At 37.9% G+C, this 60,948-nt stretch overlaps 1 protein-coding gene across 1 annotated transcript; it reads right to left on the bottom strand.

Annotated features, from left to right (window-relative positions):
* Positions 1 to 10,419: 10,419 nt before the first annotated feature.
* Positions 10,420 to 34,751, bottom strand: LOC111144531 (glutamate rich 2). Its single transcript, XM_022498854.1, has 5 exons — positions 34,724 to 34,751; positions 31,835 to 32,022; positions 17,677 to 17,734; positions 11,269 to 11,340; positions 10,420 to 10,618 (listed from the first exon to the last, which is right to left on the bottom strand). The coding sequence occupies exons 1-5, from the start codon at positions 34,749 to 34,751 to the stop codon at positions 10,497 to 10,499; spliced, it is 468 nt and encodes a 155-aa protein (XP_022354562.1). The 3' UTR covers positions 10,420 to 10,496.
* Positions 34,752 to 60,948: the final 26,197 nt, after the last annotated feature.

Here is a 60,948-nt window from a genome sequence, read left to right as displayed (position 1 = left end):
GTTCCCTAATCCTGGCCAGTTGTTCATGGAAGAAAACTGGAAATTTAGTCCCTTTTATGTCAAGAACTTACAAGTAAGAGCTCACTGGAATGTATGCACAGCCAAAGTTCTCACCCGTATCATCTGCACATCAGTACCATGGGTTTCTCCAAAACAGTTAGTCACCTGGAGCTCATTCTTTCTATCTTACCCTCAGTTCCAAGTCCTGTTTTCTTTGTCTTTGGGTAAGTCAGGGACCCTTTAGATTTGTACAACCTGAAATATCAAGCAATGCCTAAATATGTGGGTTAAATGATAATCAACATCTTCTCACCGGGGCTATAGGCACATTATCTCAACTTCAAATCCAGGGACAAGTCATAAACAAGCAGCTGAATAGACACTATATTCCTAAAATCTTCAGGTGGCCATCTGGAAGGCACCTAGCAACTGAGGAATGAGTGTGCAGTCATTTTGTATCCGTTGTTTTTCTTGTTATATCTGGATTCAGATGAGTTGAACAGAAAATGTAGAGAAGGAAGAAATAAGTCTCAAAAAATCAGAGCTATCTATAGGACCTCAACTAGCCTACAAAGAGCCACCAGTTACATTAGTATTTAAGCCATTGCTTTAATGATTGTAAAAGATCTCAATTTAGCAAGTTTTGCTTTGAGACCACTTTCTCAAAGTGTTCTTTTAATTCTGTTTGGTACATTATTTTTAAATATTTTTCTTCTTATTTTCTTTCACTGGTGGGTTACAAACTAAGAGAAGGTAGCTTTAGGATGATGATGCTGCCTGCTGATTTGTGTATTCCACCTCACCTTTGGGTAAATTCTTCTGACACCAATAGGAAGAAACTGAATTTGGCGACTGTTATGATGAGAAAGAGATTTTCCTTATAATACACTGTCCAGTGGTAGACAGGGTACTATGAAATTTATCAAGAGTTATCATTTTCAAATAATCCTTTTTATGGAAAGACGTTTAAAATAATTTTTATTAGAGGTGAAGATACACTTAGGGACCTGAGAGTATGAAACAAAAAACTTCATTTCAGAGTAGAAGAGGAGGCAAGTTAAAATATTAAAAAAAGAGGAAAGGGGCCCATGAAGTTAACCAACTATTTGTTAGGGAGAAATAATTTTCTCTGCTTTTCAAGGTCTTTCTAGTTGGACAAAGAATCGAACCGATATAAGACAGATGAACAAGAGAAAATTAAATTTCATTTTGTTCTTAAAGGAAATCCACACAGACATGAAATTCCAAAGATAGGCAGGCAAAATGAGGAATATATATCATCATGAACTAAGGAGAAGAGATTAGGAGTCTGGGACCTCAAAGGGAAGGAATGCAATTAACAGGAAGGTGAAAAAGAGTAAACATTGTTTACCAACAAACGCTTATTGAGCCACTTAGGAACAATGTGACATAGAAGATTTGATCAAATAGGCTTTGTTAGGTTCCTCCTTGTCTACCACACCTATTTCATATATATTGTAGTTATGTATGGTGACAGCTCTCTTCTTGGAGTGGGCCCTCTATCTAAATTCTTTTTAGGCAGCTGATGAGGAGGTAAAGAGCTTTATCTGAATCTGCTGGGGTTTTGTGTGTGTGTGTGTTGTTTTTTTTTTAATTGCTTTTTAACTCAAAAGAATCTTTCTGCCTAAGTGGCCTATCTTGGGGTGACCTGCCATTGGCTCCTACAATTGAAAACATATTTGTACAGTTATTCAGCAATAGGAGCTACATAATAAACGCTAAGAAAATAGGGACTTTGAGGGGGGCGCTATTGATGATAGATTGCAATTTTTGCTACTTAAATTATCCAATTAAGTGTAAGGGTAAACAAGTTTGTGAGTGTATTAACTGTTTTATGAAGATCAGCAAGTTTCTATATCAGATGACATTTCTTTTCTGAACAGAATGACCTATTTATTTACTTACCAGTATTTATCCTTATTAGAAGCTTCTAGCATACCAAAAAGAATACTAAGGCCTGCTAAAATGGCTCACATACACAAATACTGATCTGTTGTTTCTTTTTTGCCTTGTGTTAACTTTTCTATACCTCAGGTCAGTTTTACCTTAACTTTTTTAAAGTTTCTTTGTTTTAAACAATATACATTTTTTTCCCTTTAAGATAATATGTAATTGTTAAAGAAATTATATGACTCTATAGTGAAATGAAATAACTTCATCCATCATCCAAACACAACCATAAACTTTTTATTAAAATTTTTCCAGATTTCTGCCCCCCCCACTTCATGTCTAGGCTTAATTAAAAAGTTTGTAGTATTGGACAGATATTTATACACCCATGTTCATAACAACATCGTTCACAATAGCCAAAATGTGGACCCAACCCAAGTGTCAATCAATGGAAAAATGGATAAACAAAATGGGATATATACACAGTGGAATGTTATTTAGCTCTAACAAGGAATGAAGCATTGATACATACTATGGATGCCGATGAATCTTGAAGACATTATGCTAAGTGAAATAAGCCAGGAAAGGAAAATATTGTAAGATTCCATGTACATGTGGTTCCCACAATGGTCAAATTCATACTAATAGAAAGTAGAACAGTAGTTGTCTTGGGCTGGAGGGAGGAGGAATAGAAGTTATTATTTATTGGGCATAGAGTTCCAGTCTGAGAAAATGAAGACGTTCTTGAGATGGATAGTGGTGATATTACAACAATATGAAAATACTAAATGCTACTTAACTATACACTTAAAAGTGGTTAACATGGTAAAATGTATGTTATGAATATTTTATCACAATAAAAAAGTGATGCATGCCCATGAAAAAAAAAAAAGAGGATAAATAAAAAGTATAAATTTAAAAATAAACTCTTTTACCTACCTCCCCTCCTCAACTACCTAACCCGGGGATAACCATTGAAACCAGTTTCACCAGGTATACTTTGGAGATATTGAGGGTTCAGTTTCAGACCACTGCAATATAGCAAATATCACAATAAGCAAGTCAAATGAATTTTTTGGCTTCCCAGTACATATAAAAGTTATGTTTACATTGTACTGTAGTGTATTAAGTGTTAGCATTATGTCTAAAAAATCTAACATACAAACTTTAACTCAAAAATACTTTGTTAAAAAATGCTAACCATCATCTGAGCTTTCAGTGAGTCATAATCTTTTTGCTGGTGAAGTTTCCTTCCTAGATGTTGACAGCTGCTAACCAATCAGTTGTGGTTGGTGAAGGTTAAGGTGACAATGGCAATTTCTTTAAATTTCTTAAAATTTCTTAAAATTAAATTTCTTAAAACAATAATGAAATTTGCTGCATTGATTGACTCTTCCTTTCACGAACAACTTCTCTGTAGCATGCAATGTTGTTCCATGGCATTTTACCCAAAGCAGAACTTCTTTCAAAACTGGAGTCAATCTATCAAGCCCTGCCACTGCTTCATCAACTAAGTTTATGTAATATTCTAAATCCTTGTTTGTCATTTGAACAGTCTTCATACCGTCTTCACCAGGAATAGATACCATCCCAAGAGACCACTTTGGTTGCTTAGCCAAAGGAGCAACTCCTCAGGGGTGCCTGGGTAGCTCAGTTGGTTAAACATGTGCCTTCAGCTCAGGACATGATCCCAGGACCCTGGGATCCTGCATCAGGCTACCTGCTCAGTGGGGAGTCTGCTTTTCCCTCTTTTCTCTGGCCCTCCTTTCTGCTTGTGCTCTCAGTTTCGTTCTCTCAAATACAAAATCTTAAAAAAAAAAAAAAAGGAACTCATCTGTTCAAGTTTTATCATGAAATTGCAGCAATACAGTCACATTTTTAGGCTTCACTTCTAGTCCTCTTGCTATTTCTATCACATCTGCAATGACTTCCTCCACTGAGTCTCGAACCCCTCAAAGTCATCCACGAGGGTTGGAATCAACTTCTTTCAAACTCCCGTTAATGTAGATATTTTTACTTCTTCTCATGAATCACACATGTTCTTAATGACATCTACAATGGTGAATCCTTACCAGAAGGTTTTCAATTTACTTTGCCCAGATCCATCAGAAGAATCACTATCAATGGCAGGCAACTACAGTCCATAAAATGTATTTGTTATACAATAAGACTTGAAAGTTAAAAGTTCCTCTTTTATCCTTGGACTGCAAAATGGATGTGTAGTAGACATGAAAGCAACATTAATCTCACTATATATCTCCATCAGAGCTCTTGGGGAACCGGGTGCATTGTCAATTAGCAGTAATATTTTGAAAGGATTTTTTTTCTGAGCAGTAGGTCTCAACAGTGGGCTTAAAATATTCAGTAAGCCATATTATAAACAGATATGCTGTCATTCAGGCTTTCTTGTTCCATTTAGAGAGCATAGGCAGAGTAGATTTAGCATAATTCTTAAAGGCCCTTATTTTTTTCAAGTTTTAATTTAAATTCATGTTAATTAACATACAGTGTAATATTAGTTTAGGTGTAGAATTTAGTGATTCGATAGTTCCATACGTCACCCAGTGCTCATCACAGCAAGTGCACGCCTTAATCCCCAGCATCTAGTTGACCCATCCCTCCACCTACCTCCCCTTTGGTAACCAGCAGTTTCTTCTCTATCATTAAGAGTCTATTCTTGGTTTTCCTCTCTTTATTTCCCCCTGTTTGTCTGTTTTGTTTCTTAAGTTCCACATATGAGTGAAATCACATGGTGTTTGTCTTTCTCTAATTTTGCTTAGTTTTATATTCTCTAGCTCCACACACATCATTGCACATGGCAAGATTTCATTCTTTTTGATGGCTGAGTAATATTCCAGTATGTGTGTGTAATCTTTATCCACTCATCAGTCAATGGACATTGTATACTTTCCATAATTTGACTATTGTTGCTAACGCTACTATAAACATAGGTGTGCACGTATCCCTTTGAATTATTAGTTTTGTATCCTTCGGGTACTTAGTAGTGTAATTGATGGGTCGTAGGGTAGTCCTACTTTTAACTTTCTGACGCAATTCCATACTAATTTCCAAATGGCTATATCAGTTTGCCTTCCCACCAACAGTGTAAGAGGATTCCCCTTTCTCAGTATCCTCGCCAACTAAGGCCCCTTAGGTTTTCAGAATGGTGAGCGAGTATGGGCTTCAGCTTCAAGCCACCAGCTTCATTAGTCCCTGACAAGAGGGTCAGCCTTTTCTTTGAAGCTTTGAAGCCAGGCATTGACTTCTCTCTAGCTATGGAAGTGCTAGATGGCATCTTCCTATAGAAGGCTGCTTTGTCTACATTGAAAATCTGTTGTTTAGTGTAGCCATCTTCATTCAATATCTTAGCCAGATCTTCTGGATAACTTGCTGCAGCTTCTACACAAGTACTTGCTTCATTTTGCACTTTTATGCTGGGGAGATGGCTTTTTCCTTAACCTTGTGAACCAACCTCTGCTAGCCAACTCGTCTTCTGCAGCCCCTCACCTCTCTCAGCCTTCACAGACTTGAAGAGAGTTATGGCCTCACTCTGGATTAGGCTTTGACTTAGGGGAATGTTGTGGCTGGTTTGATCTTCTATACAGACCACTAAAACCTTCTCCATATCAGCAAGAAGGCTGTTGCACTTTCTTATCGTTTGTATGTTCACTGAATTAGCACTTTCAATTTCCTTTAAGAACTTTTCCTTTGTATTCACAACTTGGCCTAACTGGTGCAAGAGGCTTAGCTTTCAGCCCATCTCAGCCTTCAACATGCCTTCCTCAGTAAGCCCAATCATTTCTAGCTTTTGACTTAAAGTGCGAGCTATGTGACTCTTCTTTTCACTTGGACACTTAGAGGCCATCGTGAGTTATTAATTGGTTTAGTTTCAACATTATTGTGTCTCAAGGAATAGGGGGGCCTGAGGACAGGGAGAGAGAGAGGAGGGTAGGTCAGTAGAGGAGTCAAACATACACATTTATCGATTAAGTTCACTGTCTTATATGGGCATAGTTTATGGCACCCCAAAATGATTACAATAGTGACACCGAATCACACACAGATCACCATTAACAAATATAATAATGAAAACCTTTTAAATATTGTGGGAATTACCAAAATGGCACCAAGACAACTGTTCAATGCAGGGTCCCCACAAACCTACAATTTGTAAAAAACTGCAGTATCTACACAGTGCAATAAAGCAAAGCACGCTAAAATGAGGTATGCCTATATTTCTATTTTACACATACTATGAACTGGCCCAAGGATCCACCAATTCCCCTTTCTCGGCTTTGAGTAGCCATGATTCCTTGGAGACCTGAGGGTAAACTCAAGAGGCCAGTTTGGCTTATAGTCTTAAAAGGATTTTATTGTTTTCATGCTTATGCTGTGGCCTGGGCATTGGGTAGGACTCTCTTGACTGTAATAGAAAATCTGAAACAAATAGGCTTGAATGGTAAGAAAATATGTTGTCTTACATAGGATATCCAGAGATACGGCAGGTATTAAACCAAAGTTAGCCCCATTACAACTCATATCCCAGGGCAGCTGGGAGTTCGTTAGGAAAGCCAATCAGAGAGAATGTTCTCTCCTTAGTCTGGCCTTGGCAGCCTCATCTTACCTGTGAACTCTTAGTACCTCATGATATAGGACACTTGTCCAGAAACCCAAAACATTCCCAGTAGATCTAGGCTTTCCTTTACATCTGGCACTATGAGTTATATTCAAGCGTTCAATCTTATTGAACATCAGTATTTTAGGCAAATACCAAAATGACATATACCTTATGGATCAACCAGGGTAAAATTAAAGGGGAAAAAAACCACACTTCAGTGAAAGGAATGCAAGTTGTCACCTTGTTTAATATATAAAGAATATAGGATAACTGAAGGGTTTATAAGGACCAATACTGGAGAAAGAAGGAGGCGCATCTCTGGTTCCATGCTTGGACTGCTGGGGCAACAGAACCAACCACCACACAATAAGGTTATGTTACATGCATTTTTGGAGATATTAGATAGGCTTTACTTCACAAATTATCTCCCTTCTTCAAACTGTTTCTCCCTCCTGACCTTTTAGGGAGGAAAGCACAGGCGTGAAGGGTAGGGCAGTGTTAGATTAATATAACCTGGTCTTGGAATACCTTGAACTCTCCCTTTCCAACCTGGACACAGCAGAATGACTCACAAAGAAGAGCAGTGAGGCAGTGAGAAGGGCCCCTCTGCCACCAGTGAGCTAGTGACCAGACCAGGGAACACACCATCAACATTCACAAGTGCTTCATCCATGTAATAAGCTTTAAGAGGTATGTTCTTTAGACCTTCATAGAGATCTGGAAATCTGCCATGGAGGAGATGGGAATTCCTGATGTACTCATCGACAAGAGGCTCAACAAAGAAAATAGGGAATGGCCCATAAAGGAATATATTGTATTTATGTGCAGTCTGCCAGAAAATGGAATGAGGATGAAGATTTGCCACATAAACTCTATATACATTAGTTACTTATGTACCTATCACCACTTTCAAAAACCTAGTCAGTCGGTGTGGATAAGAAGTGACCAGATGGTCAAACAGTTATGACCACCACACACACCCCAAAAAGATCCCCTAGATTTGAATCTGTTAATTCCCAGGTATATGATCTTGAGAGAGTTACTCTCAATTTCTCTAGACCCCAGTTACTTCAAATGTAAATGGGAGATAATAATGCCCACCCTGTACAGGTATTATAAAGATGAAAAACATTAACATATGAAATGCTTAGTACAGTGCCTAATGCATAATGGTTAATCAGTACATGTAATAATCTTCCTTCCTACTAAACCTGCTCATCTTAAACATAAAAAAAAAAAAAATTCCTTTTCCCTTGTGTCTTCCAACAATTCTTCATCATTTCCTTTATAATCAGACTCCTTGCTTTCCTTTTCCTCAACTCCAGGGAAAACTCCCTGAAACATGGCTCTCTCCGACCCTGCTCGACTGACACTGCTCTCCCCAGTGTCCCCAACCGCCTCTTTTTTGCTCTCCAACACCCTGTTTAGTTTTTATCTTACTTGTCCTCTTTATGACGTTTGGCCAAGCAGATCTTTCTGGACCTAGACATTCTGCTGCATTTCTGTGGCAGTACTCATAAGCAGTTAGGATGTTTTTGGCAGCAAATTAAAAAGCCTCAATCCAAACCAGTTTAAATAATAAGAAATCTCTCTCACCTAACAGAGAGAGGGCTTCTAGAGCAGTAAATTGCATGGCTGAACATCCCCGGAAGCCTAGGTTCTTCTTGTTCTACCATCCATAGCATCAGCTTCATCCTATAATTCAGTCCCATCATCACCAAGTCGCTGCCAGCAGTAAGTAGGGTGGCATGCTTCCCGGTTCCTAACCAGAGGGATGGAGGAATCTCTCCTCTCAATCATGAAATAAAGTCCTTGGTCTGGTTGGGCCAATGTAGGTCAGGTGTCCCCTTTTGGAACAGTAACAGTTACCAAAGAAATGCCACGTACTGACTGGCTGAGACCATCTACCTGAGTCCCACGGCTATGTGTGTGTGGAGTGAAGACCCTAACAGAGTCAGGGCTCTCTCAGCAAAAATGCAGGGAGGGAGAGACGCTAAGTGGGCAACCGTAGCACCCACTATATTCACTTTCTTGATTTTCCTGCTGGCTCTTTTCTCCTTTGTGCACTTCTCTTTCTTGAACTACCACTTTAATGTTGTTTACCATTTAAGATAATTGTATTTTCAGTCCTCTTCTAGTCAGACTATACTTTCTCTGTGAGCCATCACTTCCTTATCTTTCATCACTATCTCTAATCAAAGAGCTACTTCTGTTTTGTGTTATCTAATAGAGTCTAAACTGATGACTCCTAATTAAGGCATCTATTTCAAACCTAAGTGTTTCTTCCAACTCCATACCATGAATTCCAAAAAATGAATACTTACCTAATGCTTCCTATGGTAGGCAGAATAATGCCCCCAGAACTCTCAAAGATGTGTATGTCTGAATCCCCAGAACTCCTAAGTATACGAGGTTACATGGCAAAGGGCAATTAAGATTACAGATTGAATTAAAGTTGCTAATCATCTGACTATAAAATAGGGAAGATTACAGATTATCCTGGATTATTTAGATGTGACCAATGGAATTATAAGTGTCTTCGAAAATGGAAGAAGATGGAGCACCTGGGTGACTCAGTCAGCTAAGCATCTGTCTCTTGATTTCAGCTCAGGTTATGATCTCAGGGTCGTAAGATCAAGCCCCATGTCAAGCCCCTAGTCTGGCTCCTCCCTTAGCAGTGAGTCTGTTTCTCTTCCTCTGCCGCTCCCCCATAATTTTTTTTTTTTTCAAGATTTTTATTTGAGAGAGAGACAGAGAGAGCTTGAGCAGGGGGTTGGGGCAGAGGGAGAGGGACAAGCAGACTCCCCATTGAGCATGGAGCCAGATGTGGGGCTCAATCCCAGGACCCTGAGACCATGACCTGAGCTGAAGGCAGACGATTAACCAACTGAGTCATCCAGGTGCCCCCAAATAAATCTTTAAAAGTGGAAAGAGGAGGCAGAGTGTTGAGAGTTTAACTAAACTATTCCATATTATTGCTGCCTTCATATCCATTCTGAAGCACACTAGCCCTCTCTCAAGCACATAAGCACCCATGCACTAGATACTAGCCTGCAGAATCACAAGTGTAAACTGATACAACTTCCCCAATGCCCCTGGTGATAGTCTGTCCTACCTCCCAACTGCTTCCCCTGTGCACCCCTCTTAGATAAAACTCCCATGGAGCTTACCAAAACCCTGATCTTTTTTGTTTGGTCAATCCAACCTTAGCCTGGGAACCCCAAAATCATCCCACTCAAGGCCCTACTAAAGGCATGCCCCAGGTCCTGCTGTCCACTTCTGGTCTGCAACTTGACTTCCCTATGTAGCCCCTCTAATGCATGCTGTGTCCTTCCCCCAGGACCTGTCATAAACTTCTCTATTTCACATTCCCTTGTGGTCTTTCTGGAAGCATCATCTGACACTCCAGGGCTCTCCTTAAGAGATGTTAATTTAGCAAAAATGACAACACAAGGGAGCGAGGATTAAACAGAAGGTAAGGAGGTCTCAGCGAGATGTTGCTGGTTTTGAAGGCGGGAAGGGGCCTTGAGCCAAGACTGTGCATAAGCTCTAGAAGTTGGAAAAAGCAAGCAAAGAGATGGTCTCCTAGAGCCTCCAGAGAGTGCAGCCTCGCTGACACCCTGATTTTGGCTGAGTGAGGCTCATTTTGGATTTCTGACCTCCAGAACTGTAAGCTAATAAATTTGTGTTGTTTTAGGCTGAATGGATTAAGTGCACTAATGTGTGCAGAACAGTACCTGGCACACAGGGAGTGCTATGTAAGCATTTTCAATTATTAATTTCCTCTCTGAGTAACTCACCTAGAGGAAGAACCTAAATATTAGGAAGGAGCTCAAACCAATATGGAAAAAATTATAAGAACTATGTGACAAATAAGGATCAGATTGAAATGCAGCTTTGTCCTTTATATTTCCATGGTAGTCGGTAATGAAAATACATGAAGACTGAACCACAGCAGCAACTTTCATCACCCGTCTTCACATTCGTCGGAGCTTTCTTCACTGAGCTCCTCACTGCTTTCTCCTTCACTCTCACCGCTGCTGTCTTCTTCACTATCTTCATCATCTTCCTCAGGATTCTGAGATTTCTCTGCCATGGAAAGGAAGAGAATTGCTTAAAATGTTCCTGACATTACTACTCTTTGAAAAATCTTAACTCTCCTTGCTTCTCCCTCTACTAAGAAATATCTGTCTTTGGAACACGAGGACTGAGATGAACTTTGCTGACTGGATGTAGGGTCAAAGTAGGTAGTGGTACGAAGAAGAATATAGTCTTACTGGTATAAAGATGTTTATGGATTTAGAGTAAGTTTAAAACATAGGTCTATACAAAAAAAAATTTTTTTTTTTTACTATTGTCACCATAATTCTTAATTAAATATAATAGGAGTGAGATGTAGGATAATTTAGAGGGTATTGGTTTTCCTTGGAATTGTGGGATAGCTCCTCTAACTTGTGCAGCAGTTAGCATGTGCTGTTGCTTGTGAGGACTCTGCCAGTGCCTGATGCCTGGTGACCAGGAGCCCACTTGACTTGGGCAGTTCTACCCCACAATGGGGTTAGGGGAGTTACCTGGGCCACTCACAAAGGTTCATTAAACCACCCGAGACAATAGTTAGCCTTTTCTTAACCACTTCCTGAGGGTGTGCTTCACCAATCCCCTGGGATGATGATGGGTTTTTAAATAGTGACTGCTCATAGCTCTCTGAGAAAGAAGGAACTTCAGTTTTTAAAATTTACCCATCAGCAACATTTCTTCGATAAGTGAGAAAAACTCCTTGGCCTCAGGATTTTCTGGTTCATAGATTAGGACTGAAAATAAACAACAGAATATTTGTTAATAATCTTCAAAGTATTTCAGCAAACAGGCTCCTCAGTGAGACTGGAGCTGTCAATCAGAGTAAGTGAACATGCACAAAGCATTAAATACCAACAATTATTCCGCAGGAATACCAAGTGCAAATAGAGGAAATGCTCTACTTATCATAGCTGCATTGTAAGAAAAAGAATTCTCATTTTCTACCTCCTGTCTCAAAAATGCAATCTCCATCACATGAGGCTTTCCTCACATGCCTTGTAGACGAAGTGGTTTTTGACTATAGCCAAACAAGGGACATATCAGGCAAAATGTGGAGACTTCACTAATGAGAAGACTGTGCGCCTTGAGGAGTATTCATAATTCTGCTTTATCCACTTAATGTTGTGACTCCCATGTAATATCTTAATGGCCCCCAGGGGGCACTGAAACATCAAGTGTGCCATTCACCTGGCTAACAGTAAGACATAATCGTGGATGGTTCACCTAGGCTCTGGTGCTCCTAGGACAGCATCCCATATGGCTTTCATTCTGACACACCAAACCAGGTTCTCTCTTAATCTACCTACATAACTTTACCATTGATCTAGGTTAGCATGACTGTGCGCCTGCTCAGAAGCTGCTTTTAAGGATCCTGTAGGTATTTAGACACCTTTTAAGGTTTCTAATAAAAGTATCTTTCAGTTCATTTTAAGTTGGACTAAAATATGCTTATCATTAGCAGTCTAAATCTTGCTCCGAGCCTTTTTTCAGAGCAGTTTCTCCAACTCGCCCCTTGAGATACTAGGTTCTTAAGATAATAATACATATTTGGGAAACTAGGTCAAAGGAGGTTAATCAGGGAAAGTTTACAGTAGGAGCAACAGCAGGATTTTACAGAACCATTAATATGTTCATAACTATTATGAATCTAATAAAGTGGAGAATGTGGTTTCCCCAACTTATTATTCCCATGGAATCCTTTTTGATGGAAGAAATCTTATTTAATAAGAAATCTTATTTAGTTTAGAAAATTTCATGTTGGAATTAGGATTATTCCATGAGACTGGAGTATGGGATCAGCTACTCTTACGGCTTAAAAAAACCACTGGCAAATGTCAATTTTCTTTTTCTTTTTTTTTTTTTTTTAAAGATTTTTATTTACTTGACAGACAGATCACAAGTAGGCAGAGAGGCAGGCAGAGAGAGAGGAGGAGGAGGAGGCAGGCTCCCTGCTGAGCAGAGAGCCCGATGTGAGGCTCTATCCCAGGACCCTGAGATCATGACCTGAGCCGAAGGCAGAGGCTTTAACCACTGAGCCACCCAGGCGCCCCCAAATGTCAATTTTCAAAGTGAGGGAAAGGTATCTGCTTTGAAACAGCCCAGAAGTGTATGTATTCTACGTGATGAATAAAAAATTCTCCTTACTCTTTCACAGGCTAGTAGGGTTTGTAAAAGGGTAAGAAAAGCCTCTAGCACATTCAGGTAGTGTCCTGGGAGCTGTTCCCAACCTGAGCCCATAAGCAGATCCCAGTATGGGCCCTGCAGAAAGACTGTCAGATGTGAATCCTGGTGCTGCCACTGTCTAGTTGGGTCTCCTTGGGGAAAATATTTAATATCTCTGTATCTCAGTTTCTTTATCTGTAATAACAGGATTGGTGATTTAAGGCTGTTTTGATGAATCAATGAGATAATGTAGATAAAGTACTTAGTCCAGTCCTTGGTTCATGGTGAGTGCCCAGATACTGCTGGTTATCATGAGTTTTCTGGAAATGATTTTGGATCTAGAGAAAGGCTTGGCTCCTTCCTAAACATTCAGTGAATGTTTCCTTCTGGCTAAAGAGCTGGGGCAGGAGCTGGGGGATTCTACTGTTCATAGGGTTCTAAGTCCCTCAGACTGGAGGCTCTTCTAGGCTAGACAGAACATCGGTCTTGTTCACTGTGGCATGCCTAGGAGAGTGCATGACACAGAGCTGGAGCCCTCAAAACATTAAAAAATGGAATAGTGCATAGTAGAAAGCAGTCCTTTCATGCCTAGATAAAATTATACTCTAGGTTAATAGGAAAAAATGATTTATTTTACTCAAAAAAAGAAAGATGAGATGCCTGGGTGGCTCATTGGGTTAAGCCTCTGCCTGCAGCTCAGGTCATGATCCTAGGGTCCTGGGATCAGGTCCTGCATCCAGCTCCTTGCTCAGGAGGGAGCCTGCTTCTCCCTCTGCCTGTGCTTTCTCTCTGACAAATGGATAAATAAAATCTTGAAAGGAAGGAAGGAAGGAAGGAAAAGAGAGAAAGAAAGAACGAAAGAAAGAACGAACGAACGAACGAAAGAAAGAAAGAAAAACTTCATTGTATTTATCCTTCTGAAGATACATCTATCTGTATTTGTGTTAGACCAAAGTGATGAGAAACATTTTGGCTTTGAGGCCATTATTTTATATACTTACAATATAATTGACGAAGTAGGTCTTCCAGGCCTAAATGATTTTTGTGTGTAAAACGTTGGGCTGCCTGTGAGCCCAAATCCCTGTGCCCTGAGGAAAGTGAGCTTCAGGTTCCCTTCTTTCAGGTGAAGAGACCAATAAACAAAATTGACTGGCACAAAATCTCATAGTCAATCATGAGCTGAACTAAGAAAAGTACTTGGGATTCTTGACTTTCAGTATAATTTAAAAACCACTTTTCCAGGATGCCTCCAATGCCTGGCAAGAAATGGCATATGGCTGGGATATCAGTTCTGCACCACACAGCAGGAAAACGGCTGAGGAAATACTGTGTGTGGAAAACAGATAAAATTCAAGCCTTCACTGACAAATAAAATTTCTTGGAGAAACGCAATATGTTTGTTTTGTTTTTTGCTTTTTGTTTTTTAAAATCAGGACAAAGAAAAGAAACCACAAGCACGTGGAATGCCAGGAGAGAAGCCCTGAAGCCCAATGGACAATGGAGATATAAATGACTTTACTGTGATTGGATAGCAAGGAAACATACTAGCAACCAGTGGCTTTATTCAGAAAATGAGTTTATAAAACATTTATATATGAGTTTATAAAACATTTCTTTATTCAGAAAATGAGTTTATAAAACATTTCAGAAGGGACAAGGATGCATTATTTTATATAAATCAATTCCCTTAGATATAAAGAAAATATATTAGTTGACCACAGGAGCCATTTTAAGCCTGATTGACCCAAAAAAGTACCCCCTTTACAAATCCCTGCCTCCTCTACCAGAAATATAAGTTTATTAACCAAATGAGGAAATGGAAATATAGTAGGATATCAGAGGCTTTCAAACCAGACCTAGGATCTAATCCCAACTCTCTTAGTAGTTGTGATTGGTGAATTAGTACTCCTTACTAAGACTCAGTTTTCTCATCTATAAAGTGGGGTTCATAACTATCTGCCTCATAGAATTGTTTTAAAAATTAAACAAGGTATTCAAGAATGCTCCCATTATTAGTAGGTGCTCAATATATACATATACAAATACATAAATATGTTAATAATCTGTTTACATACATAAATATACAAATAGAGAAAAAGGGAAATGTCTGGTAAAAGAGCTAGAAGATGGAAAAAGAAGACAAAACAATATACTGTAGTCACTTAGATATACAATATTCTGGGGTCCATCCTAGACAAAAAAATTAATTTTTTGTTGTTCTGAATATAGAGAACAACTTCGGGCAGTCCCTAGTACTTTCTAGAGTGTCTCCAACTCTCTGTTCTTTTTTTCTTTCTTTTTTTTCTTTTTTTAAGGTCTTATTTGACAGACGGAAAGAGTGCATAAGCAGGGGGAGCTGCAGGCAGAGGGAGAGGGAGAAGCAGGCTCCGCGCTGAGCAGGGAGCCTGAGGAGGAAGCGGGGCTCAATCCCAGGATTCTGGGACCATGACCTGAGCCGAAAGCAGATGCTCAAGGACAAAGCCACTCAGGAGCCCCAATTCTCTGTTCTTTCTTGAACTTGTTTGACATTGTTAATCCGGGGTCTCCCTAATTTCATACCATTGGCTAGAATCTGCCTCAGGGGTAGCCAATTCTATTTTTCCTGCACCCACCCCCTACTCCCATCTCTGGGCCTCTCTGCCCAAGTTTCTAGTAATTCCCTCTTCTTCTAGGAAACAGTGTTCTTTTCCAACTGGCTCCTTGGATCATGGGGCCTCTCTTAGGGCTCTCCACACCTCCTTTCCTGTAGTCTAATCCTTAGTCTGAGGCACTGCTATTTGACACTGACAGAAAAGAGTGACTAGTGTTTCTGGATGAACCAGTAGGAGTAAAATACCAAAGCAAACCATAGTTAATGTCAACCGCAAAATGGTTTAGAGCATGTGTGCTATGATTCCTGTTTCCTCTCCAGCTCCCAGTATAATGTCTGGTACAGAGCTGGTGCTTGATGGGTAGTTGTTGGAAGGAAGGAAGGAAGGAAGGGAAGAAGGAAGAGACATGTTTTACTGGGACATAAACCCACTAGGATAGATCAACTTGAACTTTTTCATCCCCACTGACCTGGCACTTAATGTGTGTTCACGGATTCGTGTCCAGTCAATAAGCATTTTATTGAGCACCTACTGTTTCTGTAGCATACTGCAGGCCAACAACCAAAACTGACTGATAGATGTGGTGATATCAGGGCATATATTTTGTAAGTTTCAGCCAGAGGCTTTCTAAAGTGATTGGTGGATATGGAAATACATATAAATTTTTCCATCATTAGGCTTCACAAGAGATTCCACAAGAGATTCCACAAGAGACTTCTATATTTGACTAATATAGAAAAATGGGTAAAATAGTTAAAAAGACTGGATTTCAAAAGAGCAGGAATCTTTCAAAATCATTAAGTGGACTTTCTAAAATTGGAAATTAAAAACTTTGAAATTAAGAACTCACTGGGTAGTTTATTACTTTTAAAAAAACATTTATTTATTTATTTGAGAGAGAGATAGAGAGTGAGAAAGAGCACAAGCAGGGGGAGCAGCAGAGGCAGAGGGAGAAGCAGGCTCCCTGCTGAGCAGAGAGCCTGACACGGGGCTCCATCCGAGGACCCTGGGATCATGACCTGAGCCAAAGGCAGCCGCTTAACTGACTACCACTGGATAGTTTATTTATTTATTTATTTTTTAAGATTTTATTATTTATTTATTTATTTGAGAGAGAGACAGTGAGAGAGAGCATGAGTGAGGAGAAGGTCAGAGAGAGAAGCAGACTCCCCGTGGAGCTGGGAGCCCGATGCGGTACTCGATCCTGGGACTCCAGGATCATGACCTGAGCCGAAGGCAGTCGTCCAACCAACTGAGCCACCCAGGCGTCCCCCGCTGGATAGTTTAAACAGCAGACTGAACACAACAGAAGACTCGTCCAACCAACTGAGCCACCCAGGCGTCCCCCACTGGATAGTTTAAACAGCAGACTGAACACAACAGAAGACAGAATAGGTTAACTCAAAAACAGGTAGGTCAACAGAAAAATTCCAAAATGAAGTATAGAAATAAAAAGAAATGGAAAAACAAGAGCTGAGTGTAAGATACATCAGTCAAATCACTAAAAACCAATGAAAGAAGGAAAAATAAGGTAGAGCAGATCCTTCCTCTACTCAAAAAGTGTCTAGTGATTTCCCACCTTGCTCGGAGAAAAAGCCAAAGTCCTTAAATTGTGAAAAGGTACTACGCAACCTACAGAACCTCCAAACCATAACCTCTTTGACCTCATCTCCTGTCACACTTCCCCTTGCATATTCTATGCTGGTTACATAGTCCTCCTTGCTGTTCCTCCTCAGGCACACTCACATCTCAGCATATTTGCTATGAGTCCTGCCTTTGCAGACCATCTTACTCAAAACTGCTTTGCCTCTTTCTAGTACTATTCTTTCTTCCCTACTTTATTTTTTCCCACGGTACCTCTCATTTATGACATGTTAATTATGTATGAATTTGTTATCTGCTGGATTAGATATAAACATGAGATTATCTGTCTTATTGACTGCTATATTTCCAGTGCCTAAAACAGTGCCTGGCACATGTAGGCACTCAAATATTTGTGGACTAAATGCATGTTAAGTAAGGTTTGCTGCACTCCCTGACACTTCTTTGAAACTAAAGGCATAAAGTTACTAACCTAGTATCATGAAGGTAAAGATTTTGACTTACTTTCCAGTGATGATTAGTTTTTGTTAGTTTATTTCACTCAAAGTTATTCTAGAAGTCTAAATTAGTCTTTACACCAATCAACTTACTAATAAGGAATCACTGAGACACTATCAAGGAATTCACCAGGCTACAATAATCAGGTCATCTTACATATTATGGAATGCATTTAGAAACAAAAAACATTAGAAAACAGAAGTATTTTGTACTTACTCATCTGACATAATTTTTTTGCCAAATGGTAGTCTTGGCCCATTTCTGCTCTCAGGAACTAGAAAACATTAAGAAATTCTTCAGATAAGTACTACCAGAGAGAATTTAAATGTCAATTATAAACTCCCTAAAAAATATTCCATTAATAATGAACTATTTGGCTTTTAACATTTATACGTTTTTCCAGGAGTGAATCTATAATCAATCAATCCAAGAATATTTAAGGACTTCCCATGGCAAAGCCACAGAGAACAAGTACGATACCTCCATGTTGCTGCAGTCGTACTACATATATACTACTTAACAATTTGAGAATACATAGGTTGATTCAACTGGCAGAGATAGTAAAGACATCTATCACTTAAATATCCCTTTGGTTCAGATACAACTTTTATTTGTAAACTTCATCCATGATTTCATGACAATATTTAGTAAAAAAAAAAATTTGCAATGATGTATATTTAATATTTTGCAGCTCTTTTACTGTCCAATTTTTGTTTTACTATTTTTATTGTTACAAAGTAGTACATATTTTTGTATGTAGGAAATTTAAAAACTAAATAAACACATTCTGTCCCCAACATTTATATTTCTACCATCCAGAGATGTTTATTTTTAGCATCTTCATGTGTATCGTTTTAGTGTTTTTCCATCAATGAACACATATTTACAAAAATTAGCATTATTCGGTAACTTTTAAAAATAAACCACATATCATGATAACTTGCTCCCCATAAAATTAAACATTCTTATATTTTTTTACTTAGGCTATAATTTATTAATCTAGTCTAACTTATTTAGACTGCTTCCATTAAAAAAAAATAACCCTATACTTGGATGATTGTTGTTGCTTTTGCAAGATTTATTCTGAACACTGGCAGGTATGGTAGGCTTACTGGGCAAGAGACAGGGGCATGAAGTATGAGAAAAGACACTTCCCACACATTTCCAGACATGTGATACATACCCAGGCACCATTTTAAGAAGTTCTTTGCCAGTTTTCTTGGTTTCTTCCTTGAGTATTAGATTATTTACATTTTTCTAATGTAAACAGAATTCTTCTGAAGATTTTTCTACAACCCATTACTTCACCACAATCCCCACTTATTGTCATATTAATTAGTGCTCCATTAAACTCAATATACAGAATTCTACATTTTTAAAATCTCTTTTTGTCCAAGGTTAAGATCCGTCCATTTTTACTCCTATTTGTGGTTTCCTTCCATTCTAATTATGATACCTTGTGGTTTATCTATATTCTTCTTTTTTCAAATATCCTGCTCTTAAACAGACACATTAATTTGGTTTTTACTTTGAATTTTGTTTGTTTAATTATTTTTCTTATTTACATTATGTTTATTTTGTTCTTTTTCTAGCATTAATATTTCTGGCATTAATGCCATTTCTGGCATTAATATTTAGTTCATTTGTTATCATTTCTCCTTTATTTTACCTTTTTAAATAGTATTTTATTTTAAAGATTTTATTTATTTGTCAGAGCGAGTGAGAGAGAGAGCAAAAGCAGGGTTAGGGAGGGGGAGAAGCAGTCTCCTTGCTGACCAGGAAACCTGATGCGGGACTCAATCTCAGGACCCTGGGGTCATGACAGGAGCCAAAGGCAGACACTTAATGACTGAGCCACCCAGGCGCCCCAACTATTTTCTAAATAGTTTGTGTGTTTAGTTTTGATTTTGATTTTTTAATTCAAGTATCATCTGGAAGAATATCTTTTAGTTTTAAGTAGTTTTGCTTTGTTATTATAGTTATTTTTGTTTTCAATGTGTAGTTTAATTGATCATAATCAGAGAATGTGACCAGTATAATATACAGCTATGGTTTATGTTTTTATTTTGCTTATGTTTATGTTGTGTTTATGTTTATGTCCTTATTTTGTTTGTGTTTATGCTTATTTTGTCTTATTTATGATTAAATAATTTTGTTTATGTTTAAATAATTTTATGTTTAAATCTTCACGGAAAATTTAAATATACACAGAAGTAGAAAAATAGTAAAAGTAGTACATGACCCCAATTCTCCCCTTCAAAAATTAATATTTTGTCAATCTGATTTTATCAATATCACTACATACTCTCTTTTCCCCACTTTGCCTAGGTTATTTATTATTATTATTATTATTTTGCCAAATTATTTCAAAGCCTTTTACAGATATCATCTCATTTCACTTTAAATTAAAAACCCAATGACACTATGGCTATTACACCTAACAAAGTTAACAAGAATTTCTCAATATCAGCTAAGATCTAGTCTATTTAATGAAACATTATATTAACAGTACTAGCCTCAGAAAATGATAAGGAAAATGGAATCATTTTCAAAGTGTCTTTTGCATTGACCTATTTTGTTGTTGTTGTGTTAACAAAAATATACATAAAATTCCTCTTAACAGTTCAAAATGCAGTGAAATTAAATTCATGCAATGGATATTTGGTTGAAGACTTTCATGAGAATTGCTTAAAACTTCAAAGTCAAGCTAAAATGAAAAGAAAGGTTTAAAAAAATTCATTGGAAATTATTTGTGACATTTAAAATAAAGAGTTAGGAATTTCAGGGAAGATGGCAGAGTAGGAGGACCCTAAGCTCCTTCATCCCACAGACACAACTAGATAACACTCATACCTGCAAACAACACATATAACGACCCAAAGACTGGCCAAAAAAACTCCACAATTAGATGTAGAGAAGGGGCCACATCGACCAGGATAGAGAGGGCAAGGACTCAGTGGGAACCTAAACTCAGTGGATCTGAACACTGGAGGGAGGTAGCCAAGGGAGATATGGGCATGAAGAGGGATGAGAAACAGATTATCACATGGGGGAGCCTGCAAGGGGAAGAGGAATCCCCATAGCATTTTGCTTCGAAATTCAGAGGGGTTGAATTCTGTGAGTGCTTACAACCATTGGGACTTAAAGCCTGGAACTTTAAAAATCAGCAGGCTTGGCTCTGGGAGAGCCCAGAGGGCAAGAGGAAGTTGAGCCCCTACCATTAAAGAGAGATCAGAGCAAAGAGCCTGCAGAGATACAGCTTGGAAACAGCAGTTTGAAAGGCACCTGGGGCTTATGGGAGGGAGAGTGAGTTAAGGAGCTGAGAGTTTGCTGAGGAACTTCTCCAGGAACAAAGGAGCTGGCAGGCTCCATTACCTCCATCATAAACTCACAACCCCATCATAAACACACAACCACCTATGGGAACTGGCACAGCAGTGGCACTCTCTACCTAACTTGCTTACACCACATCCCCCCTGCAGCCAGGCATGCACTTAGTGCTGGTGCTGCAGATCCCCTCCTCCAGAAAACCCCTGCAAACCTTGCCAACACTGCCTCTCCTGACCTCTCACGGAGGACCTGTGCACCTTTGTTAAAACAGCACCCCCTGCCCACGTGTGCTTTGTGGAGCAGCCAGCCAGCCCTATAGCCATGGTGGCTGTTCATCCCCCATGGAGGAGAGCCAGTGCCACCTAGTTAAAAGTGCACATCCCGCCCACTACTTTCAAGAGCAAGAGACTGTAGCTGATGTTCCTAACACAAAGAAACAGACACAGAGAGTTAGGCAAAATGAGGAGACAAAGGAATATGTCACAAATGAAAGAATAGGACAAAATCACAGCAAAAGACCTCAGTGAAACAGATATAAGTAATATGACTGATAGAGAATATAAAGAATGATCATAAAGATAGTCACTGGACTTGAGAAAAGAGTGGAAGACATCAGTGAGATCTTTAACACAGAGATAATAAAGAACCAATCAGAGATAAAGAATATAATAAATGAAATTAAAAGTATACTTGGTCCAGGGTGCCTGGGTGGCTCAGTGGGTTAAAGCCTCTGCCTTCGGCTCCAGTCATGATCCCAGGGTCCTGGGATCGAGCCCCACATTGGGCTCTCTGCTCAGCAGAGAGCCTGCTTCCTCCTCTCTCTCTCTCTCTGCCTACTTGTGATCTCTATCAAATAAATAAATAAAATCTTTTAAAAAAATACACTTGGTGGAATAAATAGCATGCTGGACTAAGCAGAGGAATGAATTAATGAACCAGAAGACAGAGTAATGGAAAGTAATCAAGCTGGACAAATGAGAAAAAAAAGGACCATGTAAAATGAAAATAGACTTAGGGAAATCAGTGACTCGATCAAGTATAATGACATTCACATTACAGGGATCCCAGAAGAAGAAAGAGAAAAGGAGTAGAAATTTTACTTGAAGAAATAATAGCTGAAAATTTCCCTAATCTAGAGAAGAAAACAGATACCTAGATCCAGGAGACACAGAGACCTCCCCTATTAAAATCAACCAAAGGAGATCCACACCAAGACACACAGTAATCTAAATGGCAAAAAGTAGTGATAAAAAGGGTTTTTTTTGAAGCAGCAAGAGAAAAAAAGACAGTTACACAGGGAAACCCCATAAGGCTATCCGTAGATTTTTCAGCAGAAATTTCTGTAGGCCAGAAGAAAGTGGCATGATATACTCAAAGTGCCGAATGGGGAAAACTCGCTGCAAAGAATACTTTATCCAGAGCAAAGCTATCATGAAGAATAGAATGAGAGAAGAGTTTCTAAGACAAACAAAAACTGAAGGAGTTCAAGACCACTAAATCAGCCCTACAAGAAATATTAAGGGGAACTCTTTGAGTGGAAAGACCATAAGTGAGAGTAAACACAGAAACACAGAAGCAGTAAAATTAAATATTTCTATAAAAAATCAGTCAAGGGATTCACAAAATGGAAGGATGTAAAATATGACACCATATACCTAAAACATGGTGAGGAGAGGAGTAAATAATGGATTCAAACTTAAGTGACCATCAACTTAATATAGACTGCTATATTCAGAAGATGTTATAAATAAAACTGATAGTTACCATAAATCAAAAATCACAGATAGATAGGCAAAGAATAAAGAAAAAGGAGTGCAAGTATATCATTAAAGTCAATGAACAATTAAAGAGAGCAAGAGAAGGATCAGCAAAAACTACAAAAACAACCATAAAACAAGTAACAAAATGGCAATAAATACATATCAATAATTACTTTGAATGGAAATGAACTAAGCACTCCAATCAAAAGACATAGGGTGACAGAGTGGATAAAAAAACAAACCCATCTATATGCTGCCTACAAGAAACTCATTTCAGACCTAAAGACACCCTCAGATTGAAAGTGAAGGGATGGAGAAACATTCATCATGCAAATGGATGTCAACAACAACAACAACAACAAAAGGCCAGGGTAGCAATACTTATATTGGACAACTAGACCTTATCAGACAAACAAGAGACAACGCTTTGTATTTCTTTGTTATATCTTCTTGTTGGATTGTCCAACAAGAAGATATAACAATTGTAAATGCTTATGTACCCAACGTGGAGTACCCAAATACATAAAACAGTTAATAACAAATATAAAGAAACTAATCAACAGTAATACAATTATAGTAGGGGATGTAGGGGACTTTAACACCCCACTTACATCAATGTACAGATCATCCAAACAGAAAATCAACAAGGAAACAGTGGCTTTGAAAGACACACTGGGCCAGATGGATTTAATGGATATATTCATAACATTCCATCCTAAACAACAGACTACACATTCTTTTCAAGTACACATGGAACATTCTTCAGAATAGATCACATATTATGCCAAAACAAACTTTAACAAATCCAAAAAGATCAAAACCATACCATGAATCTTTTCTGACCACAACACTATGTCTAGAAATCAACCATAAGAAAAAATCTGGAAAATCCACAGATACATGGAGGTCAGACAACATGCTGCTAAATAATGAACAGGTCAAACAAGAAATCAAAGAAATCAAAAAGTACATAGAAACAAACAAGAATGAAAACACAGCAATCCAAAACTTTTGGGATGCAGCAGAAGCAGTTCTAAGAGGCAAGTTTATAGCAACAGAGGTCTACCTCAAGGAGCAAGAAAAATCTCAAATACACAACCTAAACTTACACGTAAAGGAGCTAGAAAAAGAACAACAAACAAAACCCAAAAGTAGCAGAAGGAAGGAAAGATAAAGATTGAGCACAAATGATATAGAAACTAAAAACAAAGCAAAAAAAAAACCCAATAGAACAGAGATCAATGAAACCAGGAGCTTGTTCTTTGAAAAGAGTAACAAAATTGATAAACCTCTAGCCAAAGTCATAAAAAGAGAAAGAGAGAGAGAGGACTCAAATAAACAAATCAGAAATGAAAGAAGAGAAATAACAACCAATACCACAGAAATACAAAGTATTATAATGAATGTTATGAAATATTTTATGTCAACAAATCAGACAACCAAGAAGAAATGGATAAATTCCTGGAAACATATAACCTACCAAAACTGAAGCAGGAAGAAATAGAAAATCTGAACAGACTGAGTACCAGCAATGAAATTGAATCAGTAATCAAAAAACTCCAAACAAATAAAAATCCAAGATGAGAGGCTTTGCAGGCTAATTCTACCAAACATTTAGAGTTAACAACTGTTCTTCTCAAACTATTCTAAAAAGTACAAAAAGGAAAACTTTCAAATTCACTCTAGGAAGCCAGCATTACTCTGATACCCAAACCAGAAAAAGACACCACAAAAAAAAAAAAAAAAAAAAAAAGAGAGAGAGAGAGAGAGAGAGAGCGCACGTGCCAATACTTCTGATGAACATAGATGCAAAAATCCTTAATAAAATACTAGCAAGCTAAATTCAACAAGGCATTAACAAAGCTATCACCACTATCAAGTGGGATTTATTCCCAGGATGCACGAGCGGTTTAATATTTGTAAATCAATGTGATACATCAAAAAGAGAAAGGATAAAAACTATATGACCATTTCAATAAATGCAAAAAAAGCATTTGACAAAGTATAACATCCATTCATGATAAAAGCCCCCAAAACAAAGTAGGTTTAGAGAGAACATACCCCAATATAATAAAGGCTATATATGAAAATCCACAGCTAACATCATCCTCCATGGGGAAAAACTGAAAGCTTTTCCCTTAAGAACAAGAACAAGACAAAAATGTCAACTCTTACCACTTTCATTCAACATAGTACTGGAAGTCCTAGCCACAGCAATTAGACAATAAAAAGAAATAAAAGGCATCCAAATCAGTTAAGGAAGAAGTAAAACTTTACTCGCAGATGACATTATACTAGATGTAGAAAACCCAAAAGGCTCCACCAAAAAAACTGCTAGAATAAATGAATTTAGTAAAGTCACAGGATACAAAACCAATGTGCAGAAATCTGTTGCCCTTCTATACACTAACAATGAGGCAGCAGAAAGAGAAATTAAGAAAACAATCTCATTTATAATTGCACCAAAAATAAGATAATAGCAATAAACCGAACCAAAGAGGTGAAAGACATATACTCTGAAAACTACAAAACACTGATGAAAGAAATTGAAGACAATGCAAAAAAGTGGAAAGACATTCCATGGTCATGGATTGGAAGAATAAATACTATTAAAATGTCCAGGGGCGCCTGGGTGGCTCAGTGGGTTGAGGCCTCTGCCTTCGGCTCAGGTCATGATCCCAGGGTCCTGGGATCGAGCCCCACATCGGGTTCTCTGCTCAGCAGGGAGCCTGCTTCCTCCTCTCTCTCTCTCTGCCTGCTTCTCTGCCTACTTGTGATCTCTGTCAAATAAATAAAATCTTTTAAAAAAATAAAATAAAATGTCCATACTACCCAAAGCAATCTACACATTTAATGCAATCTGTATCAACATATCAAAAACACTTTTCACAGAACTAGGACAAACAATCCTAAAAGTTGTATGGAACCACAAAATATCCCAAATAGCCAAAGCAATCTTGAAAAAGAAAAACAGAGCTGGAGGTATCACAATTTCAGACTTCAAATTATATTACAAAGCTATAGAAATCAAAACAGTATGGAACTGGCACAAAAATAGACAAATAGATTAACAGAACAGAATACAAACAGGAACTAAACCCACAATTATATGGTCAATTAATCTTCAACAAAGCAGGAAAGAATAGCCAATGGGAAAAAGACAGTCTTCAACAAATGGCACTGGGAAAACTGGTCAGACACATGCAAAAGAATGAAACCGGACCACTTTCTTACACCATACACAAAAATAAACTCAAAATAGATTAAAGACCTAAATATGAGGTCTGAAACCATAAAAATCCTAGAACAGAACACAAGCAATAATGTCTCTAACATCAGCCATAGCAACATTTTTCTAGATATGTCTCGTGAGGAAAGGGAAACAAAAGCAAAAATAAACTACTGGGACTACATCCAAATAAAAAGCTTCTGTGCAGCAAAGGAAGCAATCAACAAAATTAAAAGGTAACCTACTGATTGGAAGAAGATATTTGCAAATGACAAATCTGATAAAGGGTTAGTATCCAAAATCTATAAAGAACTTATACAACTCAACACCCAAAAACCAAATAATCCAATTAAAAATGGGCAGGACATGAACAAACATTTCTCCCAAGGAGACCTTTAGATGACCAAGAGATACATGAAAAGATGCTCAATATCATTCATCATCTCCTGATGATACAAACTGCAAATCAAAATTATAATAAGATATCACCTCACACCTGTTGGAATGATAAAATAAAAACACAAGAAACAGCAAGTGTATGGAGGGAAAGGAACCCTTCCTGCACTGTTGGTGGGAATGCAACTGGTGCCGCCGCTGGAAAACAGTACAGAGGTTCCTCAAAAATTTAAAAAAAGAACTACCCTATGATCCGGTAATTGCACTACTGGGTATTTGCCCCTAAAGCACAAAAACACTAATTCAAAGGGATGCATTCACCCCTATGTTTATTGCAGCATTATTTACAATAGCCAAATTACAGATGCAGACCCAAGTGTTCATTGATAGAAAAATGGCTAAAGAATGGAATATATATATAAAAATATATAATATATTATATTATAATGTAATAAAATATAATCTATAATATACTATATATTATAATATATAATAACAATATAAACTATTACAATATATAATATATATGATGGAATATTATGGATTAAAGAATACACTTACCATGACAAAAAAAATTGAAAGATTGTAACAATGAATATATGTACACATTTTACCTAGATTCAATGCTTCTTAACATTGTGCTACATTTGCTTTATCTCTTTTGATAGAAAAGGTGTAGATATAGCCTACATATATATTTTTTTCAAAGAAACATTTGAAAGTAAGTTGCAGACATCATAAAACTTCACCCTGAAATATTCGAGCATGCGTCTCCTAAGTTTATGCTTCACTGTAACATCATATCCTTACCACATCTAAGAAAATTAACCATAATTTTGTAATAAAATATTACATTTAAATTGAGAATTCCCAATTTGTCTTTAAAATGCTTCTATAGCTAGATTTTTTTTCCAATCAGGATTCCACGAAAATTCATGTTTTTAGTTGTTAACCACTTTTATTATTTTTTTTAATTCCAGTACAGATAATATACAGTGTTATATTAGTTTCAGGTATATAATATAGTGATTCACCAATTTCATACATCACCTACTGCTCATCACAAGTGCACTCCTTAATCCCCATCATCTCTTTCACCCATACCCCTCCAACCTCCCCTCTGTAATCTTCAGTTTATTCTCTATAGTTAACAGTTTGTTTCTTGGTTTGTGTCTAATCTTTCAAGTTTTCTATAGGCTTGAAAATTTTCAAAATAAAAAATTGAGGGGTTGGGGCGCCTGGGTGGCTCAGTGGGTTAAGCCACTGCCTTCGGCTCAGTTCATGATCCCAGGGTCCTGGGATTGAGCCCACATCGGGCTCTCTGCTCGGCAGGGAGCTTGCTTCCTTTCCTCTCTCTCTGCTTGCCTCTCTGCCTACGTGTGATCTCTGTCAAATAAATAAATAAAATCTTAAAAAAAAATTGAGGGGTGCTTGGGTGGCTCAGTCTGTTATGGGTCCATCTCTTGATTTCAGCTCAGGTCAAGATTTCATGGGTCATGAAACCGAGTCCTGTGTCAGGCTCCACGCTCAGCAGAGTCTGCGTGAGATTCTCTGTCTCTCCCCCTCTGCCCCTCCCCCCAACTCTCTCACTCTCAAATAAATCTTTAAAAAAAATAAATTATAAGTTGAGAAAATTAAAAAGGGATGCATTCTGAAAACAGAAGACCTTAAGCACAGGTATAGCCTAAGATATGACAATAAGCAATCTCATATTGTCTGGATATTTATCTGAAAATGAAGTCATGGATTACTTTTATAATTAAATGTCAAAAAGCAAATAGAAATAAATGAACAACTCCAAAGAGTTGTTTGGTGATGGCAAATAGAATTTGAATGCTCTATGATTCATGAATGATTTAGATGTTCATTCAAAGGAAATGTGCTTAAGTAAAATCTTTCCAATACCTGGCATCAATTTTTTTCTCCCTTGTTAAAAGCAACTTATAATATTAAGGAAGTTTCAAAACTCTCTCTATATGCTTTATTCTTTATTCTAAATTCTTTATGCTTTATTCTTTATTCTCTCTATATGCTTTATTCATATAGAGAATATATGGAGGAAAATATAACAAATGTATCTGATTTCTTTATATGATTCCATGGCTAGCATTTGGGTTAAATTATATAAAAAGGCAAGCACAGGTGCACCTGGGAGGCCCAGTTGGTTAAGCAACTGCCTTGGGCTCAGGTCATGATCCTAGAGTCCTGGGATAGAGCCCCGAATCAGGCTCCCTACTCAGCAGGGAGGCTGCTTCTTCCTCTCCCTCTGTTGTTCCCCCTTTATGTGCTCCTGCTCCCCTTCTCTCAAATAAATACAAAATCTTAAAAACAAAAAAAGCAAGCAAGCACATCAGTATTTTTCTTTATGCTAAAACTCTAATTGAGGCATCTAGCCATGATGAAGTTAACGGAGACCAGATTTACTCTCCTTCCTAAAACAACCAGAAAATTGTGAAAATATATGAAACAAGAGTTTTCAGTAATTGACAGCAGCTGTCACAGGAGAGTGATCTGCGAGAAGGGAAACAGATGGGTCCTATGATTGCCTCAGTTTACAGCTGTGGGCTGTCTTCAGGTAACAGCACAGGCAGGCAGCATCCAGAGACCAGTGATCTGAGTTGAAATAAGACAGTCTGAAGTTCAGAAAGGCCAATATTATATTTTTAAGCAGCTCCAGCAATCTGCAGAGGTATCTTTTTGAGGCTTTGGCTGGAATTCATCTGCATATGAGTATGCAGAAATGATCTGAGGCTAGAAAAAGAACTGTTGAATGAGCAGGTAGAACCACCAATGGATCTCACACAGGGCTGAAGAGAGGTCATGTTTTCTCCAGCCAGAGTGGAAGGTCATTTTAATACACAGATCAATGGGCAGAGTCCTCATTAGGGCATTGCCTTAGTAGTCTCCCTATAATGTAAAGGCTGCTCTGAACCCTCCCAACAAAGCATAAAAAGCAAGACTCTAAAAGAAACCTGATTCCAAGAAACTCAACTATGTCCCAGTTCAAAAATCCAAAACTATTTGAAGGAAAACAACAAAATTTGTATCAAAGAACATAAAATTTATAATGTCTAGGATTCAGTAAAAAATTACCAGGCATGCAAAGATGCAGAAAAATATGACCCATATACTGGAGAAAACTTTACTAATAGAAACTGACCCAGGATTAAAAAATTACAAAAATGATAGCACAGCTGAGAAGCATGTTAATATACGTCATTATTAATGTCTTAAAAATGTCATTACAAATATGTCATATACTCAAAAGTAAAATATGAACATGATGATAATAGATATAAAATATTTAAATAAAACTTGTAGAGATGATAAAATATGTGCAATTTTATATATACACACACGGAGAGAGAAAAAGAGAGGGAGAGAGAAAGGGTGGGAGGTTGGGATTAAATGGCAGATTATAACTACAAAGAAAAGATTGGAACTTTCTAAAGAAATTTAGAGAAATTTCTAAAATGAAATATATAGAGAAAACAAATAAAAAAGGGACATCTGTGACCTTTGGGGCAACATTGGGTGATCTAACATACATGTAACTTGTAGCTCAGAAGAAGAAAGGGAGAGAAGAGTTCAAAAAAATTATTTGAAGACTTAATAACTGAACATTTTCCAAATCTGGTGTAAACTATAAACTCATTGATACAAGGATCTCAATGAACAGAAACAACAGGAAGAATACCACATCAAGGTACATCATAATCAAATTGCCAAAAATAACAATACAAAAGAAAAAATTTTATTAAAGTCTGAGAAAAAGACATACACAGTTGGACAAAAGTAACAGCAGACATCTTGTCTGAAATGACGCAAACTATCTGACAATGAAGCAGTCTTTCAAAGTACAGATCTTCCTCAATTTACAATGGGGTTATAGCCCAATAAACGCTCATAAATTGAAATAAGTTGAAAATGCATTTAAGGTGCACCTGGGTGGCTTAGTCATTAAGTGTCTGCCTTCAGCTCAGGTCATGATCCCAGAGTCCTGGGATTGAGCCCCTCATCGAGGGGGGTCCCTGTAAGAAACCTGTGTCTCCCTCTCCCACTTCCCATGCTTGTGTTCCCTCTCTCGCTGTGTCTCTCTGTCAAATGAGTAAATGAAATCTTAAAAAAAAAATGCATTTAATACACTTAGTCCACCGAACATTATAGCTTAGCCTAGCCTACCTTAAACATGCTCAGACCACTTATATTAGCCTACAGTAGGGCAAAATCATCTATCAAAACCTATTTTATACTAAAGTATTGAGTATTTCATGTAACTTACTGAATACTGTACTAAAAGTGAAAAACATGATGATTGTAGTGTATCAGGATATAAACTTATCCTCATGATGGCTTGGCTGGCAGGGAGTTGCAGCTGCCCAGCATCATGAGAGAGTAATCATACCACACATCACTAGCTGAGAAAGAAATGAAAATTCAAATTTAAAACTTTTACTGAATACATATCATTTTCACAATTGTAAAGTCAAAAAATTCTAAGTTGAACCATTATAAGTCAGGAACCATCTGTACTGAAAAATACCTGGTAACTTATAAATCTCTAGCTCACACATCCTTTAAAAATGAAGATAAAATTAAGACTTTTTCAGACAAAAGCTAACAGTATTCACTACTGGCAGAACTGCATTATAAAGAAATACTATAGCAAGTTTTTCAGGTAAAAGGAAAATAATATCAGGTGAAAATTCAGATCAACAGAAAGCTATGGAGAACACCAGAAATGTGTTCCAAAAAAGATATTTTCCAATTAAAAAACTTTTTAAAAATATTGACAACTGAAACTAGAAATATTGACAACTAAAACTAAAAATAATAACAATGTATTATAGGGCTTATAATATACATGGAAGTAAAATATATGACAATAATATAAAGGATAAGAAGGGGGTGTTATAAAGTTCTTACAATATATGTGAAGTTGTATAACGTTAATTAGACTGTGATACCACAAGTGGGGTAAAACTGTTTTGCTCTCCATAGAATTATCAGGAAATGTTTATGTACAGCTTTTGCACATGATGTTTCAGGCTTCAGTGTCTTTGTACATATTGTTTCCTATGCCAGGAATGCCTTCTCCATTCTGCCAGATGAATCCCTAAGCTTCCCTCTTCCTTCAGGAGGAAGAGACCCCACGTCTCTTCTAAAAATCCTTCCTTTATTCCGTTTCTCCTACTTCTATTCTCAATTAGTCATTTAATCCCCCCTATCCCCAGGGAACCTCATAAATACTTCTGCTAGCACACATTTCATTTTTTATAAAATTGTACTATATACATAATAATATACCTGTTAGTTCTCAAGGGTAAAGACTTATCTTTCTTATTTATCTCTAAATATCCCTCCAAACTAGCATGGTTCCCAGTTAATGTAGAAAGCATTCCTTAAAGCAGTCCTTGCAGAGTTTTATGCCAAAACTTCTTTTATTCCTGCTTCTGCCTTTACCAGAATACTGTAAGCCACTTCCAGAATCTTCTCTCACCTCTAACTTCATGAAGGTAGTAAGAGAGATGAGAAGCTAGGTAAGCATCTGTATATGGGCAAGGATCTCTATTATTTTTTAAATCTTCAAGGCTATACACTATTTAGTAATTTTAATATTTTTAAGTTTCTTAAATTACAATGCGCAGGTTAAACTTACTTCTGCCATTAATTCCAATGGGGCATGAGTATCCTTACTAGGGTTACCGTCTTCATCATTATCTTCATCACTGGTATCATCTTCACCATCACCATCTGTTGATTCAGACAACTTATCATCAATATCCTGATGGCAATGTTCATTATTTTTCTCCCGCTCTACAAGGACTGTATCTTTAACCACTTGACCTAAGATAGAATATACATAATTTAATCAATAAATATTGAAAAGTTCAAAAATTAAAAATGGTTACTCCTAAATTAAAATGTAACACATGTACATGTTTACTATATGGTCTCCTGTAGTTTATTTTTTTCATGACTAAATGGCACCACAATGATCTTACGTGATTTCCATTTCCAAAAAAGGTAGTAAAACTGCCACGAGGAAAAAACCCAAACCAATAATGCTGAATTAATCTTAGTGTTGTTTGGTGCTTAAAATTTTAATATACAGAAAACAATTTGTTTATAAAAAATGATGATTTCAAGGAAAAAGAAATTAATGCTATTCTATCTCCAGAAATACATTTGTATTATATATTATATATTATATATATTATAATGTAATATATTATAATTTACTTTATAAATTATTATATATTATATATATTATAATGTACATGATATGTACATTATAATATATAATATATAATACAATGCCCATTATATATTATATAAGATATAATATAATGTACATTATAATATATATAATATATAAGATGTTATAATGTATTTCCAGAAATACATTACCTTCACATAGGAAGGTAAATATGAAATAAAGCCTTGAAGAGTAAAATAAGACTGGAGAGGCTGAACAGTAAATAACTTAGGCAGGTCAGGTCACTGCTTGGATACCTGGACACTGAAAAATAAAAATAAGCACCAATGACTACCCATCCAGTGCTCAACACTAGGCGGAGTCACAAGAACTCAAAAATGAACAGTTCTTGACCTCGGGTACTCATTCACACTCTAACTGGGGAGTCAGAAACATAAAGGATAACTATAAAACAGTATAGAAGTATGGTGACAGACATGTACTAGGTAAATGATAGCAGAAAGGAGGACCCCATGCCACTCTGGAGAGTGGTCAGGAATCGTCTAGTCTGAGCAGATCAGTTTTTCCAAGGGGAGAGGACAACACGAGGCAACACAGAAACAAGAATGTGTGTGGCGTTGACAAAGCACTTTGACACTGCTTAGGGGTCAAGGTTGAAACTGCAATGGTGACAGATGTGTCTGGAAAGGTAGGTAGATCATGGGGTTTTGTGGACCAGGAGCCTTGGAGTTAGGACCATATTCTAAGAATAAAAGGGTTACTAATAAAGGATTTTGAGTAGGAAAACAAGTATGATCAATTCCACATTTCTTTTTTTTATTAAAGTATTTTTTCCTATTTTTTTAATAGGTTTTTATTTACTTATTTGACAGAGAGAGAGAGAGGGAACACAGGCAGGGGGAGTGGGAGAGGAAGAAGCAGGCTTCCTGCCAAGCAAGGAGCCCGATGTGGGGCTTGATCCCAGGATCCCGGGATCATGACCTGAGGTGAAGGCAGATGCTTAACAACTGAGCCACCCAGGTGCCCCCAATTCTGCATTTCTGAAGGAACACTTGGCTAGCAGGGTGGAAAGCATAGTTGAGGGGAGACCAAAAAAAAAAAAAAAAAAAGAGCAAGAAGAGAAGTCAGAGGTCTCTTTAAAAAGTCCAGGTGAGAGAGATGATTAATGACAGAGCACTGGTAAAGCAAGGATGGAGAGGAGGGGGAACTTAGAGAAATATTTAAGAAGTAAAATCTCAGGGCACCTGGGTGGCTCAGTGGGTTTAAGCTTCTGCCTTTGGCTCCGGTCATGATCTCAGAGTCCTGGGATAGAGCCGCATTGGGCTTTCTGCTCAGCAGGGAGCCTGCTTCCCGCCCCCCCAACCCCCCCGCCTGTCTCTCTGCCTACTTGTGATCTCTGTCAAATAAATAAATAAAATCCTTAAAAAAAAAAAAAGTAAAATCTCCATGATACAATCTATTAGAACATTTTCCAATAGTATAATTCTTACACTATCTTCATTCACTTTGCCATATGAGTATCGCCTAAAGTATTTACTCAATATTTTTCCTGAATCTACTTTAACATACAGATTTTTTCAGGTCATAATAATACCATCCATGAAACTGATACATGTATGAATAAAAATAACATACAATAATCCTAACAAACATTATATACCATTACTCTTCTGAACATTACATATATCAACTCATTTAATTCTCTCGGCATCTCAGTGAGGTATATACTATTGTCACTGTGTTCACAGATGAAACTGAGGGACAGAGCAGTGAAATAACCTACCCGACGTCACACACTAATTAAGTGGCAGATCTGGGAGTCAGTTTGGCTCAAGTTCATATTCCTAACCATGTCTTACTTTTTTCTGACACATATGGATATACAGTTCCATTAAACTAATTAATAAGAAAAAAAGTGCGTGTTTCCTAAAATCCTCTTTGGGAAAGACTACTGAGTGAGCTTGTCAACTCCTCCAGCTCTCCCCATGTCTTTCAGTTTCAAACAGAACTTGCATGATACCTTGCTTTCATGTAAGATTTTGAGTGTACGGAAGTCTTGTGACATGGGAGTTTGGCCATTAGCTACTCCAAATCATGTAGAGACACTTGTTAGAAAGAAAATGAGGAAATCCAGGAAAGCTTGAGAGAGGACAATGCTAAGAAAATGCAGGCAAAAAAAAAAAAAGAAAAGAAAAGAAAGAAATAAGGAAAGAAAAAGCTGATAAAAATTCCCCACTCTAAAGCAAACTCCTGACTAAACCAAAAAATGCTACCCTGGAAAGGGTCACCGGTCCTTCCTAGAATGGCTAGGCTCTTCAGGACATCTACCTGCTTCTGTTTTATTTACAGTCTCCATTCAGCTCACAGCCACCCTGATCTGGTGGGTACCCAGCCTGCTCACAGACTCATCACACTGATGTCATCAGGGGAAGGTCATAATAAGGAATTAAGGACTTTATGTGATGTCACAGGGTCTCCTTCAATTCACAAACGCTGAGCATCAAGGGAAATTTCCGGATTCCTAGAGTTAAGGCAGTCCTCCCCCAGGTGCCATTTATTTATATTATAGCACCCACCACAATGTGTCATTGTCTTATTTTTTATTATTATTCATTTTTAATAGTTGACTACCTCCCACTAGAATGTGAACTTCATAAAGGCAAGGACCTTGCCTATTGTGAACTATTGTATCCACAGCTTCTAAAACAGTCCTGGGACTCAATAAACCATGTTGGATGAATGGAACTTAATGCTTTCACAAGTGTTTTAGTTCATTTGAAAATTTAATACCTCATCATTATCATTTTTTATAATGTATACCATGGATTCCATACCCGACTGCATATCAGAATCATGTGGTACATGAATTTCAAAAATTACTGGTTCCTATGACCTGCTCCAGACCTATAGAATATCAATATCCCAAAGGTCATGGAGGAGGCCTCAATTAAAAGCTACATTTACTCACACAAAACAAATGTTATCACCTGTGCTTTCCTTTAAGCAGGAAGATGACCATAGCTTAGATTGCAGATTCATTTCTGTATCTTTATTTTCAATACTCTTTGAAGATGCTTTATTTTCAGTGTTCTTTAAAGGAGCTGTATTTTCAATATTTTTTGAAGAGACTTCCTTCCTAAATGTTAACATAAATAGTGAAAAAATATTTTCCTAGGTCACAGTTCTATTTAAACCTTCACACGCATTCATACATACACACTTAATATAAACACAAAATATATCAACAATATACTGGATAGCTAAAATGTAATATCTTTTTTGGAGACGTATTAAAAATAATTTTTACTGATGATTAAAATTCTATTTCTACTTAGCATTTGTCGTTATGTAATGATCCTTAAAATCTTCTCAGGGTTCTTTAACATAGAGCATACAAGCAATCAATTACATGAATGTCTTTGGCACATCATTATGTTGGAATAAAACTAGGAATACTAGCCTTGAGGTTTTTATAGATTTATAAACCAGTTCTCACCATTGCTAAATGCTACACTTATTGAGAGTCCAACACTAATATCAAACCTTGGTCATGACATAAAGTAGCCTGCTTTTTCATTAAGTAGCCGAAATAAAAGTGAGTTAATTTTCTCTTTTTAGCCTTTAAGCCTGAAACTTCATGTCACTAACAATGCATTAAGACAGAGGATTTTTGTGTGGTGCACTCTGTTTACAAAGACAGATACTCCTGCTCCTGGAAAAATAATCCCAAGTCTCTTTTCTGTGTTTTTAAGATTCTTTTAATATGTCTCCTTTACCAAATTAAAAAAAAAATTCAACTTCTATTTTGCATGTCAAGACATAAAAAGATGTGAAGCATTTTTCTTGCCCCAGTTATGGTGGCTCTTTTTCCCACTGTCATATGAATCCAGAACATGAGTACAGTTAAGTCAGTGATCTTGTACAGTGACTTAGCAAACAGGCTGAACAGCCTATCATGGGAGGGAATGGGATCTCATTTCCTCAATATATACACCTAAAGCAAAACCCCTCTCTAGTAATGAAAAATGCAAAGTTGATTTACATTTGTTCTGCCTCTGCCCTCCTCGATTTTCTAATTGTGGGAAAAAAAAAGCATCCAAGATGAAACTCTACATCTAAAAAGTTGAGAAATCAGTTAAGTATTTAATTTCTAGTGAGATTCCTGTTATGTTACAGCTTGCCACAAGTGATTACTAGAATTTATATGCTCTAATATCTAATCTAAATAACTTTGCTGTCTCCCCCCCCAACAAATTAATGTTTAGTTGAATCCAAGATACCATGTATTTATAAGATATACTGTTATTTAAGAAAGTTTAAATGTAAGATGCCATCAATTGTAAGAGATGTTAAAATATGAAGAAAATATGTGTGCTTTAGAGTCTATGAGATATGGTACTTAGATATTCACTAATTATATCTCTAAAAGAGGGAATTTATCTGGTCTAGTTTTGAGTATTTAAATAATTGGAAATGCCTCTAATAAACCTTAATGATACAACATGGAGGAAAGCAATGCCCAGTATTAAATGGGATATTACTATTTGGAAGCAGTGAACATGTCATAAAAATACATATGAGAATCAACAAAATCATTTTAACAGTAAAATACGAATTCCTTTTCTGCTCATTTTCTGTAGTCTTTCTCATATCTAGCTTTAAAGAATCAAAGGCCCGAGGTCCAACCTCCTCTTCAACTATAATCTTTTGACTTCCATTTGAGAAAGTGACATTATTTATGGTAATGCTTCTAGCATTTAAGAAAAATAGATAACTGAACTGGTATACTCTAAAAGATTTGTTTTCTTTAATTCAAATAGTTACAGTTGAGGAAAGATTCAAATTTTTACTTTATATAATATCCTTTGGAAATGGAAGATGTTTATTTTAGTTTCTACTTAGGTTAAAGAGTCAGTCAAGTTAGATATCCTACTGAAACATATTTATGTTAGAACATAGATAACCTAGATTTTGGACTGTTCGTAAAAATCTGCTAAGAGTTTTAGGCATATTTATGAAATAGCCCCAAATTTCTATTGGGATAATTTTTTCAGTAAGTTTAGATTTCAAACTTTGTCTTAAAAATCATTTAAACTTGTCAAACATAGGCTTAAAACTGAAATTGATTAAAACTTACCTTTCTGAGAATATCCTAGCTACATTTAGAGAGACTTGTGTTGGTAAGGTACAAAGTTTGCTTGCCAATCCTGGTCTATGTCCAAAGAGGCATTTACTTAAAGTGTAAAAATAGAAATAAACAGACTTGTCATTCATCTTAGAAGAGATAAAACATACGATTATGGAAAACCTATAGATACAATTTTTTCAAGTGAATGCTGTGGATTTACTTCAGGCATTCCCCACCCCCTACATCTTTATGCTTGAAAGCTTGACCCCAAACCCAACAGATCAAAGGTCCAAGATCTATAAAACTTCATCTAGCATTAAAGATATATTTTACTTTTATTGCTGAAAATTGTTAATTACATGCAATTTGTTGGGTAGACAAAATCTTTCACACATGGGATCCATGGGGAAAAGAGGAAATAATAAATGTGGGCTTTGCAGCACAAAATTTGAAACCCTTTGTTTATAAGTCCATACACTCCTTATGCCGCAGAGTAGAATAAAGTAGTTGTCAGAAGATTAAGGCAAATCCACTGCCACTGCTTCACTTGACAAAGGAAGATGCAAAGTTTGGGAAGACATAGGAGGAGGTGCCGCCAGGAGGAGGTGGAGAGTGGAATGAAAGCTATACTGAGAAAATGCATCAACTTTCCAGGTCACACTGCTCTTCAAGCAAAGGTCCTCCATGATTTTCTATTTTCCTACTTGATCATTTTTTTTCTAGGACTGACCCTGTTTACTTTGAACTCTGGGTAAGGTACCCAGGTGACAAAGTCACACACCTGTGAAACTTATTGGCTACACTAACCATTCCTCCTCCCCCCTCCAAACAACAATCAAACCAAACCCAAACTATTCTCTGCAAGTGAACTGAAGGGAAGATGATTTTTGTCCTTGTAAAAATTAATTTGATAAGCAGATGCAATTATTAATGAGATCAAGAGAACAAGTAATCACTCTGCTTTTCTATTTTGGCCCAAGCTACATTTGATTTATCCCTGGGGTTTAACTCAGGACGTGGATTTCCCCTTGCTTCAGTTCCAACACTGCTTACCACTGTCTATGAACATCAGTATTCACAGACACAATAGTAATTTATTTTCATTAATGACCTATTATTATTGAAAATTATATCATACTTCCTTCAAAGACTACTAAAATTTTCTTACATTTTTAAAATTTAAATATTTTTCAATCATGTAATTGGATATAGATACATATTCACATATAGATTAATATACTTAATGGGGCATTTATTTTTTCTGATTATCTATAATAATCTGTAATAAACATAGGTTCTTTGTCTTTGATCTGTTATACATTCTCTTTAATACAAAAATATGTAATTAAATATAATTTACAACAAAGGCCAAGGTGACTCTAATTTTAATTTTTAGCTTTGACAAGCATGAAAATTAAAATGTATATTGCATAATGTGAAAAATTTCCCAGTCAATTTTATTCAGAATAAACAAAAATAATATCAGTTTTGCACCGTTCTACCAATCTGTCAATAATTGATCTCTATGAATGTGTTTTATGATCAACTTTCAAAGTGCAATTTTTCATGGAATTAATAGAATTTTTTCCTCAGGAGGTAGGAGATGATCATATCAGGAAGGATTTTGATGAATTATCAGAATTAGTTTCTTGAACAAAGCAGGTACTTAATATTTAGTTACTATACTGAAACTGGACTATGATTCTTTTTAACACTAGCCCCTTCAACTAATTGGGGTGATCAGTTTCCCTTATTTAGTAGTAACGATTCATCTCATAGTAAATAAAGAATCTTTAATTTTAAAGTAAATATTCATTTAAAGGGAAATTCTGAAAGAAATGAGCAAGTATCAAAAGGAAATAGGAATGAACAATGAAAGTAATATAAGTAAAATACAGACTACTTGGTATTTCAGCATTTAAAAAGTAGAAATGACTATTATCTATACCTCTAAATTTTTATCAAAATTCATTTTTCATTTTAAATGTTCTTTTATCTAAGTAACAATTGCTTTCACTGAAGCAAAAGCTAAAGTGCTAATCCATGCATTTCTGGCCTTTCAAATTTAATTGGATGACAAATGATTCCATTATCTAGTTCTAATTGCTTAAAAGGCATGTGATAGATCAGCTGCACAACCAGAGACATCTTCTTACTCTGACATTGCTTCATTTGGTTCAATCATCACTTTTCCTGAAAGAGAAGAAAAAAATCAACTCAGTATTTCATCTGTCATGATGTTCCTAACAGAAATTCCTGATCCGCAAATACATTTCAGCGTTTTTTAAATGACAAGCAACATAATAAAGGATTTAACTACTAAGACTTCAACTATATTCAATCACTCCAGCAGACTATTTCTTAATATTTAGGACCAAATGGTGATGAAACATGCTCTTTTCAAGTAATGAATCATTTACCTGTTGAGTCAAACACTAGCAATCTGCCATTCTGTTTATATTTTTGTACCTAAAATAGAAGCAAAAATAAAAACTAGCATTATTATTTTAGTTTGAGGCATTTGAAATAATTTATGCATAGCCTTTAAATAAACATTTCTATTATCTAGGCCAAAATATAATTTTATACTAAAGCCAATTTTTTAGAAACTATGTAAATTGGTAGTAAAAGAGATTTAAAACATCCTAAAAATAATTTATATAGTCTTATCTTACAGTATCTGTCTTGTCTAGATAATTCTTGCAAAAAAACCCCCAACTTCCTAAGTCTTTAAATACTGTATAAATTTAGACTATAAATAAAACAATGCAGGAGTCTGTCGGAAGGATATTAAATATTTTGGCTTTTTTATATAGTAGTGTCACTTCCATCCTAACTCTAAAACCTCATTCTTTTGGATTATGAAATTGGGTTGAAAAAAAAAAAAAAAAGTCTAGAGAAAGTAGCCCTTCCCCTTCTCCCCATTTCACATCAGAGCTTATGTAAAAAGAGCTATAGAAATGATTTTGTATGTTAGAAAAGTGATGTATTAAATAAGCCTCTAATTCTCTGCTTCTGTTTTGGTTTTACATAATTTGGACTCTAGATCCAGATCCAAATACAATCAACAGCAGGTTAAGGATTCCCCTTTCCTATTGAGCTGACCCCAGAAATCATAAATTCATCTTGGCTCATCCTTCTAACACCATTTTTCTCCCCTACTTCAACAAAATGAAACAACATAAATCAAACTAACTGCCACATTCCAGTTCATCTGTGTTATGAAAAACAGTGTATTTAAGCCGGAACAAGAAAGTTTTTCATGGTATTTCAAGATAAGAGATATTTTAAATAAAATATTTTTATTTCAATAAATACATTTAGAAATGTTTTTTATTTTATCCAAAGATACATTTTATTTTATTTTATTTTAAGATTTTATTTATTTATTTGACAGAGAGAAAAACAGCGAGAGCAGAAACATAAGCAGGGGGAGTAGGAGAGGGAATGCAGGCTTCCTGCTGGGCAGGGAGCCCTATGTGGGGCTCAATCCCAGGACTCTGGGATCATGACCTGAGCAGAAGGCAGATGCTTAATGACTGAACCACCCAGGCGCCTGCCAAAGACACATTTTAAAATGCAATTCTTAAAAAAAAAAAAAAAAAAAAAGCAATTCTTACCTTATAAGTTCCCCTATGTATTTATTAATACTTATAAATTATAATATTTTCTTTGTGAATGTTTGCCTTTCTTAGGTTACCCTAAATAGATTTTCCTATAATTAGCCCTTTACATATTTGGGTAAATTTAATTTTAATTGTAAAGACAAAAATCACTTTTAGTGGTTTTTGTTTTAAGTATGAGAGAGACCACACTTAAATTTTTCATAAATAACAATTCACTTGCTCTCTCCTTCACCAACACTTGCTGTCCCCACATCCCAAGCAAGACTTAAAAAATTGGTGTTAATAGTACATACTAGGGATTTCTGGAATACAAAATTCAGGGCCAAAACTGTGGACAATAAAAGAGAAGCTCCTATTCTGTATTAAGTTTTTCTCTTTTTAAATCTGTCTTCCTCGTACCGATTTGCACTCTGGAATAAAGCATGGGTACATAAATTTTTGCCCCAGGCTTTGTTTTCTGGGAAATCCTGATCAAGCCAGACATTACATATGTTATTAATCTGATTATCCCTCTGAGAAATTCAGAGAGAGCTAAAGTCCATCATAAAAGTAAGGTATCTTTTCAGGAAAAACAGTTGCAGAAGACCAGGGGTGCCTGGGTGGCTCAGTCAGTGAAGAATCTGACTCTTGATTTTGGCTCAGGTCATGATCTCAGGGTTGCCTGAGGTGGAGCCGGGTGGTGGCCAGCTCAGCATTCAGCATGGAATCTGCTTTGATATTCTCCCTCTCCCTCTGCTCTGCCCCCCACCCCCACTGCAGCCCTACCCCGGGGACTTATAGGAGCCCACTTTCCCTCTAAATAAATACATAAAATCTTAAAAAAAAAAAAAAAAAAAAAAGTTGCAGAAGACCATACTCTAGGATAAATGCTTCTCTAGGGCAGTAGAGCTCAAAGGCTGAAACAATAAAGGCCCTAACAAAAGAAATCCAAGATGACCTGTCATGAGAGGTACTTTCCAGATTTCCACAATCCTGTGGTAACCCATATGTGAGTAGACATCCTCTTTATATTTATATTCTCTCCTTTCTAGCTCTAGGATCTTTATGAATTGCTACATTCTACCTTTTACCTGGATGAAACGTCAGTACATATAATTCTCTCATTTTCACCTGGTAAAAGAAAAACCTAGGATGGGCAGATCCCAGCCCTTGATGGAAACTCAAGTTCTGCTAGGTCTAGATTTATCATTACCTAGGAAATGTCCATTTAATCTCCTTCCATAAAACTGAATTCTATGGGGTGGGGGGCAATACAGAGTGACACTCGAGAATTGGGGCTCTTTAGTGAAAGAGACTGGATTCATGGCCCAGTTCTACCACTTCCCATGTAAATTTCAGTAGGTTACTTAACTTCTTCGGGCTTCAGTTCTTCCATCTGTAAAACGGGAATCACAATAGGGCCATCTTCACTGGATCATTGTAAGAATTAAATAGGATGATCTGGTAAAGTGTTTAGCATAGCACCTGGCATATAGGAAGGATGCTGCAGAAACAACGTATGTTTTATCTACATAGTTAGATAGAAAAGTTAGCAAGTTGTCCTAGGGGGCTGGTTAAGATTGCTTAGGGAACCAAAAAGAAGGTTTTACTGTGATTGAGACAAGCAGACTAGCTCTGAAGACTTTTAATTAATTAATTAAAAAACCACATCAGCTCCAAAGTAATGATACTTGCTTAAAAAAATCATTGCAGGGAAAAAAGAGTAATTGAGAACAAAGGTAGAATTAAAGCAGTGACTGATAAGTTGAGCAGAATGAGGTCTAACCATTGTATAAGTAATATGTATTTTTCAAATAACTATCAGTATGCAAAAAATATCTCAGAAAGGAAATGCTTTCAGGAAAGAAACATAATAGTTGACTCTTGAGTAGGAAAAAGGGATGGCTGCAGGACTGGGGCAGGAGAGAGTTTTTTTACTTTATGTCCATTTGTATCTCTTGACATTTGAACAAAATACATTTATTATCTATTAAAAAACAAATACCATTTAAAATTTGCAACACTGTTTTTATCTCTGTTTATCCTTCTCTTACAGGCATGTAAGCTGTATGTTGGCCTTGTGCTACTTTAATTCTTTTCTCCACCCAGTGGTCCCTATTCAAACTGGCGTCATGGTACCCAGAAAGAATGGCATAGAGATGCACACCTTGTATATGGTTAATGTTAACATCAAAACATCCATTTAATCAGCCTTTGGAGTCTCTACCAAGTACGCCCACTGGTTTTTGGACATGGCAGACTCTTCTGATGTATTTCAACAGTCCCAGTGGTAATAGGAACAACACAGTTATGACAGTTCCTGATTTCCATGTCTATTTCATGTCCCAAAATTTAATGTCTATTTACAACAAATATTTGAGGAGCACCTACCATGTACCTTAGCACAGATATGTCTTTGATAAGCTCTGGGGATACAAGAGAAACTCAGAATTTTATAGGGGAAACAAGTATTAACTTTCCATATACAGGATAGACCAAGCTCCAAAGTACTGTACTAAATGCTTCCCTCTAATATAATTTTCCAACTGCCCAAACAGGATCAGTCAAATCCCTTCTTTTGAGCTCATGAACTGGGGATGCCCAAGGAAACAGAACTGGAAAGACAAAGGAAGAGAGAGTCTAGTCAACAGAGCTGTTCCTGAACAACTCTGCAGTTCCAGAATACAGTTCTGAGGACTGTCCTCCAGGTTTGCTGTATTCCCACAGGTATGATTTCTACAAGTATCCCTAGAATATGTTATTATTCTACCTGCTATGGGAAGCAAGAGTTGGGCTTCATAATGGAGGTGCTATTTATTTAGCCAAGTAGGCAGTCAACAGAAGGGAAAGAACAGCAGTGTCTTAGAAAACAGTAGTAGATGGATTCAGATATATATGTGGGAGCAAACCTGGAAAGTCATGAATTATTCTGTGTGTAAGGGATGTGGGGTTTTAACCAGTAGTCAATGGAAAGCAAACCAAGGCTCTGAAGAAGCCAATCATATGATTACATCTATCTTAGAAAAGAAAGTCTGTGGAGGGTAAACCTGAGAGAGAATGGGAGGTGGGGAAACCAGTTACAAGACCAATGAAATAGTCCAGAGCAGGGACTGGAAAATTAAAGCTCATGAGCCAAATATGACTCATTGCCTACAATTTTTAAGAGATTTTATTTATTTGACAGAGAGAGAGAGAGTACAAGCAGGCAGAGCCACAGGCAGAGAGAGAGGGGAAGCAACCCCCGCCCCCACCACCACTGCTGAGCAGGGAGCTTGCCAACATGGGCCCCGTGGGGCTCAATCCCAGGACTCTGAGATCATGCCCTGAGGCCAAAGGCAGACACTTAACCAACTGAGCCAACCAGGTGCCCTCAGCCTACTTTTATAAATGAAATTTCGTTGGAATACAGACAATGTTTGTACATTGTCAAGGGCAGCTTTCAGGCTACAGTGGCAGAGTCGAATGGTTAGTTACAACAAAGACTGTATGACCTACAAAGCCTAAAATACATGTTATCTGGCCCTTTATGGAAAAAATTTGCCAAACCCTAGTCCAGGGGAAAGAGTGGTGTACAAAGCCAGGAAGGTACTCTTAGAACCAAAAGAGAGGTAAAACTGAGGATCACTAGACATAGAAATGGGGGAGAAGAAAAGAAGTTGATGGTTCTCATGTGGATGACTAGGATGAGGGCACCAGGGGAGGAACATTCTTTTTTTTTAAGATTTTACTTATTTATTTGACAGACAGAGATCACAAGTAGGGAGAGAGTCAGGCAGAGAAAGAAAGAGGAGGAAGCAGGCTCCTTGCAGAGCAGAGAGCCCGATGCAGGGCTTGATCCCAGGAGTCTGGGATCATGACCTGAGCCGAAGGCAGAGGCTTTAACCCACTGAGCCACCCAGGCGCCCCAGGGAGGAACATTCTTGAGGGGGTGGATAACGAGCTTGTTTTGGGGAAATTCTGGGTGGGAGATGTCTGTAAGTCATCCGAAACCAAATGCTGTCCAGTTCTATTACAGAGAGTTAGAACTCAAGAGAAAAGATGATGTGTGGGATAGCTGTGAAAAAATGTGAATGGATGGCATGGCCCATGTAGAATAAGACAAGGCCCAGGAGAGAATCCTGGGAAATACCAACATTTAAGAAGCAAGTGGAGTAAAAGAATCAGTCAAGGACATGTCCATAAGCAATATGTAGACAGATAACTACAGAGTGGTGGAATGATTATATCACCAGGATAGAAGTTTCTGGAGAGCACAGACTGCTTCTTATTCATGAGTATGGGTCTCATATCATTTCAAAGGCACTCAGATATTGACTAAATGAATAAAACCACTGGAATGATATAAGTAATTTAATTGGCTGAGAATACTCATAATCAAAAAGAAAGGCCCACTGAATTGGGAGGGATGATTCTGAGAAAAGAGTTGGGGAAAAGCAGGGATAGATTTATTTTTATTATGAAAAAAATTCTGAATGACTAATATAGAAAAATGGGTAGTATTCATCAGAAGATAAATGTATACGGTTAAATATTAAAAATGTACATGACAAAGTGATTTATAAAGGTGTAATTATGTGATTCTATGTGTTTGAAAATACTGTTTATTTTGTAAATTAAAATGTACTTTGGGGGTCGGAGTAGGGGTCATTATGGGCTCATTTCTTTTTTTTTTTTAAAGATTTTATTTATTTATTTGAGAGAGAGCAAAAGAGAGTACAAGCGGAGGCGGGGTGCAGAAGGGCAGAAGGAGAAGCAGACTCGCCTCTGAGCAGGCAGCCCAACGTGGAGTTCGATTCCAGGACCCCGGGATCACGACCTGGGTGGAAGGCAGACACTTAACCAACTGAGCCACCAGGTGCCCCAATTATGGGCTCATTTCTAAAAGAAAAGGATTAGTTCTTGACTTCTTCGCTATATTAGTCTGGACTCTTGGTTGCAAGTTACAGAAACCATACTCAAGTTAGCTTAGGCAAAAGAAGAAAAGGGTTGGCTCACAGAATCCAAGAGTTAAATACCCAAGTTGTGTGGAAGTCAGAACAGTGAATACAGCTGTGTTCAAGGAGGAGCATGGGGGTTGTTTTCCCTGTTCATCTCAGCTTCTCCCTGCAGGTGGACCTCATGCTTCTCTCATTGCAGACAGATTTTCTACACATGGTACAAAACACAACTTTTATGTGATATAGTTGTAGCCTTTTGGAAAAATTGACTCAAGAAAAACATCAGTCAAAGGCCCAATTAGTTCAGCTAGGTTTTTTGTTTTTTGTTTTGGCAACAAAGAACAGAAAAACCCACATACCACATAAATTGGTGCTCAATACATATTTGTTGAATAGGAAGAAAGCAAGAAAGCAAAAGAAAGTATTAAACTAGATCTTTGCTATCCAATATGGTAGCCCCTAGACATAAGGTGGCTGTGATGGGTTCAATTTAAGATATACACACCAGATTATAAGGACTTAGTCCTTAAAAAAGAACAGAAAACATCTCATTCCCTTACTCCTCTAGGTAAATGTTCACTAACAGTAGTCAATAGGCCACATAGGTTTTATTTGGATTTTCTAGGTTTCAAAAAACCTTTCATAAAATGAATTAGAGCATTCAAAATTCAGATTTCACAAAATTTTCATTTTAGGATTCTCTTGTAATACTGGAAGATATGTACATATTCCTCTATCCCATTTGTGCAATTATTTTATCCTTTTGGGCTATTTGTTTTTAAAAGTCACCTAGTATTCTAATAGGCAAAGAATGAATTAAGAAATAGCCACATGCTCAGGCCCTGCAACTGTGATGAAAGAGCTGATAAAGCACCGTCCTCCATCCTAGGGGAGCCTACTGTGGACACAATAGGATTCGGGGGCAATCTTCATTGCATAGTCTCAAACGTGTATAGAAGTGGTTTCAATGATCTTCTACCATTTACATTCATATATAAAAGTGATGACATGGGGCACCTGGGTGGCTCAGTCGTTAAGTATTTGCCTTAGGCTCAGAGTCCTGGGATGGAGCCCCGTTTCAGGCTCTCTGCTCAGCGGGAAGCCTGCTTCTCCCTCTCCCACTCCCCCTGCTTGTGTTCCCTATCTCTCTATCAAATAATAAATAAAATCTGTAAAAATAAACAAATAAAAGTGATGACATATAAATTTTATGTATTTCCTTTACAGTATAATGTAGAGCTAGAAGCCCAGACTCCAGAGCCAGACTATCTACGTCCAAACCTCAGGAAATTATTGTGAACTCGAGCCAGTTCCTTAATCTATTTTTCACTTTCCTCAACTGTAAAATGAGGACAAAATACTACTCACTTCATGGTTATTATGAAGGTTAATATAAATATCTAATAATAAATAACAGCACCTATCTCCTACAATTATAATTAGAAGGAAACAATTCAAAAGACATTTTTAGTGCCTTTTCCAGGTTTATTTTTAAAAAGCCACTTCCAGGGGTCTCTTGGGATAAAAACAAACTGGCCCAATTCACCTATGCCCTGTGGGAAGGAAAATGATAAATTTATAATTTTGCCCTGTGTTAATTTAAGTGCCACAGCAGCGCAGTGCAGAGTAGTTTGAGTAATCAAAAGCCACACATCTTGATTTTGGAAATCTCAAGTCAATTTCGTCACCTCACAGAAGGCTGAAGACTGGACCTTAGAAGTGACTGATCCACTGTTAGCCCCTCATTTTACATAATATAAAAGCACGGCCCGGGAGGTTCAATGATTTACTCAAATTCCACAAGAATTTTTTATTTATGGTCGTGCAAGTTAAGTCTAGCAAGTCATGACATCTTTGCAGTCAGTGAATGCTGGCTCCTACTGGTCATTAAGCTGTTTCCCCAAAAATGTAAGAAGAAAAAAACAGATAAAAGGGAAAAAAAAGTTTTTTTTTTTTTAAAAAGGAGGTGGGCGCTTGGGGGGTAAGGATGGAGCGAAGCAGCTGGAAGCTCTGAGATGCAACAAGGCTATTTTCACTGTTCGGGGGTGGGGGAGCAGTTTGCGCACGCGAATTGGCTGGTCCGAGAATGGTGGTCAGAACTGCCCAGTTATCACTTACACCCATGTACACACAAAGACTACACCCCTTCCCGAGTGCCTGACTACAGCCAAAGGAGGAAGCCAAGTCCCAGGTGCACCAGCAGCGGCGCGGAGCCTACCTTCTCGCGCGCCGCCTCAGCAGCCGCGGAGCTCCGGAACGCGAACCTGGAGGGGGCAGAGAAGTTTGCGCGTTCAGGCGCGCTGCCTGGGGGAGTCGGAGGCCAGGGCTGGGTCTGTCCGCACGCGAGGCTGGAGAGAGGGCGACTCTCGGTCGCCGCAGTGCCTCTTACCCGCTCGTGGTCCTCTCACACCGCCGGTCTGCAGGGCAGACACCGAAGGCCAGCCCAGCTCGCGGATCGCGCGAAGTTCGGTGCGGGAAACCAGAGACACAGCGTCGCCATGGAGACGAGACAGCCGGCTGCTGGAGTCGGGGTAGCAGCGGAGCGCAGAGGCGGAAGGAGCGCTCGGGTGGGGGCGGGGCAAGCTGGGAGAGCTGCTGAGGGGCGGGGAGGAGGCGGGACGCACCGGGGTAGCGCTGGAGGGCGCGACACCCGAGAAGCCGGGCGGGACGAGCCTCCGGCTGGCCCGCCAGGCAAGCCTGAGGAGGCGGTGCAAGCCCAGAACGGGGCAGAGGGGGTGGGGCGGGGCGAGCCTGGGGCGGGGCTGAGGGGCGGGGCGGGGGCGGGGCGGGGGCGGAGCAAGCTCGGGGAATCACAAAGGGGGCGGGGCGAGAAACCCGGGTTTGGGGGAGCCCGGCTGTTCCGCCGCGCTGCGCATCAGGTGTACAAAATCTCGGACACACGTCCGCACTTGCACACGTTACTTTGAGAAATGAAGAAAGGAGAGGGATTGGAATGTCGTTGTCCATACCTGATCCTTTTCTTGTCAGAGAGAGGGAAAAGGGGGGGTGTGGCCTCGTTCCTGTTTTAAACTTGTGAAGTAAAAGAAGTCTTGAGTTGGGAGAGAGGTTTATCCCTAGATGTGGATGAACAAATATCGCCTGCAGGACTTGGTCCCCAACTTGAGGTCGCCCCAAGAAAATTAAGAATTTCCTGGGGGTCTTGGACCCTCTTCTTCCACCAGCGGGGGGGCAAGTCCTAGGATGTGAAATTGACCTCAGCCAATGAGAGGTTTTACGTCCTAAATAACTGTTTGGGTCACAAAAGGGGGTGGGGGAGCACTTCTATTAGAAAATTCTAATTGTCCCTCAAGGTTGGCTTCTAGGAAAAAATTGTCTGCTTTTCTCCACTTGGGATGGGGAGGTCTCTAGGATCCATTTGTTGCTAGGCAATAGGTTTTAAAGGACGCCTATTTGTTGGAATCAAATCTGGATTCGAATTTCACTAAGTAGCCACATGATCTGAGGTATAATAGCTATTTAGCCTTTGGGGTTAGGTACCTTTTTGGGAATATGTACTTTGGTAGATTGTGTGCTTCAAATAACAAAGTATATAAAGCTCTGACATGTAGAAGATGCTTTAAAAAATGGTAAATTTTATCATCGTCCTCATCAAAATTGAACAGCTTGGACCATTTCAGGAACTAAGGATATAGAGACTTCATTATCTTTAAATTATCTTAATCATGTCTATGTTCACTCAATCTCCTTGGATTCCTGGATGAAGGGAAGGAGGCAAAGGAAAAAAAAGCCAGAATGGAAATTTTTTTAAGATTTTTTTTTTAAGATTTTATTTATTTATCTGATAGACAGAGATTACAAGTAGTCAGAGAGGCAGGCAGAGAGAGAGGAGGAAGAAGGTTCCCCACTGAGCAGAGAGCCTGATGTGGGGCTGGATCCCAGGACCCTGAGACCATGACCTGAGCCGAAGGCAGAGGCCTTAACACACTGAGTCACCCAAGCGCCCCCAGAATGGAAATTTTTTTTTTTAGATTTATTTATTTATTTAGAATGGAAATTTTTTAAGAGCTCAATGAGTTACTGACAAATACATACCCAGTCTGATAAAGACATAGAAAACTACTATCTCCACTATTACAGGAACACCATTACATCACTGATGTATTAAGTTTGAAGCCTTTTTGTTCAAGCAAGACAAAGGGAAATTGATTATATTTTTCTATCAATACCCTTAAAACATTAGTTTTGATGAATTTGCTTAGTACTGATAAATCAGTAATGTCTGACTGGCTATCCCCATTATCCTACTTCACAGAGATGTAACCAAACCTCATATTTAACTGATCAAACTTCCTCTTCCTACCCCTCTTTCCCCCAACAGAAGAGCTCAAGTCCATTTGTAGAATGCAGTGTTTTCATTGTTTATTTATTGTTTCTGAAAGAAGGGGCAAAAATGGTTTAATGACCTTGGAGAATAAATGTATTATCTCTTAACTGACTACTTAAGGGGTGCCTGGGTGGCTCAGTCATTAAGCATCTGCCTTTGGCTCAGGTCATGAGTGCAGGGTCCTGGGATGGAACCGCATCAGCTGCTCAGCTGGAAGCCTGCTTCTCCCTCTCCCACTCCCCCCTGCTTGTGTTCCCTCTCTCACTGTGTCTCTGTCAAATAGATAAATAAAAACCTTTAATAAATAAATAAATACATTATGTGGAGGACGGGTTAGACAGATCTGGCTTCCACCTTGGGCCTCAGGGTCTTCAAATACAAAGTGCAGGATAGTAACACTATTCGCCCTGGTAACTTAGAACATGAAATGAGAGAGGATAAGCCTCTGATAGAGCATGGCACATGGCAATTGATCAATAACACTTAGCTATTACTACTTACACTATAATATTATGTATATGAATAAAAGTACCTATTTCCAGGATAGCTGTAAGGATTAAAGATCATTTAGGTAAAGTGCCTATTTGAACCCATGATGGTTATTTTGTTTCTCTCTGATGAAAAAATATCACATTTCATCTTTGCATAACTTTAGAAATAACTCACCTCCCTCTATAACCACTGTGTAGAAGTAAGTTATCACTGGTGTAATACTCAGCAGTAGAGTATAGTTTAGTTCTGGCTCCTGCATTCAGGCCACTGAATAAATTGCTCAAAGTATCTATGTAGTAGGGATTTGTTCTGACAAAGCGAAGGAACAAAGTCAAACACCCATCCAAATACTGAATCACCCCATAACAACTATCTCTTATTACACTCTATGTTTTTCACTTATTTTTTTTACATTCCATGTTTTTTAATGGATAAATTTTTATTACAGATCCAAATGTTAGCAGAACCTCATAAAAAGTTCAACATTTGATGTTTTTCTGATTACAAAAGTAATACATGTTCATGATAGAAAATTTGCAACATTAGAAGCACAAAGGAAAAAAAAAACCAATTCAGTCAGTCATTTTTTCCTTCTAGCCATTTCATGTGCATATGTTTGTAAAATTTGTATTGTGCACACATTGTTAGCATTTCTCTTTGCTTAACATTCTCTCCAATTTCTTAACATTTCCCTGATATCTTTAAAAAGTCTTCAACTGGGACACCTGGGTGGCTCAGTTGGTTAAGCAGCTGCCTTAGGCTCAGGTCATGATCCCAGGGTCCTGGGATCAAGCCCACATCTGGCTCCCTGCTCAGTGGAGAGCCTGCTTCTCCCTCTCCCTCTCCCTCTGCCTGCTGCTCTGCCTTCCTGTTCTCTCTATCTCTCTGTCAAGTAAAAAAAAAAGTCTTAAAAAGTCTTCAAAACGTTTTTTAATGGCCATGTAATGTTATGTAATACGTATAAGCCATAATTTATTCATAATTTATTCAATCAGTTCCCAATGTGGAAATTCCCAACTTTTCTCTGGTAATTCTTTAAGAACATTTATTGAGTGCTTGCTATATACTAGGCACTGTGCTAGGCATAACACTCAAGTAGTGGACAGTAACTATAAAAAGAAGGGTTTTGATGAAAATCTTTGTAAATAAATCTTTGATAGCATCTTTCATTCTTAAACTAAATTCCTAGGATGATGAAAACAGAACTTCAAAAAGCATTTTCCCAGCTTCAAAGGCAGACTTAAGAAATAAAATTCTGAACTGTAAAATATTACCTTTTTGGAAAATTACCAAAAACAGAATTGATATTTATTTTGTGCCAAGTGTGAACTTACTCAGAAGATGCTTTCTTGTTAGTGGCTGTGAAACATCAAGGGTATTTGAAGTGTATTGACTTTGGCTTCTACCTCTAATTCTTTCCAGGATTTGCAGGTTTTCACAATAGTGTGAGGTTGTTTGAAGTATATGCAAAGTGCCCTATTTCCTCCTTTCACTGTTAAAATGTTAACTATTTTATTTCCAGCTTTCCTCTTGTAAAAATAAGGCTTTTTTTTTTAAACATCTGTTTCATTTACTTTCCCGTGTGAAACATTTTATATCTTCACACTTTTTAACCTGAAAGCCGATATCTTTCTTCTAAACCCAAGTTACAGGATATACTATATTGTATGTAAAAGACACTGAATTTAACATATCCTTTAGTTAATTTTGGTCAAGAAGCATCATGTAAATTAACCAATGTATTTAGGGGATTTCATAGTAGAGATTAAAAGCAATAACCACTCTCCAACACACACACATACACACCCCTTACTAATCTTTGACAATTGCAATGTTTATCTATAAGGTGGAGCCATATGAAATAACCACTTGTGGATTAAACACAGTCAAATCATGACAATTTTATATGGTTCCATCTATGTAAATATTTCATTAACTGGTTTATAATTTTTCAACTCTCTCCAAATATTGAACTTCCTGATTGTCATACTGAGAATATCCTTTATCATTGCACAAGGATTGTGTTTATTCGACTTTCACAAATATTGGAATCTAGTCCGGAGAGGGCCATAAAATGTTTGTCTATTATTGCAAAGACAGTAGAGGGAGCCTGGAGCCAAAACATTATTTTAAGCCTCACATTAATGATGATTGTCTTCCAATTCTTGACGTGTGGATGAATTTAAATACTAGTATATATGTGAAATAGCGATCTTTAAAAAAAAAAAAAAGTAGTTAAGTATTCACTTTTTTTTTTTCAAGATTTCATTTATTTGGCAGAGAGAGAGATAGCAAGAGCAGGTACATAAGCAGGGGGGAGTGGAAGAGGGAGAAGCAGGCTTCCCATGGAGCAGGGAGCCTGATGCTCCCTGATGAGGGACCCAGGGATTATGACCTGAGCTGAAGGCAGACGCTTAACGACTGAGCCACCCAGGTGCCCCTTAAGTAATGCAGGGCTCGATCCCAGGACCCTGAAATCATGACCTGAGCCAAAGGCAAAGGCTTAACCCACTGAGCCCCCCAGGCGCCCCTAAGCAATTACTTTAAAAGATGGGCAGGGTAGGGTTGGCTGCCAGTTCAGGCTAAGCCCCATCAGGGTTCACACTGGGACCACCTTGAATCCCGTTGCTTTCTGCTCTTCACTGCATGATGCTGGAGCCTGCACAAGCCACGATGACATATCTGGGCTCCACAGTTTTCCCCTTTCACTCCATAATCAGATCACCCATTTCTGTGAGGATTCTATCATGATTACTTCATTGGAACCTCAAGATATGTTACCATCTCCAGGGGTAGGTCTTAATTTAAAGTAACTGTGGTTTAGCAGATCACTTCCTCCAGACATGTAAGGAGGCACTTTGATCCTGTCCTCAATCATATCCTTCTAGAAAAAAAAGTTTCTAATAAATTACCAATTGTTTTGCAGAATGGGAAATTTCATTAACATTAATTAAAAATGTTGTCTCTTGCTGATCTCTCCTCAACCATCTTCATCCTCTGCCCAATCTTTTTTTTTTAAGATTTTAAACATTTATTTGAGAGAGAGCATGCATGAGGGAAGCGCATGGGGGAGGGGGAGGAGCAGAGGGAGAGGGACAAGTAGACTCTGCTTTAAGCACAGAGCTTGATGTGGGGCCTGATCTCAGGACCCTGAGATCATGACCTGAGCCGAAATCAAGAGTCAGATGCTCAACCAACTGAGCCACCCAAATGCCTCATCTCTGTCCAGTCTTTGCTAATTCCCTTCACCATGGTGTTATAAAGGGGTGCCCAAGGTAATTGGTGGTGTCACTACTATTCACTGTAGAAAGTCCCTGAGGTGATGTGAATCCCTAAATATAGAGATAAGATGGAAAAGAACTTCTGTATTCTAAAACCTAACAGGAATCCACAGAACATAGGTAGAATCGATTTGCTATGGGAGGGTTTCCTAAACTGGTGTTAAGGGGAAATTCTTCTGCCACGCTAATAACATACAGAATAAAAAGCCTTTTGCTGGGGGAAACTAGTCTGTTAAACTGTTAAACAGGGTTTGTTTGTTTGTTTGTTTGTTTGTTTTGCTTAACATAGGACATCTCCAGGCTTTAATATGCTAATGTACTTTGTCAGTCTCTGAGAGGGAGATTTTAAACGTACAGCCTTTCTCAAATTTATTTAACCAGGGAATTTCACATCTTTTCTTAGCATCATTTGGGGACTCTTGGAACACCACACTTCCTCTGTGACTTGAGGATATCTCCAAGTGAGAAAAATCCCCTATCCCTTCCCAAATTTCTTATTTTTCTAAGTAAACTTTGTGCCAAACATGAGGCTTGAACTCACAACCCCGAGATCAAAAGTCACATACTCTACCAACTGAGCCAATCAGGCGCCCCTTATCCCTCTGCAATTTAATCATGAATCAGCTAACCTAAAATTGTAATGGAAAAAGCAAACAAATCTGCGAATTTTAGCCAACTATATACTGAAATGAAGAGTGATACTGTAAAAACTAAATACAAATACGATTTTTCATGAAAGCTAGAAAAACAAATGTTGGAAAAATCCCTTTAGATTATAACCTTCTATTGTTTTTTCTTAATTACATTTTTTTCCCCTTCAGTTCATAAACAAGCTTAAGTCAAATAGCTTAAAACAGAATGAGCCAAAACCCAAAACACTTGGCACTTAACAGAGTCCTCTTTCTCTCTCTCTCTCGGATTCTTTTTGCACATCAGTCTTTGCTCAGCATGCTGCCGAAACTTCTCTGGGAAATGGGGTCAGATTCAATGGGGGTGCCTTCCTGGTTCTTGTCTTACTAGAGCTCTCTGCTGCGTCTGACACAGCTACTTCTCACCCTTTTTGAAATACTAGTATTCTAGCTTTCACACACCTCTTTCTCCCAGTTCTCCTTATTCATGGGCTGCTTTATAGTGCTTTCTGCCTCTGCCTACTCTCCACAATCTTGGTGTGCCCCCCACGATCCCTTCCCCATGCCAGGCTGCACGGGTTCTCTATGGATTTCATTTACCCACATGTGGACTAGTTCCTTTATCACCTACATGCTGACTAGTGGTAAACCTTCCACTGAGCTCCAAGCTCATATATTCTACCTACGCCCTTGGACGTACCTTAGGCACCTCAGATATCGGTACCTGTCTAAAACCGAACTTACCACTTTTCCCTCTGCCCTCAATGTCTCTGAGTCTGGTTTTTTTTTTTTTTTTAAAGATTTTATTTATTTATTTGACAGACAGAGATCACAAGTAGGCAGAGGCAGGCAGAGAGAGATGGGGAAGCAGGCTTTCTGCTCAGCAGGGATGCGGGCCTCAATCCCAGGACCCCGAGATCATGACCTGAGCTGAAGGCAGAGGCTTAACCCACTGAGCCACCCAGGTGCCCCTGTCTCTGAGTTTTTATGACTTTCATGTCATTAAATCCAACAGACCATTTTCATCTCTTCTTATTTGACCCGTCAGCCATATTTGATACCGTTGGCAGTCCCTCATTCACAAAACACTCCTTGGTCTCTGCGGGTTTATTGCCTGTCGCTGTGGCGCAATATGTTTCTGATTTTTCTCCCCATCTTTTTGGCTACCAATTTTGAGGGCGGCATCTATTGTTTCTTTGCCCATTATTTAAATTGGAGTTTCTCAAGACTCTTTCCTGGGCTCCGGCATTGGTGGTCTACTGCCACACAGCAAACCACCTCAAAACTATATAAAAAACTAGTGATGTACTGTATGTTAATTGAACATAATAAAAAAAAGCATAATGACTTAAAAGTAGAATATGTTAAAAAAAACGAAACAGCAAATATTTTATTTGTTCATGATTCTGTGGGTCAGCAGTTTGGGCTTGTTTTGAGGAAGCAGTCATGATCTTCATCTCATTCTGCTCCTCTTACCTATGGTCACTCATGAAGCTATGTCATCTGATGGTGACCGGAGGCCCAAATAATCTAAAATGACGTTACTCACGTGTGCGGTGGATACTGATGGCTGTTGGGCTAGGTCTCCCTCTCATCGTCAGTTATCCTCAGGAAGACTAGTCTGGCTTCCTAACATGGTAGTCTCAAAAGCAAGAGCAGAAGCTGCAAGGCCTGTTGATATCTAGGCTCAGATTCCCAAGTTATTGTCACGATATCCTATTTGTCAAAGCAAATGGGAAACAAAATCACATTACAAAGAATCACACAAACCAGGATGAGAGGAGCATATGGCCATTTTTTACAGTATACTACAACCTCCTTCCCTTCTTACTCTGTGTTCATTTCCTAACAGATTTCATCCATTCATTTGGCTTGTTGTCCTTGGATACACCATCAGTAACTTCATAATATATGTCTCCTTCTCAGACCTCACCTCTAAACTCATATAGCATGTGCCTTCTTGACCTCTTCACTTGCATATATCAATGATACTTCAAGCTCAATAACTCTACTATAAAACTTGTCTTCAACCAGAAATGCACCCAGTGTTCTCTATCTTAGTGAGTACAGCCCTTCTCAAGAAGCCTGGGAAAATTCCTCTTTTTTTAAAAAAAAATTATTTATTTATTTTAATAAACATATAACGTATTTTTATCCCCAGGGGTACAGGTCTGTGAATCACCAGGTTTACACATTTCACAGCACTCATCATAGCACATACCCTCCCCAGTGTCCATATCCCCACCACCCTCTCCCGTCCCCCCTCCCCCCAGCAACCCTCAGTCTGTTTTTTGAGATTGAGTCTTTTATGGTTTGTCTCCCTCCCAATCCCATCTTCTTTCATTTTTTCTTTTGCTACCCCCCAAGCCCCCCACATTGCATCTCCACTTCCTCATATCAGGGAGATCATATGATAGTTGTCTTTATCCTATTGACTTATTTCGCTAAGCATAATACCCTCTAGTTCCATCCACGTCGTCGCAAACGGCAAGATTTCATTTCTTTTGATGGCTGCATAGTATTCCATTGTGTATATATACCACATCTTCTTATCCATTCATCTGTTGATGGACATCTACGTTCTTTCCATAGTTTGGCTATTGTGGACATTGCTGCTATAAACATTCGGGTGCACGTGCCCTTTTGGAGCACTACATTTGTATCTTTAAGATATATACCCAGTAGTGCAATCGCTGGGTCATAGGGTAGCTCTATTTTCAGTTTTTTGAGGAACCTCCACACTGTTTTCCAGAGTGGTTGCACCAGCTTGCATTCCCACCAATAGTGCAGGAGAGTTTCCTTCTCTCCACATCCTCGCCAGCATCTGTCATTTCTTGACATGTTAATTTTAGCCATTCTGACTGGTGTGAGGTGGTATCTTATTGTGGTTTTGATTTGTATTTCCCTGATGCCGAGTGATGTGGAGCATTTTTTCACGTGTCTGTTGGCCATCTGGATGTCTTCTTTGCAGAAAAGTCTGTTCATGTCCTCTGCCCATTTCTTGATTGGATTAGTTGTTCTTTGGGTGTTGAGTTTGCTAAGCTCTTTATAGATTTTGGATACTAGCCCTTTATCTGATATGTTGTTTGCAAATATCTTCTCCCATTCTGTCAGTTGTCTTTTGGTTTTGTTAACTGTTTCCTTTGCTGTGCAAAAGCTTTTGATCTTGACAAAATCCCAATAGTTCATTTTTGCCCTTGCTTCCCTTGCCTTTGGCAATGTTCCTAGGAAGAAGTTGCTGTGGTTGAGGTCAAAGAGGTTGCTGTCTCCTCAAGGATTTTGCTGGATTCCTTTCTCACATTGAGGTCCTTCATCCATTTTGAGTCTATTTTCGTGTGTGGTGTAAGGAAATGGTCCAATTTCATTTTTCTGCATGTGGCTGTCCAATTTTCCCAACACCATTTGTTGAAGAGGCTGTCTTTTTTCCTTTGGATATTCCTTCCTGCTTTGTCGAAGATTAGTTGACCATAGAGTTGAGGGTCTATTTCTGGGCTCTCTATTCTGTTCCATTGATCTATGTGTCTGTTTTTGTGCCAGTACCATACTGTCTTGATGATGACAGCTTTGTAATAGAGCTTGAAGTCTGGAATTGTGATGCCACCAACTTTGGCTTTCTTTTTCAATATTCCTTTGGCTATTCGAGGTCTTTTCTGGTTCCATATAAATTTTAGGATTGTTTGTTCTATTTCTTTGAAAAAAATGGATGGGATTTTGATATGGATTGCATTAAATGTGTATATTGCTTTAGGCAGAATAGACATTTTCACAATATTTGTTCTTCCAATCCATAAGCATGGAACGTTTTTCCATTTCTTTGTGTCTTCCTCAATTTCTTTCATGAGTACTTTATAATTTTCTGACTATAGATTCTTTGCCTCTTTGGTTAGGTTTATTCCTAGGTATCTTATGGTTTTGGGTGCAATTGTAAATGGGACTGACTCCTTAATTTCTCTTTCTTCTGTCTTGTTGTTAGTGTAAAGAAATGGAACTGCTTTCTGTGCATTGACTTTATATCCTGACACTTCACTGAATTCCTGTACAAGTTCTAGCAGTTTTGGAGTGGTGCCTTTTGGGTTTTCCACATATAATATCATATCATCTGCAAAGAGTGATAGTTTGACTTCTTCTTTGCCAATTTGGATGCCTTTAATTTCTTTTTGTTGTCTGATTGTTGAGGCTAGGACTTCTAGTACTATATTGAAGAGCAGTGGTGATAACAGACATCCTTGCCATGTTCCTGACCTTAGCAGAAAAGCTTTCAGTTTTTCTCCATTGAGAATGATATTTGCAGTGGGTTTTTCATAGATGGCTTTGATAATATTGAGGTATGTGCCCTCTATCCCTACACTTTGAAGAGTTTTAATCAGGAAGGGATGCTGCACTTTGTCAAATGCTTTTTCAGCATCTATTGAGAGTATCATATGGTTCTTATTCCTTCTTTTATTAATGTATTGTATCACATTGATTGATTTGCGGATGTTGAATCAACCTTACAGCCCTGGAATAAATCCCACTTGGTCGTGGTGAATAATCCTTTTAATGTACTGTTGGATCCTATTGGCCAGTATTTTGGTGAGAATTTTCGCATCTTTGTTCATCAAGGATATTGGTCTGTAATTCTCTTTTTTGATGGGATCCTTGTCTAGTTTTGGGATCAAAGTGATGCTGGCCTCATAAAATGAGTTTGGAAGTTTTCCTTCCATTTCTATTTTTTGGAACAGTTTCAGGAGAATAGGAATTCTTCTTTAAATGTTTGGTAGAATTCCCCTGGGAAGCCATCTGGCCCTGGACTTTTGTTTGTTTGGAGATTTTTGATGAGTGTTTCAATCTCCTTACTGGTTATGGGTCTGTTCAAGTTTTCTATTTCTTCCTGGTTCAGTTGTGGTAGTTTATATTTCTCTAGAAATGTATCCATTTCTTCCAGATTGTCGAATTTGTTGGCGTAGAGTTGCTCATAGTATGTTCTTATAATTGTTTGTATTTCTTCGGTGTTGGTTGTGATCTCTCCTCTTTCATTCATGATTTTATTTATTTGGGTCCTTTCTCTTTTCTTTTTGATAAGTCTGGCCAGGGGTTTGTCAATTTTATTAATTCTTTCAAAGAACCAGCTCCTAGTTTCGTTGATTTGTTCTATTGTTTTTTAAGTTTCTATTTCATTGATTTCTGCTCTGATCTTTATGATTTCTCTTCTCCTGCTGGGTTTAGGCTTTCTTTCTTGTTCTTTCTCTAGGTCCTTTAGGTGTAGGGTTAGGTTGTGTATTTGAGACCTTTCTTGTTTCTTGAGAAAGGCTTGTACCGTTATATATTTTCCTCTCAGGACTGCCTTTGTTGTGTCCCACAGATTTTGAACCGTTGTGTTTTCATTATCATTTGTTTCCATGAATTTTTTCAATTCTTCTTTAATTTCCTGGTTGACCCATTCATTTTTTAGAAGGATGCTGTTTAGTCTCCATGTATTTGGGTTCTTTCCAAATTTCCTCTTGTGATTAAGTTCTAACTTCAGAGCATTGTGGTCTGAAAATATGCAGGGAATGATCCCAATCTTTTGATACCTGATTTATGACCCAGGATGTGGTCTATTCTGGAGAACGTTCCATGTGCACCAGAGAAGAATGTGTATTCTGTTGCTTTGGGATGGAATGTTCTGAATATATCTGTGATGTCCATCTGGTCCAGTGTGTCATTTAAGGCCTTTATTTCCTTGTTGATCTTCTGCTTGGATGATCTGTCCATTTCAGTGAGGGGAGTGTTAAAGTCCCCTACTATTATTGTATTATTGTCAATGTATTTCTTTGATTTTGTTATTAATTGGTTTATATAGTTGGCTGCTCCTATGTTGGGGCATAGATATTTAAAATTGTTAGGTCTTCTTGTTGGACAGACCCTTTGAGTATGATATAGTGTCCTTCCTCATCTCTTATTATAGTCTTTGGCTTAAAATCTAATTCATCTGATATAAGGATTGCCAGCCCAGCTTTCTTCTGATGTCCATTAGCATGGTACATTGTTTTCCACCCCCTCACTTTAAATCTGGAGGTGTCTTCAGGTCTAAGATAAGTTTCTTGTAAGCAGCATATTGATGGGCTTTGTTTTTTAATCCATTCTGATACCCTGTGTCTTTTGATTGGGGCATTGA

This window comes from Enhydra lutris, unplaced genomic scaffold, assembly GCF_002288905.1.
Source record: "Enhydra lutris kenyoni isolate GAN:26980312 unplaced genomic scaffold, ASM228890v2 scaffoldscaffold1, whole genome shotgun sequence".
Classification (NCBI taxonomy): domain Eukaryota; kingdom Metazoa; phylum Chordata; class Mammalia; order Carnivora; family Mustelidae; genus Enhydra; species Enhydra lutris.
The sequence above is the reverse complement of the archived record's forward strand: the minus strand, read 5'-3'. Positions and strand labels throughout refer to the sequence as shown.

Excerpts from the sequence above, each read along its gene's own strand:
- LOC111144531 (XM_022498854.1), bottom strand. The coding sequence starts at position 34,751 with ATGGAGACTGTAAATAAAACAGAAGCAG. Across the intron at positions 17,735-31,834 it reads CATTGGAATTAATGGCAGAA|TTCCTGAGAGCAGAAATGGG; the intron begins GTAAGTTTAACC and ends AATGTTTTCTAG. Across the intron at positions 11,341-17,676 it reads AAAAAAATTATGTCAGATGA|TCCTAATCTATGAACCAGAA; the intron begins GTAAGTACAAAA and ends GTTTATTTTCAG.